The following is a 72,089-nucleotide window of genomic DNA, read 5'->3' as shown; positions in this document are numbered from 1 at the left end:
AATACTATAATTATGCATCAACTTACCAGCATGAGTTAATTCATGAGTCACTCATGACATCACTTCATGCCAAATATACCACACAAATATGCTATGAAACTTTATTTTCTCTCATGAGCTTACCATGACCAGTAATGCACCAATATAAACATCACTCCTATTTCAACCTTTATCGATTATAATCAGGCATATAACCAATTATACACAATTCATTCATATAACTTATTGTCCTTTTCCTCCTCTCCATCCCACATCCTTTATGTATATAACATGCTCAAATAGCAATATACATAATTTCACTATTCACTTATATTTAAATTCAAAGCTATCTATTTGAGTGAGAGTCACTAAATCATTTTTATCCGGAGCTACAGAGCTCCAAATTAAGATCCGTTAATTTTCCCCAAACTAGACTCACATATATTCTTACCATAAAATTTTCAGAATTTTTGATTTGGTCAATTAGTACAGTTTATTCTTTAAAGTCACTCCTGTTTCACCGCTCAACATCTCTGACCTCTCTTCACTAAAAATGAATTATCTCATTGTACAGAATTTGGATGATATTTCCGTTTGTTTCTTTTGAAAATAGACTCATTAAGGATTCTAAGAATATAAATTATAACTCATAATTAAGGATTCCGAAATCAATCCGACCCTACCTCACTAAAATTCATATATCTCAAAATATATAACTCTTTTGCTTGCTCTATTTCTTTTATGTAAAAATAGACTCATTAAGCTTTCATTTCATATCTTAATCACCCTATAATTCAATTTCTACTATTTTTGGTGATTTTTCAAAGTCGCACCACTGTTACTGTCCAAACTATTTTAATTCAAGTTTTCACTCTTTCATGAATTTCTCTTACTTCATTTCATTTTATCGATAGTTCGATCAAATAACGAGTACATTGTTGATAAATTTTCCCACGATTAAATAACGCATAGTAGCCTGCGCTTAGTTCATGCTACATATGCGACCTATCAGTCTGGTACACGTAGTGGCCTACACTTAGTCCGTACCATACATGACCCAATTACGATCATTCATATCTTTTCTATTCCGAGTTTCAAATGGGAAATGTTTACTTTTCAATATTTTACCAATTCTTCACTAACCAATCTTAATTCATAATTTTCATCATATGTTTTTCCACGTATAGTACATATCTTAAATAAAATAATAAAACACTTAAGCATAAATAAAAAATATATTATCTACAAACAAACTTACTTTGGTGCAACAATATAGAAATTTAGCAATTTAGTCTTCAATCTTTTCTTTTCTCTGATCAAGGTCGATTCTACTTCTTTCTTGATCTATAATAACATATTTAGCTTATACAACATCCACATAATTCAATCCAGTCCAAAAATTACATTTTGGTAAAATTACATTTTTACCCCTAAAATTTCACAAATTACGATTTTGCCCCTAGGCTCTGAAATTAAACTTTATTCTTTATTCTTATGTTTTATAACATGCTGAACATTTTTCCCTTCGATAGCAACATCAAATTCTTGCTCTAACATGCACTTATGAACAATAATAATTTTTATCAATTATGATGTTTCACTTGTTTTCACTGAAAATCGCTTAGCAAAAATTTTTTAACACAATTTCAAGCTTCAGATTCTACCATAAAACATCAAAATAAACACATTTCACCTATGGGTATTTTTCCAAATATAAACCCTAGGTTAAATTATTGCTAGAATAAGCTAAATTAAGCTACTATGACTTCAAAAAAGTAAAGAACATTAAAAACGGGGCTTGGAATCACTTACTATGGAGCTTGGAAGCTTGAAAACCCTAACCATGGCTTCTCCCTTGCTATTTTCGTTCATCATGGAGAAGATGGACAAATGTTTGGCTATTTTGGCCTTTTTAATTCTTTTAATTACTAAATGACCAAAATGCCCCCAATTTAAAAATATCCTATTTCACTTATCTCTTGTCCATTTTTGTCCAACAAGTTAACCAATGGTCTAATTACAATTTAAGGAACTCCAATTTAAAATTTCATAACAATTTGACACTTCTAACATGTAGAACTCAACTTTTCCACTTTTTACAATTTAGTCCTTTTGGCTAAATTAAGTGCCCAAATTTTAATGAAATTTTCACGAAAACATTTTGTGAGATTTTAGACCATAAAAATATAATAAAAATAAATTACTCCTCATCGAATTTGTGGTCCCAAAACCACTGTTCTGACTAGGCCTATAATCGGGTTGTTAGAATAGCATAATGAAAATTTAGCCATTGTGCTAGTTTATGTTAAAGGAGTGTTTTATGGCATATCTTAAGTAGTGGAGTGTTATAAATTTTTAGGTTAATTGTCTAGTCAAATAAATGACAAACAAATTGATTGCGTATTCATAATTTTGACATAAGCTTGGTATATGAAACATAATAATATATGCTTGAATAAACTTTAAGTGTTCAAATGACATGGATTTGATGGTGATAAGAATCGAATATTGAATTCATGAAGCACAGGTGATGTATTATTGTTGTGTGATAGCTTGGTTCGAGAAATTGATTAGGTAAATGGTAATTGGAAGCATTTATGGATTTAGAAGAAAATTTGGAATGAACATGAAATTTAGCTCAATTAAATGATTTCATCAATTAAACATTGTGTATACCAGAATGTGTTAGTGAATTACATATTTGTAAATTAAAATTTGAAGTTCGGTAAGTGATATATGAAATTAACATGAAAAGATTTATGATTGTTATTAATATTGATTTTGACATAAAGGGGATTCTTCAATATTGGATTGATTTAACGAATATATTGAGCATGTAAATGGGTATGCATTAGGCCTAGTATACCCTAATTAGCGACTCAAAGATAATAATTTGAAAGTTTTTAATTTGGATGAAATTTTATAACTCAGTTTAATATGTCTATAAGTGTATTTATTTTGGTAATGCCTCGTACCTTATTCCAGCGTTGAATACGAGTAAGAGGTGTTACAATGTGACATCACCAGATCCGGCCTTAATGTTTAGGCCGAGTTTGGGGTGTTACATTTAGTGGTATCAGAGCTACGATTTAGTCGGTTCTCGGACAAAACGTAGCATATGTGAGTCTAGCTATACATGCCATGTTATTACTTGTGATGATGTGATATCCCCAGGCTCTAACGAAATTGTTTTGTTAAGACAGAGATGATTTTCAATCGAGCTATTTTCGATAATGCTGAAAATGATATTGAGATAAATGAAATATGCTCACGTTATATTGGAATTTGGAAAGGTAATAATAAAAAATCGTGATATGTATGTGTTCATGTATGAAAAGAGATGATCATAAGTTAAAAAACAGTTTATGTTGTGATAAGCTCATCCAAGTATGTTGGTGATTAATGATGCTATGTGCTCAACATATTTGATTAAGTGAATATGATAAGCGAATTTACTTAAATAGATGGAATGTGTGTTTATGTACATCTGCTTGAATAAGTGAAATCAGTACGATCATATGATGGAATCTTATGTTTAAATTGTTAAATTAAAGATAATAAGATATTTTGTTTTATGTCTTTACTATTAAACCATGAATATTATAATAGTATGAAAATTGAATTGGAAGATTAAATTGAGTAGGACGAAAGAATGAGTACTTTCGTTCAATGTTATGTGATGAATTGACGAAAAAGACCATGGTTGAACCATGGCAACATGTGATATGTGATTTCCGTATAAGACCATATCTGGGATATCGTATCGGTGTGATATGTGCTACTGTGTAAGACCATAGCTAGGCTATGGCATCAATATATAAATATGTGTAAGACCATAGTTGGACTATGGCATAGAGAAAATGAAGTACTCAATTCTGTAAGATGTTCTCTAATTGAATAAATGTTGGTAAGTAAAGTAGAAGCTAAGTATTGGAATTTAATTAGATATTAATATTGAGCTCGAATAAGTAAATTCATTGTGTGAAATTGTAGGAGATAGAAAATATTCATAATAAATAGATGTGTTAATTTGCTTGGAATGAACTACGTGGTTATGATGGTATTACATTGACGATGAATGCAAAGTCATATATATATATGTATCTATGAGAGCAAGTTAAAAGCTTTATAACCTAACCATCACCCCCTCATCAGTATTGTTTTATGACGAAAATTATCTTGATGAGACAGATATATTTTTCAACTGAATTAATTCTGACAGTATAGAAGTAAACACTTAAATGTTTGAGTGAAATGTATTGATTATGAGTTGAAACTCATAAAGGTATGGATCAAAGAGTATAATATTTTGTTATTGATAAATTTTATAATTATATGGACACATGAGTTATGATATTTGGATTATGATGCTATATAGAAATTTCGATTGTGAATTAGTGGTTTGAGTTGGCATATGAATCATGTGTTGAGAACAAAAGTGATTAAAAGAAAATGTTTATTAAATGCTTTGAGAATGTGAAGTTAGTAATGAATTGGCTATTTGTAATAGTATGTGTTATGTGCATTTATGTGTAGGATAAATTTGAGGCTTTACTACACTCACCCCCCATATCAGTAAAATGTTACAATAAAATTTGTAAGATTTTGATTGAATAAGCTTATGAGTGCGGTGCTACAGAAGTTTGTGTACGGAAGATTAATAATGTGGTCAGAAAAGTGAATGAATTAGTGAATGAAGACAATATAAAAAGAGAGAGAGATATTGGATAGTTCTGAAAACTACTCAGATTGTGCAAAGCTACTGTCACAAAAGAAGTTAAATCCGAATAAATGATTTATTCAGGTATGTTATTTAAAGAAAGAATTAACCGGAAGTTTGTCTGGATTGATTTCTGTTAGTAAAGAGATAATGTGAAAATTCTGATGATAGAATTAGACATTTGAGTAATGTTTGTATTGTATTAATAGCTGAGTACAGTAGCTATAATGGGGTAATTACTATGATTCCTTTTAGACATTCTGTGTGTACAATTATCCTCAGAAGTATATATGACTGTTTAGTTTCAAAAAGAATTCTTATCATATGAGAACATTAGCTAAACATATTAATAGATAAAAGAATTATTGGTTTTTTTGGGTTATGTTTGACATTGCCATGTTTTTTCTGGAATTTATTCTCTTGTGTGAATATGAAAATCGACGGTAAAGTCTGAGTGAGGCTAATATTTTGTTTCTACTGGTTATTGTCCTATTGAATATACGCGAAGATTATATTGCTTTTGTTACTTTGGATTCCATTAATTATGAGTGACATTGATCTTTCTAGACATTTTTTTATATATCATCGGAATGAATATCATTCCATATGGATTGTAATTTTTTGATACTTTTTGTAGCTTTAGATGCTGAAATATCGCTATCCTGATTTTCTTATGAATCTATGTGATTATCTGTAAAAGATATGAAAAACCAAAATCATGTGTGAATTTGAAATGTACTATGTGGAAGCAAATCATTAATCTACTATCTGGTAAGATTTTCGGAGACGAAAATTCCTAAAGGGGGAAAGAGTTGTAACAGTCCAATTTTAGGCCTAATCGGAACAGTGATTTCGGGACAACAAATCTGATGAGGAAAATTTTATTCTTTATTATATTTTTATGGTCTACAATTTCACGGAATAATTTTGTGAAAATTTCGTTCAAAAATTTTGACGTTTGGGCACTCAATTTAGCCAAAAGGACTAAATTGTAAAAGTGCAAAAGTTGAGTTCTACATGTTAGAAGTGTCAAATTGTTATGAAATTTTAAATTGGAGGTCCTTAAATTATAATTAGACCATTGGTTAAATTTTTGGACAAAAATAGACAAGAGATAAGTGAAATAGGATATTTTTAAGTTGGGGGCATTTTGGTCATTTAGTAATTAAAAGAATTAAAAAGGCCAAAATAGCCAAAAATTTGTCCATCTTCTCCATGTTGAACGAAAATAGCAAGGGGGAAGCATGGTTAGGGTTTTCAAGCTTCCAACCTCCATAGTAAGTGATTCCAAGCCCCGTTTTTAATGTTCTTTACGTTTTTGAAGTCTCGGTAGCTTAATTTAGCTTATTCTGGCAATAATTTAACCTAGGGTTTATATTTGGAAAAATAACCATAGGTGAAATGTGTTTATTTTGATTTTTTATGGTAGAATATGAAGCTTGAAATTATGTTAAACAATTTTTGCTAAGGGATTTTCAGTGAAAATAAGTGAAACGGCATAATCGGTAAAAAATATTATTGTTCATAAGTGCATGTTAGAGCAATAATTTGATGTTGCTATAGAAGGTAAAAATGTTCAACATGTTATAAAACATAAGAAAAAGGAAGAAATTTTAATTTCAGAGCCTAAGGGCAAAATCAAAATTTTGTGAAACTTTAGGGGTAAAAATGTAATTTTACCAAAATGTGATTGTTGGACTGGATTGAATTATGTGAATGTTATATAATCTGAATATGTTATTATAGATCAAGAAAGAAGTGGAATCACCCTTGATCAGAGAAAAGAAAAGATTGAAGGCTAAATTGCTAAATTTCTATATTGTTGCACCAAAGTAAGTTTGTATGTAGATAATATATTGTTTTATTTATGCTTAAGTGTTTTATTATTTTATTTAAGATATGTACTATACGTGGAAAAAATATATGATGCAAATTATGAATTAAGATTGGTTAGTGAAGAATTGGTAAAATATTGAAAAATAAATATTTCCCGTTTGAAACTCGGAATAGAAAAGATATGAATGATCGTAATTGGGTCACGTGCGGTACGAACTAAGTGTAGGCCACTACGTGTACTAGACTGATAGGTCGCATATGTGGCATCAAATAAGTGCAGGCTACTATGCGTACCGATGTTCTGTTATGACACAAGAGTGGCACAGACTGTGTGCAGGCCACAGATATTCTGTTATGATACAAGGGTGGCATGGGCTGTGTGTAGGCCACCGATATTCTATTATGATACAAGGGTGGCACAGACTATGTGTAGGCCACCAATAATCTGTTAAGATACAAGGGTGGCACGGAATATGTGCAGGCCACCAAAAATTTGTTCTTACACAAAGGTGGTACAGACTGTGTGTCGGCCATCGAGAAATCTGTTTTTATTCCGATAAGTTCAATAGGAAATTTATTAAATGAAAATACATGATATGACGAAATGACTATGTGATTTATAAGTGCACATGTAGTGGGAAAATTTATGAACAATGTACTTGTTATTTAATCGAACTATCGATAAAATGAAATGAAGTAAGAGAAATTCATGAAAGAGTGAAAACTTGAATTAAAATGGTTTGGACAGTAACAGTGGTGTGACTTTGAAAAATCACAAAAAATAGTAGAAATTGAATTATAGGGTGATTAAGATATGAAATGAAAGCTTAATGGTCCTATTTTTAGATAAAAGAAACAGAACAAGCAAAAAAGTTATATATTTTGAGATATTTGAATTTTAGTGAGGCAGGGTCAGATTGATTTCGGAATCCCCTATTGTGACTTTGGAAAATAATTAAAAATTGTACAAAAATAATTATGAGTTATAATTTATATTATTAGAATCATTAATGAGTCTATTTTCAAAGGAAACAAACATAAATATCATCCAAATTCTCTAAAATGAGATAATTCATTTTTAGTGAAGAGAGGTCAGAGATGTTGAGCAGTGAAATAGGGGTGAATTTAAAGAATAAACTGTACTAATTGGCCAAGTCAAAAATTCTGAAAATTTTATGGTAAGAAGATATGTGAGTCTAATTATGGTAAAATTAACGGATCTTAATTTGGAGCTCTGTAGCTCCGGATAAAAATGATTTAGTGACTCAGACTCAAATAGACATCTTTGAATTTAAATATAAGTGAATAGTGAAATTATGTATAATGCTATTTGACCATGTTATATACATAAAGGATGTGGGATGGAGAGGAGGAGGAGGACAGTAAGGTATATGAATGAATTGTGTATAATTGGTTATATGCCTGATTATAATCGATAAACGTTGAAATGGGAGTGATGTTTATATTGCTGCATTACTGGTCATGGTAAGCTCATGAGAGAAAATAAAGTTTCATAGCATATGTGTGTGGTATATTTGGCATGAAGTGATGTTATGAGTGACTCATGAATTAACTCATGTTGGTAAGTTAATGCATAATTATAGTATTCAAATATATACATATTTGTAATATTTTGCTATGTGATTCGGAAAATGGGTAATAAATAGCATAATGAAAATTCGGCCATGGTACTAGTTTATGTTAAATGAGTGTTTTATGGCATATCTTAAGCAATGGAATGTTATAAATTTTGAGGTTAATTTTCTAGTCAAATAAATGACAAACAAATTGATTGCGTATTCGTAATTTTGACATATGTATGGTATATGAAACGTAATAATATATGCTTGAATAAACTTTAAGTATTCAAATGACATGGATTTGATGGTGATAAGAATTGAATATTGAATTCATGAAGCATAGGTGATGTATTATTGTTGTGTGATAGCTTGGTTCGAGAAATTGATTAGGTAAATGGTAAGTGGAAGCATTTATGGATTTAGAAGAAAATTTGGAATGAACATGAAATTTAGCTCAATTAAATGATTTCATCAATTAAACATTATGTATACCAGAATGTGTTAGTGAATTACATATTTGTAAATTAACATTCGAAGTTCGGTAAGTGATATATGAAATTAACATGAAAAGATTTATGATTGTTATTAATATTGATTCTGACATAAGGGGGATTCTTCAATATTGGATTGATTTAACGAATATATTGAGCGTATGAATGGGTATGTATTGGGCCTCGTATACCCTAATTAGCGACTCGAAGATAATAATTTGAAAATTTTTAATTTGGATGAAATTTTATAAATCAGTTTAATATGTCTATAAGTGTATTTATTTTGGTAATGCCTCGTACCCTATTCCAACGTTGAATACGGGTAAGAGGTGTTACAATGTGACATCACCAGATTCGGCCTTAATGTTTAGGTCGGGTTTGGGGTGTTACATCCCCTGTATCTTTTAAAGAGTATAAGTCAGTCTGCTCACACGGCCTAGCACACGGGAATGTGGCTTGCCCATGTGGCACAAGTGAGTGAGTTACACGGGCTAGGACACGGTCGTGTGACCCTATTTCGAATGCCTGCACGGCCTAAGACGCATGCGTGTCTCTTGGACGTGTGACCCCTGCAGTTTTGAAAATTTTATAAGTTTCTGAAAAATTCTCTGAATTTTTTATTTAGTCCCGATTTGTTTCTAATATGTATTTTGGGCCTCGGGGGCTCGTATTTGGGGCAATATGCATGATTATGATTGGCTTCTAACATGAATGTTATATGTTATGAAATGTTTAAATTTTTTGTTTGTTTAAATTTTTTAACTTTGGTAATACTCCGTAACCCTATTATGGCTATATATTCGGGTTAGAGGTGTTACATTTATTGGTATCAGAGCTACAGTTTAGTCGATTCATGAACTAAATGTAGCGTATACAAGTCTAGCTATGAATGCCATTATATAACCTGTGATAGTGTCATATCTCCTGACTGTTTTAAAACATGTTTTTATATAGCAATGATATCCAACCAAGTTGATTCTGATGAAGTAGAGAGTAACGCTCAAGCCTCCATTCACGGAGTAGCTTTGAGTGGCATGAGGCATGTATCTTAGGGCCAGGGAGGAGAGGCTAAGGATGCCTTCTTTCAGATGATGAATGAGTGGTTCACCGAGCTCGTATGGGTGAACCCGACTACTCGACAACCTCGACCCCCTCCTGTTCCCTAGTCGGTTCCCGTTATTCCTCAAGGTACGAAACCAATCTGAGATAGTAAGCCTCCTGTTGATAAGATTCGTAAGTACGGGGCTGAAGAATTCTGAGCTACTGCTAAAGATGATCCTGAGAAAGCTGAATTCTGGTTAGAGAATACCATCAGGGTTTTTGACGAGTTATCCTGTTCACCGACTAAATGTGTGAAGTGTGCAGTATCTCTACTAAAAGATTCAGCTTACTAGTGGTGGAATACATTGACTTCTGTAGTGCTGAGAGAGAAGATCACTTGGGATTTCTTTCAAGTTAAATTTTGAAAGAAATCCATTAGTCAAAGGTTTCTCGATCAGAAACATAAAGAATTTATGGAGCTCAAGCAGGTTCATATGTTAGTGTCTGACTATGAACGAGAATTTGTTCGTTTAACTAAATATGCTTGAGAGTGCATTCTGACCGGGACTGCAATGTGTAAATGGTTAGAAGACGGATTAGACAAAGATATAAAGCTATTAGTCGGGATCCTTGAGTTGAAAGAATTTGTTGTACTGGTTGATCAGGCACATAAAGCCAAAGAGTTAAGTAAAGAGAAAAGACACGCTGAATTTGAAGCTAGAGATTCGAGAAAGAGATTGATGGGAAAGTCATATCAATCAGCATCGAAGAAAGCTAAAGAACATCACCACCATTCTACTGCTTCTGTGGGACATTCTAATAAAGATAGAGATACGAGACGCTCCAGTCCTAAACCCCAGCCTACATCTGTAGTGAGTGTGGGTAGTGTTAGAAACATCAGACCTGAGTGCAAGCACTATAACATACCACATTATGGTGAGTGTCGGATGAAGAGTGGGTTGTGTTTTAGATGTGGTTCTTTTGACCACTTTCCTAGATATTTCCTAAGGCCACGAGGCCAAGCAATACTACTGTGAGAGGTATACCACCTCGTAATTCTAGAAATTTGACTAGTAACGTGGTGTAATGAAAGACTCTGTTGTGAGGTCTGAGGCACGAGCAGTAGCTAGGGCTTATGCTATTCACGCATGCAAAAATGCTTATGTGCCAGATGTTATTACCGGTAATTTCTCTCTCTATGATACTAATGTAATTACTTTGATTGATCCCGAATTGACCTATTCATATATTTGTATGAATTTAGTGTTTAATAAGAGCTTATCTGTTAAGTCCACTGAATTCATGGTTAAAGTATTGAGCCCCCTAAGTCAGTATGTTCTAGTTGATAAAATTTGCAAGAATTGTCCTTTGAATACTCGAGGTTACATTTTTCCGGTAGATTTGAAGTTATTACCGTTTAATGAATTTGATGAGATTCTGGGTATGGATTGGCTAACTCTACATGATGTTATGGTAAATTGTAGACAAAATCTTATCGTATTAAAATGTTAGAACAGTGAGATGCTTCGTATTGAATCAGATAATTTGAGCGGGTTGCCTATTGTGATATCAGCTATCTCAGCATAGAAATATGTGAAAAAAATGCTACAATGCTTATCTTGCATATGTATTGGATACTAAAGTGTCTGAATCAAATATTGAATCAGTACCAGTGGTTTGTGAGTATTCCGATGTATTTCTAGAGGATTTACCTGGATTACCACCGGTCAAAGAGGTTGAGTTTGCTATAGAACTTGTATCGGGAGCATCACCGAGATCGATAGCACCTTACAGAATAGCTCCTATTGAGGTTTTGCTCGACCTACAGAGTTGAAAGCACAGTTACAAGAGTTGACTAATAAGGGTTTTGCTCGACCTAGTTTTTCACCTTGGAGTGCACCGGTTCTGTTTGTTAAGAAAAAGGATGGATCAATGAGATTATGCATTGGTTACCGTCAGCTTAACAAAGTTACAATCAGGAACAAATATCCACTACCTCGTATTGACAATTTCTTTGACCAGTTGAAAGGAACCACAATGTTCTCGAAGATTGATCTTCATTCTGCCAAAAACTGCATTTAGAACCAGGTACAGACACTATGAATTTATTATGATGCCGTTTGGTTTAACTAACGCACCTGCAGTATTTATGAATTTGATGAACATAATCTTTAGATCGTATTTAGACAGATTTGTTGTGGTATTTATTGATGATATTTTGATATATTCTTGAGACGAGTCTAAACATGCTGGGCATTTGAGAATTGTGTTGCAAACTTTGTGAGAAAAAAAATTGTTTGCTAAATTCAAAAAATATGAGTTTTGGCTCCGAGAAGTTGGTTTTCTAGGACATGTAGTATCGACCGAAGGCATCAAAGTTGATCCGAATAAAATTTTTGCAGTTGTTGACTGGAAACCATCGAGAAACGTATCTAAAGTTAGAAGTTTTCTTGGATTAGCTGGTTATTACTAGAGATTTGTAAAAGGGTTCTAGATGATAGCTACACCAATGACACGGCTATTACAGAAATATGTGAAGTTTGAATGGTTTGATAAATGTCAGCAAAGTTTTAACTAGTTGAAAGCACTGTTGACCGAAGCACAAGTTTTGGTTCAGCCTGAGCCAGGTAAAGAATTTTTTATTTTTAGTGATGTGTCATTGAATGGTTTAGGCTGTGTTTTGATGCAGGAAGGAAAAGTAATAGCTTATGCCACCAGACAATTAAAGCCACACGAGAAAAACTATCCGACACATGACTTAGAGTTGGTAGCTATTGTGTTCACGTTAAAAATTTGGTGACACCATTTTTTCAGTAAAAAATGTCACATATTTACCGAGTAAAAGAGTTTAAAGTATTTGATGTCACTAAAAGATCTAAATTTGAGACAGCGTAGATGGCTTGAACTGTTGAAATATTATGAGTTAGTTATTGATTATAATCTGGGAAAAGCAAACATAGTTGCGGATGCTCTGAGTAGAAATTTTTTGTTTGCTTTTCAAGTGATAAATACACAATTGATAGTGTTTGATGATGGCTTGATCTTAACTGAGTTAAAAGTTAAACCGATGTTTCTACAGCAAATATGCGAAGCTTAGAAATGTGATAATGAATTAAGAGCTAAACGAGTACAGTGTGAGTTGACGTCTAATTCAAATTTTTGGATAGGACCCGATGATTATTTGTTATTCAGAGATAGAGTTTGTGTACCGAAGAATCCAGAGCTTATACAGAAAATTTTCCATGAAGCTCATGGTGGTAGCTTGCCTGTTCATCTGGGGAGCAATAAAATGTACAATGATTTGAGACAGATGTACTGGTGGTCGGGAATGAAATACGAGATTTCTGACTTTGTAACCAGATGTTTGATATGTCAGCAAGTTAAAGCTGAACATCAGGTACCTTCAAGACTGTTATAGCCAGTGATGGTAATGGAGTGGAAGTGGGATAAAGTTACTATGGATTTCGTATCCAGGTTACCTCTATCTCTGAAAAAAAGATGTTATTTGGGTTATTGTTGATCGTTTGACGAAGTCTGTGCATTTTATTTTGGTACGTACAGATTTCTCACTTGACAAATTAGCTGAGTTATACGTTTCTGAGATTGTTAGATTACACAGAGTGCTAGTCTCATTATTTCGGATAGAAATCCGCGGTTTACATCACGATTCTGGAGAAAGATACAGGAAGCTCTAGGTACACGGTTGCATTTTAGCACTACATTTCACCCTGAGACTGATGGTCAGTTCGAGAGAGTGATTCAAATTCTTGAAGATATGCTTCCTTGATGTGTTTTAGAGTTCGAAGGCAACTGGAAGAAATATTTAATGTTGATCGAATTTGCGTATAATAATAGTTTTCAGTCGAGCATAAAGATGGCACCATATGAGTCTCTATATGCTCGTAAATGTCGAATTACGTTATACTGGACTAAGCTCAGTGAGAAAAAGATATAAGGGGTTGATTTGATTCGCGAGACTAAAGAAAAAGTGAAAGTGATCCGAGATAGTTTGAAACAAGCTTCAGATCGTCAGAAATCGTATGCGGATCTTAAATGTAAAACTATAGAGTTCCAAGTTGGTGGTAGAGTATTTTTGAAAGTTTTTCCCTGGAAGAAATTTCTTTGACTTGGTCGCAAAGGGTAAGTTGAGTCCGCGATTTATCGGGCCGTACAAGATTACTGAAAGAATCGAACCTGTTCCATACCAATTATCTTTACCATCATAACTTGAAAGAATTCATAATGTCTTTCACGTGTCTATGTTACGACAGTATCGATCTGACCCTTCACATGTAATCTCTCCAACAGATGTCGAGATTCAGCCTGATATAACATTTAGTGAAGAACCGATCAGAATTCTGGAACGAGAGGTGAAACAGTTGAGAAATTAAAACATAGCTTTAGTAACAGTTCTCTGGCAGCGACACGGAATAGAAGAAGCCACCTGGGAACCCAAGGAATCTATGAGAAAGCAATATCCAAACCTCTTTTCTAGTAAGACTTTCGGGGACGAAAATCCCTTTAGGGGGAGAGTTATAACCACCCGTTTTCAATGAAATTGGAATAGTGGTTTTGGGACCACAAATCTGTAGTCAAAAATTTTATTTTATTATTTTATGGTCTACAGCTTGATAGTATTACCGTATAAAAATTTCGTTAAGAAATTTTACCGTTTAGATGTTCAATTTAATAAAAAGGACTAAATCGCGTAAAGTACAAAAGTTGAGTTCTAATAGTTAAAGGTATTAAATAGCTATGGAACTTTAAAGTCCTTATATGGTAAGTAGCCCATTAATATGTTATTGGATGATAATGGCTTGGCAATTTTGTAATTTGAATTAATTATAAAGGTTAATTAAGTAAATAGGTAATAAAATAATATATTAATAAAACAAAACAATTTTATTATGTTCATCTTCATCAAAATACACCACAAACCGATTATACTTGGAGAAAATAGAGCTAGGGTTCGGCCAAGCTTCAAAATCCAATTAGTAAATGATTTTTGTCCCCTTTTTATTAATGATTTCTATGTTTGTGGAATCGTTGTAGCTTAATCTAGCTAGCCTGGAGACTAATTTGCAAAACTGTTAAAGTATTTGAGTTTCTCCATTGATGAATATGTTAGGGTTTTGAAGTTTATTGGTAGAAAATGAATGGTTGTTGTTAGAAAAACAACTTCTGTAAATGAATTTTTTATAAAATTATCAATTAGGGATTAAATTAAAAAATGTGATAAATTATGTGGTAAAATTTTTAATTTTTGAAATATTTGGTCTACTATAAATATGCTTATAATTCGGATAAGCTTGGATAGGGATAAAATTGAATGAATTTCATTTTTCGAGCCTAATGACTAAATTGCAAAGAATTAAAAGTATAGGGGCAAAATGGTAATGTTTCCAAAAAAGTGTGTTGGACTAAATTTTATGTGAATTATATTGAATTGAGTTAAATTCATTCATATAGATCCGGTTAGACCTCGTACGGAGTTAGATCGAGGGAAAGAGAAAATCGCGAATTAGTCGCCTCCGTATCTACGTACAGTCGTTGAATTGTACATTTATAATTTTAAATTGAATTATATGTTTGTGAAGTGTGTAAGCATTATATATGAATACCGATCACATATCCGACGACGTACGACGATTATCGAGCCTTGTTTGAACCTTAGGAATTTGTAGAATATAAATGACATGCCATTAGGGTTATCGATTTCAGCTCTTATGAGCTTACCGATACTCAGCTCATATGAGCTTACCATTATTCAGCTCGGAGGAGCTTACCGTTTACAGCTCTTATGAGCATACATGTACATGAATTGACGTTCAGTACACCTTGTGTGTACTACCCATGTATCCAACGATATTCTAAATGGTTCAACGGGCATTGTTCTATTACGAGATTACATGAGTTCAATACGAACTACCACAGGTATTTACATGAGATATATGAAAATGATTTGTAATTGATATATATATGCATGATTTGGAAATTATATGTACATGGAAGTTTGATTATTGTTGAGCTCATACATGTTTCTGGATATTTATATATGGTTGATGAGGATATGTGTCTAGGCTTTTGGCCAAATTAAGTTTGGATATGCTTTGTATGCTTGCCTTAAATGTGACTAAATGGTAAGTTAAATTCTATGTTATACGAACTTACTAAGCTTAAATGCTTACTCTGTGTTATTTTTCATGTTTTATAATGATTCAGAAGCTGGTTCAGGTTGGAAACTTTTCGGAGCTATATCACACTATCCATCGGCTCTTTTGGTACTTTCGATTATTTTCGGTTATAATGGCGTGTATAGGTTAATTTTGCCAATGTTGGCATATTATTGTTTTGTTGAGATAAGCCACTTATATGACTTGTGTTTGGTATATTTTGATGTGTATTTATATATGTGGCCTTCTTATATTTGATGTGTGTTTGACATGGTAGAATGGTGGAAAGTAAAATGTGGTTTGAATATGCATATAAGATATGTTATATACCTTAGTGTGATTTGGTGATTTGTTATGGAAAACTTATAGGTATATTGATGATTCGTTTAGAATGGTATATTTTAGGTAACAAATGGGTGAGCTTGATAAGTGACCTACATGATAGGTTTTGGTATAATTATGCATATATGTATTTGGTCACTTAGGTAAATTTGGATACATGGTTGACATGTTAGCATATTGTCATTTGAGGTGCCTAAGGGCATATTGGTTGTATGTGATGATTTTATATGTTTAAGGCTTGATTTTGGCTTGTTTTGGATGCCAAGTTATGACTTGTGTATATGTAAAATGTTGAGTGTAGGTGGATGCTAAATTGGGTGAGAAATGTGGCTTGTAAAATGGCCTATTTTCGTCCACACGCCTGTATCTTTTTAAGAGTGTAAGTCAGTATGCTCACACGGCCTAGCACACGAACGTGTGGCTTGGCCGTGTGGCACAGTTTAGTGAGTTACATGAGCACGGACACGACCGTGTGTCCCTATTTGGAATGCCCATACGGCTGAAGACACAGGCGTGTCTCTTTGGGCATGTGAGTCACACGGCTGTGTGGCCCCTGCAGTTTTGAAAATTTTATAAGTTTCTGAAAAATTCTCAGAATTTTTGGTTTAGTCCTGATTTGTTTCTAATGTGTATTTGGCACCTCGGGGGCTCGTATTAGGGGCAATATGCCTGATTATGATTGGTTTCTGACATTAATGTTTTATGTTATGAAATGTTTGAATTTTCTGTCTGTTTAAATTTTAAAACTTCGGTAATACTCTATAACCATATTCTGGCGACGGATTTGGGTTAGGGGTGTTACAATTACCGAGCACCGTTTGAACCTTAGTTATTCGTAGGATACAAATGACATGTCATTAGGGTTACCGATTTATAGCTCATGAGAGCATACCATTTTATAGCTCATGATAACATACTGATCTTCATCTCAAATAAGCATACCAATTCATAGCTCGTATGAGCATACATGTACATAAATTGATGGATTATAGTTATATGAGCTAGCACACTATGTGTGAGCTATCTCGGGTATCTAACGGTATTCCAAATGGTTCAACGGGCAATGTTCTGTTACGAAACGATATGAGTTCAATATGATTAATTACAGGTATATACATGAAATAAATAGAAATGATGTTACATGATATATAAATATATGAAATGGATGATACATGTACATGGAATTTGATAAATTGTTGTGTTCATCCATGATTATTGACTTGTATATATGTGTTTACATGGCTAACATGGTTGGTTAATATCTGCTTAGGCATTTGTGTAATACCCTAAAAATTTTTACAGTAAGATATTATCTTTGATATAATAAAGTAAGGAAATAAAGCAAGAAAAAGGGAAAATTTTGGAGTTATGTCAACATTGGGAAGTATATTATGACATATTAGTTCAAGAAATGATTAAATCGCAAAAGTGAGAAAAGTTTTATTGCCCAATAGTAAATACTCAAAATTTGAGGGGTTAAAGTGTAAATATGAAAAAGTTGAAAGACCAATGGTGTAAATATTTTAAGGGGGAATGATCTAAAAACTAAGGAAAATGGATGGATTAGGAGCAAATTGAAAACGGTGAAGAATTTTGAGGGACTAAATCATAATTTTACCAAATTAAGTGATGACTCAATAATGGAATTTTAAAAGATTATAAAGGGCAAAATGGTCAATTGAAGAGAGAGAAATCTAGAAGATAATGATGATGTTGGAGATATTTTAGATTAATTAAATAAATATTAGTTTATTAATATTTTAATTTGATTTTTAAATAATATTTTATAATTTTATTATTTTATTTAGTATATATATATATAAGAAAAGGAAGATGAAGAATCATCCAACCCACCATTTTTCTCATGCACCAACGTGAGAAAAAGAGAGAAAGAAAGAAAGTTTTGCTTTCTTTACAATTTAGTCCTTCAACCAAAAATTCACCATTTTCATCTAGAAATCAAAAAAATTTCCATATCCATAAAGAGAGAAAGATAACAAGGAGACTATGAGGAGCTAGAATATCAAGTTACATTCAAGAAATAGAACTGGAGGAGAGAGAAAATCAAGTTAAAGATTGAAATCAATATGACAAGATCAAGATTGGGTGGAAATTCGAGGAAAATGGAAAATTACCAAAATGTCCCTGAATTTTGGTATTTCTACAATTTAGCCCGGTAAGTTCTTGTAACTTGAATTATATTCTTAAATGCTTGAAATATATTTTTCTTGATGTGAATATGATTTGGATGTTTATTGTATGATAATTGATGAAGTATTGATATTCTTGATGAAAAGAGAAAATAAATCTCGGTTAAATGAAAGGAAAATTTGATGGATCTCTAAAAAGGAATTGACGGTAAAAAGGATCTAGCCCGGACGGGTGATCCTATCCTGATATAGCCCTCCCGAAGAATATGTGGAAAATGGATTTAGCTCGAACGGGTAATCCAAATTAGGGTCTGAATTTAGCTTGGACTGGTAATTCAAATTCAAGCTCATTAGAGTAATTTTCATTACAGGGGATTTAGCCTGGACTGGTAATTCCGAAAATACTCTATGAGTTTATATTACAGGGAATTTAGCCTGGACTGGTAATCCCGTTGTAAGGATGAGGTTCGCGGGAGTGTGCTCTTTGAAATGGAAATGTGCGCACATGAATATGAATTGACGGACTCGGATTTGTACACTAAAAGTGTACCTCTAAAAATCCATCAAATTTTTGAGAAATTCAACGGGATAAATATGGAAAATAATAAGGGTAATAGAAAAATGGAATTGAATTATTATTGGAAATGTATCATTGAATTTAATACCCAGTTTGGATTGAACGCGGGATTGAGTACAATCGTTCTGTGCCAAAGGTTGAATTGACGGATAAGACCATAATTGGGTTATGGCATTAGAAATGTAAAGGATGAATTGAAGGCAAATTACCCAAGTAAACCGAGGTTCAGCATTTGTTGCGGACTTTCGTGTTTACTATCTGTTTAGCTCTCATGAGCTTAAGTTCAGCTTCGGGCTTCTGAAAATGATGTACTCATATTCGTAAGTTGTTCTTCGAAAGGTAAAATATCGGGAGTTGTCTTGAATGGTAATATAATTATTTATATGATGCATTGAATTGGTAAATATTTAAGTGAAAATGTGCTACTACTCATGAAAAAGCATTAAGGTTTAAATTAAGCAATTTTCTTATGAAATGACTTATCATGTGATCAGTTCGGGAAAGGCTTTGGGTAAATGCACTAGCTTGTGACCTTGGTTTAATGATATGTTTATGATTTGTGTGACATGCATATGGAACAATTGTGGAAAGTAAAGAAATGCAAATGAAAATAAAGAAATTATCAAGAGTTAAAATTATATAAAAACCTACTAAGCTTGGGATAATATGTTTAAGTGATACTGTGGATTTATTCACCTTGTAAGTTGATAAATATAGCTTCATGGGTATTGTGGTATCAATATTGGGTTATCTGTGATATGTACAGATTTCATATTTTAAAAGAACTAATATGGTTAAAGACTACACGAGCTTATTAAGCATTCATTGCTTACGTATTTGTTTTTTTATTTACCCTACAGATTATCGAAAGCTCGATTGGGTTGGAAACTTGTCGGAGATATATCACACTATCCATTGGTTTTATCGGTAATTTTGGATTATTTGATTCTAGTTATAATGGCATGTATAAGTTAATTTAGCCAACGTTGGCTCATTAATATTTTGATTTTGGTTGGTTTCAAATATGAATGCTAGATGAAATGAAATGTCTGAAAATTAATTTGTAAATTTTGGAAATGCTCCGTAACCCTTTTCTGGCGACGGATTCGGGTTAGGGGTGTTACAATTTGGTCAAATTGTGTTGGGATATGCTTTGTTTACTTACCTAATATGTGACTAAATGTTAAGTTATATTCTAAGTTATACCAACTGACTAGGCTTAAATGCTTACTCTGTGTTATTTTTCGTGTTTTATGGTAAATTCAAAGGCTCGTTCAGGTTGAAAGCTTTTCGGAGCTATATCACACTATCCATCGGCTTTTTTGGTACATTTGGATGTTTAATTTTGGTTATAATGGCATGTATAGGTATATTGGCTAATGTTGGCCTATATGTTTAGTTGTTGGAATGGCCATTTGTTTGGCTTGTGTTTTGGTATTTTAATAATGGTATGAGTTTGGTTTTGGCATGTAAATATTAGATTTAATATGGTTGATGGTTTGGTTAATGTAGTTGAATGATGGAAGATGAAATGATAGATGAATATGCATAATTTATATGGCTTGTGACTTGTTGAGAATTGGTACTTTGTTTGAATAGCTTAAATGACTATTTATGCTAATTATAAAATGGAATTTTGGTACCAAATGGTTGTGTTTTGGTAAGTAAATTATTTGGTATGTATTGGTGCAAATATGCATGGAAGTTAGCATGCAAGTTAGTTGATTATTTGGTCAAATTGAATACATGGTTAGGCATGTTTATATATTGTCATTTGAGATGCCTAAGGGCATATTAGTTGTATGAAACTTTACCATATATATATCTTGTTTATGCTTGATTTGGATGACTTATTATGGTTTGGTTATATGTACAAAAATTCTTGTAGTTACATGCCAAATTGGGTGAGAAAAATGGCTTGTAAAATGACCTATTTTCGTTCACACGAGCAGAGACACGGGCGTGTGTCTCAGCCATGTGTGACATATGGCCAGGGGACACGGCCGTGTGTCCCCTGTAGCTTTCTAAGGGTTGCAAGTCAAGCTATTACACGGCCTAGCACACAGCCTGGCACACAGGCACGTGGGGTTACTTCATAGGGTACACGGCCTGGCACACGGGCATGTGGCTTGGTCGTGTGACCAAGTCAGAGAGATACACGGGTACAGGCACGGGCTGGGACACAGCTGTGTGTCCCTATTTCAAATGCCCACATGGCCTAAGACATGGGCGAATATAATTCATTTTCTAACTTTCCATTAATAAGGGAAAAATCTTATATTCTTTTGGAAAGAATATAATTCCTTTTTCTAACTTTCCATTTTTCTTTTCTATTAATATGGGAAAAATCATATATTCTTTTGGAAAGAATATAATTCATTTTTCTAACTTTTCACTTGTCTTCTCTATTAATAAGGGAATAATTATAGTTTTCCTTTTTAAAATGTGATATCAAAAAGGATAAAAGGATGATAATCCCTTGGTGTGTTAAGGTTACCAACGTAATAATTTAAAAGGTCTAGCAACCAATTTTAATTCTCTTTGAAAAGTTCAAGAGAAAAGGTCCATTCGTTTTTTATGGGTTGGACTACATAGAGGCCGAGTGTTTCCGTTGTGGCTTGGAATCGACATCAAATCAGCAACATCCTTTAAACATTTTCAGTAGATAACACTACAGCAAAACAGGCTTTCAGAGGCCTTTTTTTGGCAAACGACGCTAAAATTTTTGGCGTTTATGCTGGAAAAAGCCGCTATAAAATAGGATCTTTAGTGGCACTTTCCCTACAAATGTCGCTATAGAACATGATCTTTAGCGACACTTTTATTACAAACACCACTAAAGAACATGATTTTTAGCGACGTTTTTTTTACAAACGCCGCAAAAGAGTCGAGCATGTTGTGGTGTTTGTAACTAGAATCGCCGCAAAAGATCATGTTCTTTAGCGGCATTTGCGGGAAAGTGACACTAACATTAATAGATTTTACCAATTTATTTTTATTTCATATAGAACCCGAATTTTGAACATATTATCCTTTAACTTCAAATCCAACCAAAAACTTCAAATCTAAATGATACTATCATGAAATAAATATGTATATGATCTTAATTAATAAATGAGAAAACAAAATATATTCAAAAGTTATATTGTTAAGATATTCTCACAATAAGAAAACAAAAGTCTAAGATGGCGGATTCTGCGATTGGTTCTGTTGAAACATCTTCATTATATTTTGATGCTGTAGCTGGAGTTCGTCATATTTTCTTGTTGCCTCTGTTGACCTTGCTGCTGCCTCTACTTTCCTCACTACTACCTCCGCTTTAAATTGTAGCTAGAGTTCTTCATATTTCTTTGAGCCCCCGCTTCTCTCGATGCTGCATCCGCTTTAAGTTGACCAATTTGCTCGACTGTGCTCGCTTGCATCTGAGCCATCTGGTCTCTTAACCTCTAAACTTCAGCTTGAGCCTGATTCGTCAAAGGCATGTATTGCTGCGAGCTAGATCCAAAATATTAGGTTGGGCTAACAAAATATCCTTGAAATCGACCCCGACCATACCTTTCAGGACCCAAAACTTCAGGAATAATTCAGTTACCAATGTCATCCAGATTAAAAGAACTATCACTTAAAGCCATCCCTTCATACTTCGCCCTTTTATCCTTTAGTTTCTCCTAATAAATCAATCAAGGAGTTAGAAACAAAATATATAATCAAACAAATGCAACATAACTTGGCATTATTTGCATTACAAACGATGAATTAAACCATTATAATTAAACATGATCAATATTTAAAATAATTCAAATTTTATTAAGTAAATATACCATAATTTCTGCAGCTTCAGTAGTCATAGGAGATCCATCTTTCTTTCTATGTGTAATGTCAACAAGCTGAAGGCGTCCAACTTTTTGACCAGACGAGAGTTCCTACAATATAGTGGGAAAAATATTATTTAGTACAAAGTAATTAATGTTTGACACAATTAATAAATTCAAAATACCTCCTCATTAGCTACACAAGCAAAACTTTTCGACCCAACTGTGTACGTGAATTTTTGTTTTTGCCTACTTATAGTTCCAACTCGTTCACGATCCTACATTATAAAATTATTATTACGTATATACTAAATACTATAAATAAAAATAATTATAAGAGTTTGGAAGTACGTAATACCTTTCCTTTCTTGAATTCTAAAATCTAACTTCATCTTCCCATGGGTACCTCAGCATTCCCGGCGGGATATTTTGCAATTTCTCTTCGAGGCTTATATTTTTCTTAAAATATTCTTTCTTTAAAGTACTTTTATGGTCTTTTCATTTCTCTGCTAATACTTTCTTCACATGATTATCCAAGACCTCAAAAGCAAATCTCTCCTATAAATTACACAAGTTTAGAAAGTAAATATAAATGAAAATTAAACTAAAGTATTATAAATTACATGTTATTACCTTAATATTATCAAGAGCTTGATTTTTGTTACTATCAGACATATGATGCCATGACTCGTAGTTGATGGGAAACAAACTGGCATTTCGTGCTAGAATGCCCAAGTATCCTGCTAAAAGTCAAGCTTCTGATCCAATAGGCTGACCATGACTGTTTCTAGATGCTTTGACACGCTCTAAAGAATTTAAATCATATAAATCTTTTAATAACATACGCCCTCGAGTTTTGCGCCTCCTACCATTTTCATCTAAAAAAGGTATATGATAATATAAGAATTTGAAACAAAAATCAATAATAAAAGTCAACATGCATGTAAATTAAATTTAACATTACTTTGAATTTCTACAGGTTCGTCAACTATATTCGGAACATTCAAAGATCCAATAGCAGTATGTTGATCACTATTTGTTTCTTCCGAATTTGGAGGATTTTGAATAATACTTAGATCTTACAATCTTCTTGTAGGCATATTATCTACAATACACATAAAATAGTTGAAATATTAGTAACTAATTACAACAATAATAGTACATATAAAATAGTTGAAATATTTAACAATATCAAGATTTAAATTATAATATTAAATATAATTAAAAAGACGTAAAATCTTACTACATCATGATTCGTAAATAGCTTCATCCACATCCTGACGAACCCATTGAAATTGTGTATAGTACTAGGGATAGTTTCATTTAAGTTTTGTTCTGGAAAAGGAAAAGTTTCTGATCTTTCGTCGATGTCATCTCTACTTCCATTGCCCATGTCAAACAAGTCTCTAGGGGTGTTACGAAGTACAACATACCAACCCTCATCAGTTGGATCTTTCGAGTAAAAAAACTTGTTTAAGTTGAGAAGAAAATACATATGGCTCATCTATCAATTGTTGTCCAGTGTGAATTAATCGAGAGAAGTTCACCATTGTAAAATCAAATTGATCTTTTTAAATTTCGCAAGCAATATTAACGTCAGCCTAATCACATTGAAATAAGACAACCTTTCGTTTGCCATAGCAATCCAACTCAATAATGTCCATAAGAAGTCTGTCATACTCCACATTTCCCTCAACAGGATTACTGTCTCTAGCACTAGCATAACTTGTAATTTAAGAATTAACAACTATTCCACAATTTTGAGTCCTCAATCTTTCGCGAGATTTTGTATGAAACTTGAATCCATTAATGGGGAAGGCATTATATCTTTTTACTACTCTATTTGGACATTATGAAAGCCATTTAACTTCTTCATTGACGTCCTTTCCACTCCAAACCTATTGAATTGAAAGTAATTTGATTAATTATAATGTTATACAAAAATAGTATTATTTGTCATTGAAAGCTTCAGTTGCATACCATCTGCCCTAACCATTCATGAAAATATTCTGTGAATAACTTATGAATCTCTCGATGTTGTAATCTTTGGGAGCATGAACGAGATCTCAAGACTTGTTTAAACTCACTATGTTAAAAAATGGATTACTTGGTTAGAAAATAAACAAATGAAAAAGATGAATATGTATCAAATTCTAAAACTTACTTGCGTAATGGTTCAATTGAATCGTGGTGAAAAAGAACATATCTATGTGCTTGTACCCAGGATCTATTATCTAAGTGTGCAATTTTCACTTTACCAATTGGTTATCCATAACTTTAAAATAGATAAGTTTTAGCTAAGTTATGATTAGTGAGCCCAGCATTTCTGCTTAGTCTATTCAGTCTTGTTTCAACATCTTCTAAATATCTAGAGCAAAAAGTCATACACTCCTCTACTAAGTAACCTTCAACAATTGATCTTTCTGGATAACGCTTATTACGATAATAAGACTTCAATTTGCATAGGAACCTAAACACAATATACAACATTATCAAAAGTTGTAACTAAAGGTATATTCATGAATGAATGAAAACTTTTCAAATAAATTAGCACCTCCCTATAGGATACATCCACCGATAGAAAATTGGTCCACCAAATTGCTTCATGAGGGAGATGGATTATCAAGTGCACCATAATAGTGAAGAAGGAAGGCGGAAAGATTTTCTCCAAGTTGCATAAAGTCAAGGCAGCTCGATCTTGTACTTTCTCAAGTTCTTCAACAAGAAAAACTTTTCCAAGAAAAGCTTTCATTATATTGGATAGTTTAATTATACAAGACGTCACCTTTTTTAACATACAACAGCATAAAGCAACTGGCAGTAAATCTTACATCAAAATGTGATAATCATGTGATTTTAGGGAATACAGTCTTCAATCTTTAAGACTCACACATCGAGATATATTTGATGCATACGCATCTGGGACCTTTATATCTTTCAACACCATGCAGAACACTTCTTTTTCTTTATTCGACATTATAAAAATAGAAGGCAACAACCGAGATTTTCCACTTGAAATTAATTGGGGATTAAGATCAGGTCAAATTCCCATTTCAACTAGATCAAGTCAACTCTTAAGATTTTCTTTCGGTTTTCTATTGACATTGAGAATTGTCCCAATGATGTTCTCACAAACATTCTTTTCAATATGCATGACATCAAGATTGTGTCACAAAATGTGATGCTCCCAATAAGGCAACTAAAAAATATACTTCTTTTTTCCACAAGTCCGCCTCATTAGAATCATCCTCTTCATCAGATTCATCATCACTCTGCCAGTCAACATCACCAACATACGCATCCTTTGGTCTTTTCTTTGTTTGCGTGTTGGATGGTTGATTCATCTTTCCATAACTAAAATTGATATCTTTTAACATGAACAAGATTTCAGATCCAATGGTCTGCTCAGGAGCTTCTCTGAACTTTTAGCACCATCAAATAAAGTCCTCTGAAATCTAAAACTATGATTTCCATCTAACCACCGATGATGCCCTATATAAGAGAACTTCTTCTCATTATATAACCACTTCAGACATGTTTGCGCAGCACAAGGACAAGCATAACGTCCTTTGGTACTCCAACCAGATAAATTGGCATAACCAGGGAAATCATTAATAGTCCATAAAAAAGCTGCACGTAAATAAAAGTTCTTCTTTCTCAAGACATTATATGTTTCAACACCTGCTCATAACTGTTTCAACTCTTCAATAAGTGGCTGCATATAAATGTCAATATCATTCCCAAGACCTATCTCTCTAGGGATAATCATATATAAGATAAAAGAATATTGCTTCATGCAAATCCACGGAGGCAAATTGTAATGAACAAGCACTACAGGCCAATTTTTGTACAAAGTACTCATAATTTTAAATGGATTAAATCCATCAGATGCTAGCCCGAACCTCACATTCCGAGGATCGCTTGCAAAGCTTGAAAATATAATGTCAAATGATTTCCAAGCTAAAGAATCTGTAGGATGCCTTCATAATTCATCATCGATTCGTTGATCATGATGCCACCTCATAGACTTGGCTGTCTTTGTCGACATGAAAAGCCTTCAAAACATTAGTATTAGTGGAAAATATCGCAAAATCTTTGTTGGCTTCTTTCTTGACTATGCCTCACCTTCATCCTCATTCACATCTTTTGCATTCCTATTCATCTAATGGGATTTACCGCAAACATGATAAGACTGTTGGTTTTTCCAATCACCCCAATACAACATGCAGTCATTTGGGAAACTATAAATTTTATCGTACCCAAAGCCAAATCCTTTATCAATTTCTTCATATCTTTGCATGAATAAGAGATTTTTTTCAAACAAAAACATATCTCTCAAAAACTCTAACAGTAGCATAAATGATTTTTTGGTCTACCCTCCCAAACATTTTAAGTAAAAAAGACAAAATTAGAAGGACAGTCTTGAAATTTTCGATCCCTCATAAATTTCTTCATTTATTTCATTAAGTAACTTGTAGAAATTTGCCGCTTCTCCATTTGGCTCTGCACTAGGTTCACTTCTTCTCGTTTCAGTAAAAGAGTTTCCACCAATATCACAATCATCGAATGCAATAATTTCAGGTGGGAACAATTGCAAACCATGACTGTGCATATTAAATGCATCCTGCAACATACCTTCCATTTCATCTTCTCTAACAGACTGATGGTGAGCATTATGAGGACAAGTCAGATTAATCGTTGAAGAGGTTCTACGAGGTGTACACTCTCCATGGAAAATCTATTTTTTATACCCTCGAATAAAGCCATCAACAATTAGATGTTCATAGACAACTTCACGAATATGCCAATTGATGTTGACACACTTCTTACACGGGCAAAGAATCATATTCTCTTGGGTTGCATTTTGAAATGCAAAATTTAGAAAAGTTTGTACTCTATTTCAATAGCCGTTGCTTACCCTTGGCAAATCCATCCAACTCTTATCCATTTCATAGTTCTTGAAGTCTAAAGTTGACAATAAATTACGATTACTTAAGTGTTCTAAATATATTTAAACCATGTCATTGTACTAAAATATATAATATAAATGGTTAAAAACAAGTGATGTCATGCCTATTATTATAACACTGCTTTTTCTTCTTCACCAACAACTCCATTTGATTTCCGGCTAAAAGAAGGAAATATATTTAACAATCCAATACATTGTTGTTGCCCAAAAGACTTAAAGTTTTTTTTATAAATATCTCATTTCCACCAAAGTCTAAATTTTTTATAAAGCAATAATATTATAAATATATTAAATTAATGTAATATCTTATATTTATATTGAATTACACTTTCATTATAATTTAAAGTTTATAAATAAGTAAATTCTTATTATTTAATGACTTATTACCTAAAATACAAAATCATTATTATTATATTATAAATACGAGAAATTAAATAAATATTGAATTATACGTTATATTCATATTATATTACAATTTAAACTATTATTTCTATTAACACTAAATAAAAATTCAAATAGATAAAGATTGATTTATACTTTATATTCATCTTAAAATGTAATCTAAACCATTTAAATTTATAGGTAAGCAATGTCTTATTATTTTTTCACTTAAACTTGAAAAATTAATTTTGTAATTATACTAGTCATTTAAATAGATTGAATTACAATTTTATTATAATTTTAAATATCAGAAAAATAATATCTTATTATCTTAAATTACATCTCAACATAAAATATATTATTATATTAAAAGCAAATAGAAAATTTGAATGCATCAAGTCTTATAAAATATTGAATTACATCATTCATATTGAGTTATATTCAATGTAATATAAAGTCCAATAAATATTGAAGTACACATTATATTAGTCTTCAATTACATTTTCATTATAATTTATAATATTATTTTTATAATTATATTAAAGTTAAAAATTGAATAGGCACTCCAATTAATATTGATTACACTTTATCTTCATCTTGAGATACACCTTCATTATAATTTAAAGTATTAAAATTTACAAATAGGTAATAATTTATTATAAAAATATTTTAATTATTCTTTATTATATAAATACGCCAACATGGAGTAACAAACAGAATATCAAGCTTTCCAACCTGCTTTCATAAACTATTTCACAAACAGAATAACAAACAAAGTATTTTAATTATTCTTTATTCTTTATTAGATGGCTTTCCAGCCTATTTTCATAATTTTTTTCTTGGCTATCACATCATATTTTTGAATGTTATCTCAATCTTCAATCCTCAAGTCTCATTGAAACCAGAATGTAATTTCCTAACAAAATTTCTGCCTTCCATTTGTGCAACAATCAGAAGTACATAATGGATTCCTAGAGGTTAAAGCTGTGGACACGAACGATCAAAAGATGAACTCTAATGCATTCATATCACCAAGCATTATGTTTCTGTTTTTCAATATCAAGCTGTAACTAAACTGTGATGAGGGTGACAGATAGAGGTGGCCATAGCAAGTTGAAACTTGTTACAATATGGGAAATGCGGAAAATTTGGGCCGAGAAATTAAAAAGGATATATTACTAATGGACCTTCTGTGCCATCTTCTATTGCGTAACGTCTCATTAGTTGTAAAATCACTACAAAATAATATATTACAACTTCGAAAACCTAATAAAAGCATATTCATGCTTCTTTTCTTTTTAAGCAAATGCAAAATCAAGCTTTAGTTATTCGATATTTATCTTTTTTTCAATTTATCAAATAAAAATTAACTAAAAGTTATTTTTTATTATAAAATTTGATTAAGAAAGAATGAACCTCCAATTGAAACTCATCCTTACTAAGAGTGTAGGGAAGCCAAGTCTTGCTCATACATGTATGTAATTGAGCTGTTGACTTAATAACAAATCTCTCTGTCACAAAGTGTATGAGCTTGATTTTATCTTTAATGATATGAGGCTAATTGAATAGCTCAATAACTTTTAGAATCAATATCAAATTTGAAGAATAAAACTCTATCAAACTTAGCCCTATTTTAAGTTTTTCCGAGTGAAGTTCAAACATTTAACTTTGTTGATCAACTTGGTTAGAATATACCACTAACAGTAAAATGACAAATGCTTCAACTTTTTGGAAAATTACAACTCAATGACAACATATCAACAAAAGAACTTACCTTCACAACGTGGTCATAGTGTGCTTCTCTTCCTTGTCCATTTGGAATAACCTATATAAACATAGTTAAAAAAATGAGCATATCAGACGGCCTAGTTATTAACTGTCCAGTATCTCTCCCCCTTTTATTTTTCTAATATTTGCATAAATACATACACATATTTATAAATTTTATACATTGATTACATGAAACAAGAAAAGGGTAACTCAAATAGAGACCGGTTCTTTACTTAGACTAAGAGCAAAACAGAGAAGTTAAGAAGCTGAGGATCTGAATAAGGAGAAGATATTAACCAGCCATCAAAGAATAGCAACGTCTTCAAAGTTCGAAATATTAGCAGAGAAGGAAACCAAAGTTCTAACTAAAAAAAAAAGTTGAATTACATTGAAAACTCATTTCGTAATTTAATTAAACATGTGATGGGGGTGACAGATTTCGGCACCAATTATGAAAGAAAACTTGAAAACAAAAATATCACCTTTTCTATATACCAATCTGTTCCTCAATATCTAACAGTCATATTTTATCTAGGTGAGATATTTAGAACAAAAACAGAAAAGAAAAAAAGAGTGCAAAGATAAGAGTGCAAATATAGAATGAAATGAAAAATTACCAGATTAATTGCACAGATCGGGAGAAATTTTTGGAGAAAGCGAAGAGAACGGTAGGTCGATTTACTGCTTTCTCTTCTTCCTTTTTTTTTGGCCTGTCTCTCTCTCTCTCTCTTTTTTCTGCGTTGTTGTTTCTAGTGAAAAGAAAAGGGTTAGGATTTGAAAGATGAGAAAATAAATTAACAAACAAACAAAATGATTTGGGGCAAAAACTGACGGATTTGGGGAAATTGCAGCAGACGAAGACCGATGATGCAGCAAACCTTGGGGAAAAAACTAAGTGATTTGGGGAAAATTATTTCGAGGAAGAAAGGTTGGGGGTCAGCTATCAAAATAGCATCGTTTCAATAAAAATTAAAAAATATTCGCAGCGTTTATGGGCAAAACGCCACTATTTATTTACCTTTAGAGGAATTTATGAGAAAAATGGTGCTATAATTTTAACCTTTTGCGATGTTTATGCAAAAACTCCGCTATTACTTTACCTTTTGCGGCGTTTATGGGAAAAACCCCGCTAACACTGCTCCCATTGTGGCGTTTTTCATCCAAACATTACTAAAAATGCCACTAAAAGCTTAATTTGTTGTAGTGTAAGGTATATTTCCAACCATATCTCAACCCGGTTCGTTTCTCGTACATGGATCATTGGTTGTGGATCACCGAAATATTTTTTTCGCAGTGCCACAAGTCGAACCAGCGGTCCTAACATCCTCGACATCAACCTAAAGGTTTTTTTAAAATTAACTGTTAGTTGGTACTTACCAATGGTGTTTCGACAAACTTCTAGAAACCTTTCTCATATCCTCTAGTGAAGATAACTTAAAAATTTTAGAGTCGTAAGAAAGAACATAAAGAAGAAAACAAATGTGAAACATGCTGGCTATAGGCACCCTTTTTATAACACAAACAACAAAAAATAAGCTTAGTGGGAAAGTCAAACATCCCACTATCACCCTTCAAATCTGAGACTAAACTTACTTAACAAAATTTGAAGTCTAAACTTTTACCAAACGCAGCTACTACCACTAATCAGAGTGGTAAAACATTACTTGGTACACTTAAGGAACCAACTAAACAAGTCATTCGGCTACCTAAACATATCATCTTTTCATCTACAATACTCTATTTCAATTTTAACTAGGTCTCAACTAAGCTCTAATGGTGCTCACTGAGCTATTGTTTCCACATCAAAAAATTATATCGCTCTGCAAACTAACAAGTACGCCCAGAACATCTGAGGTTGGTGGATCATTTCATAGAAGAGTCTGCCAAACTTTAAAGTTCGCCAAATGGCTAATTCAAGCAAGGCATCCGCCAAAACGACGTACTGATAAACTCACGCAATATGTCAACCCCACACTTTAACTGATAATTCGCCCATTTTATACTCTGGCTTACTCAATTATACACCAACAACATATCGACAAGATCTATGCCGGGCGGGCTGTTAAAATTCCTTGAAGTGTTAAGTTACAATTATCATGATAAACATGTTGTGATTGTAGTGTAAACACTTTTAAACATGGATAAGTGAAAGAGCATTTGAACATGATTGAATGTTGAGTGATTAGATACTTGAATTGTTTGCCATGATGTTGGTTGATGATTACAATCTTGTATAAGGTTGAATGAATGACATTGGGAATGGATTAATGTTCATTGAATTAGGTACCAAATGTGGATTTGCCAAAAATAGGGGTAACGTCGGATGAGGGATCCTTGATGTCATAACTTCGTTCGATAGTGAGTGACATCGAGACTTGGGTATACATGTTCTCACGACATAACTCTCTGAGATGAAGTTGCCACAACAAGGAGGCTTTGAGGTTGTGATGTCAGCCTGAGACTTTTAAAACTTTACATTTTGGTCCTAATTCATACTCGGGTTAGTAAAAGAGCTTTCGTAAACTTGTTTGTGACCCAAAAAAGATTGTCTGACATGTTGAATGTGTTTAACGTTTATTTATATATTTAAATGATTAAGAAGTGTATGATTACACGTAATTGCTTTGACAACAATCGTAGCATCCGATGACTTAGACCTGAAAATCTGTCGGGTAAAGAGTGTTACAATAAAAAAATTTAGAGAAAGTGTGAAAGAGTAAGAGAAATATGAGAGAAAAGTGATGGATGCAACAATAAGGATTGAGGAATGTTGGGTTTTAGTGGGTGGAGAAAAAATTATTTTCATAAAAATTGACTTTTTTTTTATAAAATAACCATTTTTCAAAAGTTTTGGGTGATTATTTTTAAATTTTTTGTGAGGTAAATTCACCAATTTTATAAATTAAAATATTTTTATATGTATTTGTGTATTTACTATCTCTTTGTTTGATCCCACAACTATAATTGTGGCCACGGGGTGTATCAAGTATTGTTTTCATTGCAACAAAAAAAAAAACTATTTCAGTGTGGTTTTGCACATATTATCTTTTGATTTACAAGTAATTTACATAATGTATAAAAAAAAACCTTGAAACTAAGTGTAAAGCAATCCTTAATTCCCATCTCCTTACCAACTCCAATTGACGTTATATTCAGTGCCATGATATATGAATTAGCAAATAAATTAATTTTATTTGTCAATTTTTAACTATTTACATTATTTATTTTGAACAAAGTTTGAGGAATTCTTATTTTTCACTAAAATTTTACCCATCTTAATATGTAATAATTAAGGTTTCCTTGTATTAACCCATTAGATATTTAAATAAGACCATGTCAGATTCCTTTTGGAGGTTACTATAAATTATTTGCAAGTCTCATCAAGAAGGAAAAAATAAAAATATTTACAAAATTGCATTAATAAAAAAAAGGTGCAAATATATAATGCTACTTGAACAAATGTCGAACAAAATGTAAATAGCTAACATAGATATATCTAGAACAAGTTTATCATGTCCATACATTTGCCATATCATATAACCCTATTATAGAGTTAAACAAATTTAAACATATAAATACAATTTTTAAAAATATTGGAGAATAATAATTCAAGTTTTTACATTGATACAATAAATAAATACACCATAAAACATTAGTTCGAACACTAAAATATGTTTATCTTAATATTATGAATAATTTTAAATATTATATAAAAAATAATTTTAAATATTATATAAAAGAATACATCAAGTAAAAGCTTATTTTCTATGTCAACAGTTTTTGGCAAAGGATAGTTCCCTGGAAATCTAGTAAGCTATACAGTAAAAGATTTAATATTTCATCCTTTTCCATGGGAGTAAACCCAAAGCACTTAACCCATGTATCCACCGTGGTAGGCAGTGCAGGCAAAATCAGCTTCTCCACCCCTAATTTCACTAGATTCTTTTCAACTTGATCTACCAAAAGTCGACACATTCCGCGGCGGCGGTGTCTGAAACTGGTGGCGACAAGGGGCATTTCAGCCACCCTGTTACCGTATACCCTGAGAGTGGCCACTGAAACCACATCCTCCTTTTCCTCCACAATCACAGTATAGAATCCTTTGAAATTCAATCGTTTCAGCTTTGAGACTCGGCTGAAAACCACATCTTCGACCACATCTCTCCCCGTCTCATCATTTTTGGTTGGTTCGAAACACTCATGCTTCACTTTTAGTGCAACCCTTAACTGACTGTGATTTTCTGCACCATGATGATCAGATTTCAATAATGTCCATGTCAGATTGTTTCCCGCTGGTATTGGCTTCCCTGTAAGTTTTTGCAGGCCATAAAAGACCTTTTCACACTTCTGGCTACATAATAATACCATGTTTTCGGAACTCTTCAAGCTCAAGCAATCAATATGGAACTTAAGCTCACATTGATGACAAGTACGATAACTTTTCTCCCTTAAATACCCAATGCCACAGATTCCACAGCAGCAGGATGGGCAAAACCAGTTGCCATCGGGAACTTCGTTTAAGCCAAGGCAATTCATGTGGAAAGCTGAAGGGCAATACTCACAGCAAATTAACTCTCCCCCATAGCAACAAACGGAGCACGCTTCATCATTCTCATGTTCAATTGAATTGAACTTCGCAGTTTTAGAATTAGGGTTGTCTACAATAGAAGGACTCGTTGAATGACGAACTTGTCTTTGACAATCGGAAAGTGACCTGCCAGCACCGTCGTCCAAGATTATGTTAGCGGCTGGCCTCCGATTGGTACTCCCAGCATGAACTTCAAAGGCGGTGAGAGCGAAGACCTTGAAACAACAAAGACATTGAATCCCATCACGAGTTATCCGACCTTTTATCAATGGAGTCCCGGTCTTACTGCGGTAATACACCTTTTCCAGTATCGAAACAGCCTTGTTATCTATCAGCCAAGAGAGATCAGTTCGAGGCTTACGATCAGAAATTCGATTTTCTTGTTTCTTCACCTTTTTGCTTCTTTTCGGTGATAGCGGTTGAGTCTTCGGACCCAAACACTTTCGTTTTTGAGGTTGCTTGGGTTCCAAGTTTCCCATTGTTCCATCGTCGATGAAGCTTTTGCAAGCCGTTTTCAGTGAATGATAAAGTTTTACGTTGGGGGATTGATACCGCACTTCTTGTTTTCTATTTTCGTGGGCATACCTGAAAACCCGATCCTTAGCCCAAAGATGGCTTTTGGCTTTGGAGTTCTTCGGTCGACCAGAACATCCTTTTTTGCGAACAGCTCCTTCACATACTTCACCTTCACCTACAGACATGGCCGCTTTATCGTTCAACCGACTTGAAGAAGAAGAAAACCCCAAGAGAACTGAAAAAACCAAAAAAAAAAAAAAACTAAATGGAAAATGAAGAAAGATATGTTAACGATTGTATTGTAGTAGTATTACACTCCTTTCCGAACTGGGAAAGGATTAGGATACAATGAAATTGAAATTAGAGTTATTCCGTTTTAAGGTTTCTAATTTGTTTTAAACCATCATTACTATAAAATTGATATTTATCAACTAAAATTTTTTAAATAATATAAAAATATTTTTTATTTATATATTACAACCTTGTTATATTCTCTATAATATATATTTCTTTAAAAAAATTGATCATACGTATTTTATTTTTATAAATGAAAAATAAAGCAAAACATTGTGTGTAGTATTTTTTTAGTAGGCAACTAAATTTATAGAGTAACTTTAAAAAAATGAAGGTACATCTAAAACTAGATTATTTAAAAATAAAAATAAAAAAATTAATAATATATTTTTAGTACAATTCTATAAGCATATACTTAAATTTTATTCTCAAGAATTTAAAAGGAACCCTACCTTCCTTTTCTTTTGTTTTTTTTATGAGAGAGGGAGAGTAAGAATCTGAAAAAAAAATTGTCTGACAATACTCTTGAGTTTAAACATTAAAAGATAGTTATCTCCTCTCTCTCCCTCTCTCCCTCTCTCCCTCTTTTAGTTTCATACAAGGAAGTAGGTCGTGCGACCAACATACATGGTTCTTGAGAGCTAATTGCTATATAATTGTTAGGTATATATAACAACTCGTAAAAATGAGTAAAATTAGTATGCTCTACCTTCAAATGCATTTTGTCGCATTTCAAGTTTTCTATGATCTCTTTTGTTATCAATGATATAATGAACTTTTGTATTAACAATTATGTTCTCAACTTTAAACATAATTGACTAACTTGTAAATACAATTGAATGAGAAAACATAATAATCTTCCATTTTCTTTGAATCCCTCTATTCAATTTAGCTACTCTTTAGATATCTCCCAACATATCAAATCATACATGATCATTGGTAGCAAACTAAAGTAGCTAACATTAAACTAAAACATCAAAAAACAGTCAAAAGTTATAAGGGTACTTAATAAAGATCTCTAATTGATGTCATGGGTCTCACACAACTTAGAAATAGAGATTCAAACTTCTATTACCCATGTTGGTCATATAATGCACATGGGGTTCCTTAAAAAATGATTATGGGGTATGAAACACATGCTACAGTATTACTCTTCCTTTTCTCTCAAAATGCATGTTTTTTATAAAAAATTTCGACAAGTATTGGTGATAGTTTAGATACACTTGGTTTAGATACACTCGGTATCTAACTTGAGTCCTCAACGCTATTTTATTGATGAACTTATCTATAGGACTTCGACCTAGCATTACAAAAAAAAAAGTGAATTCTTGGAGTTATAATTCACTTTTGATCATAACTTCATCATTTCCTGACCTTATCTTGCAACTCCGTTTTAAGTTTGAGCTCTTATTAAAACTTCCAACTTTGAAGCTTAAAACTAATCTCGTCTCCACTTGGCACCAAGCCATAGAGGTGATTGTGTGTGTAAGAAGGTCGAACATCTGCCCAACATACTTTTAATCTTATATATGTATTTAACATGCATAAGCACATGTGTATGCACTCATGAAATAAAGTATTAAACTTAGTAGGCATTATGCTTGGAAAACTGCTGATGATACTCAGTGCAACTAGTACATCAAATTGTACTCAATCTTAGAGATCTAGCATGCTCACTAAATACATCTCTAGTAATTGTTTTCGTAAATGGGTCTACAACAATCTTTTGTATAGATATATATTATATGTTGACTTCTTTATGTACAACCATGTCTTGTACGAAATTGTACTTCATATCTATGTGTTTAGTTCTTGAATAGTATTTGAGATCTTTAGTGAATCAATTACAGCTTGACTATTACAATTCACTACCACACTTGATGAATTTTTATTGAATCCCAAATGAGTCAAGAGTTATTTAAGCCAAAATACCTCTTGTACTGCAGATAAAATTTCCACAAACTCAGCTTCCATTACGGATAATGCAATACAAGTTTGTTTCTTTCTACCATAAGAGATTGCACCATTGTTTAATAAGAAAACATATCTAGATGTTGACTTTCTTTCATCCAAATCTCCTTAACAATTAGTGTTTTTTTATATTTTATTTGGTTGAAGTGACATTCTTGATAACACAAAGAATAATTTGTAGTGCCTTTCATATATCGAACAATAATTTGTAATGCCTTTCATATACCTTAGTACCCTTTTTGCTACCTTCCAATAGGGTTAATCTGGATTATATTGATATATGCTTACTAATCCAACAATATAACAAATATTAGGCCTTGTATACATTGTTGCATATTTAAAGCTTCTAACTACATTAGAGTAAGGGAATTTCTCCATTTAAGCCATTTTCTCAAGCTTTCGCCTCTTACATTAAGAGCAATAATTGGCTTGTAGTCTTACATTCTAAATCATTCAAGGATATTCTTAATGTATGACTCCTTTGGAAGAGCTACTAGCGTTTTAAAAAATATCTCAAGTAATCTTTACTCCAAAAATGTAAGTCGCTTCTCACATGTCATTTATTTTAAAAATGAATGACAACCAACTTTTTACCATTACTTTATACTCCTTGTCGTTTCTAGCCAATAGTATGTCATTCATATAAAGTGACAAGATTTGAAACTTGCCATTTTCTCTTTTGACACACACATAGTGGTCTTCATCAATCAAAGTAAAATGATACTAAATAATAGTTTGATGGTAACTTATATACCACTATTTAGAGGATTGCTTAAGAACATACATGGATCTTAGTAACTTGCACATTTTGCGCTCTTCACTTCTATCATTAAAACCTACAGGTTTTTCCATCTAAATTTATCTTCTTCTAGTTCTTCATTTAGAAAAATAGTTTTGTCGTCCATTTTGTAACAACCCAATTTTCGTTGATGTTAGAATAGTCAGTTTTGTAGTTGAATTTTCTAAGTCAAGCTAACATGATAATTTTATTCGGGAAGTTACATGACGTATATGAAATTATAATGCTAAATTGCTAAGTGATTAAATTAGATAAGTTAATTATAGTATAGGTACTAAAATGTAAAGTGATTAAACTAGTGAAATTTAATGAAGGATTTTTTCTAAGCCCTTATGTGGTAATTAAGCAAAAGACTTAAGTGTTATTTTACCATAATTGGGATGAGATTAGTGGCATGGAATGATCCTAACCATCTATCTGCAACAACCTTCCCAAGTTGAGCAATAAACCGTTGTAATAGCGAAGAGGATGATCCTGTCAACACCAAATCATAAACATAGACCAAGCAATATGCATACTCGTCATTACCGGAATATATAACAGTGAACTGTCAGCCTTGGAACCGTGAAAACCAAGCTGTTGTAGTGCATTCGAAAGACAAAAATATCAAGCTCGTGGCGTCTGCTTTAAACCATATAGAGATTTCTTTAGAGCTCATACAAAATCGGGTTTAGAATGATCAGCAAATCCCTGTGGTTGTTCCATAAAAACAGTTTCATCAAGAGTCCCGTGAAGAAAGGCATTCGAAACATCAAGTTGCCGAATGGGCCAATGACGATTGACGGCAATGGAAAGAATTAACCTTATGGTGGTCGGCTTTATAACAGGGCTGAAAGTTTCAACATAATCAAGGCCTGGTCGTTAATGAAACCCTTTTGCAACCAACCGCGCACGACATCTATCGAAGGAACCATCCACTTTTGTTTTTACACGGTATACCCACTTGCAACCAATGATATCCGAAGCTCGAGAATGAGGAACAAGATCCCATGTGCCGTTTGATAGAAGAACATCAATTTCTTCTCCCATTGCAGCACGCCATACTTGCTGTTTTGCTACTTCAGTGTATGACGAAGGGGCTGATAGTGTAGTGGACGCAGCAACATGAAAAACCTTTGGTTTCAGTGAGCCAGTATGGGAGCGTAAAGTCATTGAATGAGGCACGGTAGGTGCCTGAGCAGTGGTAGGAGAAGCATTGGGACTGCTAGAACCTATCTGGAATGTGATAGGGTCATCGGGAACAATGGGAGCAGGTTGGGAGGACACGGTGGTGATGGCAAGAGATTGATTGGCAGTCGGTGGGGGGTACTTGGGACAGTAGGGAGCTGCTAGTTGGGGCATGGGGCTGTAGGCAGTGGGACGGCAGGTAATGGATTAGAATCGGAGCGATGGCCACGAGAAAAAATGGTTATCGGGGAAGGTGGAGGACCGAGAACCGATACGTGCCCATCACTGGACTTGAATGGAAAAAACTGTTCATCAAAAATAACATGGCGTGAGTAAAACACTTTATTGGTGGACAAAGATAAACATTTATAACCTTTATGAAGAACACTGTAACCAAGAAAAACACATTTGGCAGACCTTGGCTCAAGCTTATTTTTGGTGTATGGACACAACCAGGGATAGCAGCAACAACCGAAAATTCTCAATGACTTGTAATCAGGGTCACGATGAAAAAGGGCTTGGTAGGGTGATTTATGGTGTAATTTTGGAGTTGGGAGACAGTTGATAGTGTATACAGCAGCAACAAAGGCATGATCCCAAAATTTGGGAGGGACAGAGGCATGATGTAACAAGGCGTGACCAGTTTCAGTTATATGACGGTGTTTTCTTTTAGCGCAGCCATTTTGTTCAGGGGTATGGGGACAAGAGCTGCGTTGGATTATAGCTTTAGAGGCCAAATATTTTTCAAGGGCTTGAAATTCCCCACCCCAATCGGATTGGAACTGCTTAATAGGTAAACCAAAGTATTTCTCAACAATAGCACGAAATTGAATGAAGCAATTATAAACATCCGATTTACGACGAAGAAAATAGATCCAAGTATATTTTCTATAATGATCAAAAAATGCCACATAATATAGAAAACCATCACTAGAAGCAATTGGAGAAGGACCCCACAAATCCGAACAAACTAACTCTAATGGTTGTTTTGATTCATAAGTAGAATCCGAAAAAGACAATTTGTGTGATTTACTAACACAGCAAGTTTCACAAAGAGATGAATCATGCTTATTAGAAGCAGACAATTTATTGAAACTAAGAACTTTATTGACAGTGTTTGAGCAAGCATGGCCTAGGCTAGCATGCCATGTAGACAACGAAACTGAATGACAAGCAGGAGATACTGGATCAGTGGCTAGACGATATAAACCATTCTCAATGTACCCTCTATGCAGAGTTTGCTTCGTCCGTCGATCCTTAACCACAAAATAATCATGGAAAAATTCAACAGAGACATCATTAGTGAGTGTAAACTGAGAAACAGACAATAAATTTAGGTTAGCCTCAGGAACATAAAGAATATTAGACAATTTGAAAGGATGAGAATTAAGAGTTAAGACAGACGAGCCAACACGAGAGATAGGTAAGGTTTTACCATTGGTGAGAGTGACTTCATCGGAACCAGTGTACGTAGAATGAATGCCCAGGTTTCCAATTCAGATGTCAAATGATGAGTGGTACCGGTATCAACGATCCATGGCTTGGGATTTGTTTGAGGAGACGAGCTATAGTTTGCTGAGGGTTTGGGGTAGGACTCGGCATATCTTGGGCTGGGACACTGACGACTTGTGTGGCCACGTCCTTTGTAGTTGTAACATGTTGGATCCTTGGGCGGGGAGGCAGCTCGGCCACGACTGGAATAATTGCCATTGCGCTTACTGTTACGACCCCGTCCACGATTAGCGGAAGCAGAAGGCTATCGACCGGCAAAGTGGGCAACGGCAGTAGGATGAAGAGGCTCTTGAACAGCTTTCAATTGTAATTCCTCAGAAAGTAATAAGCCAAACAAATCATCAAAGGATGTTGACTATAGTTTTTCCTCTAGATTGCGAACGAATGGTCGATAATCGGTACCAAGTCCTCGTAAAATATGATCGACAAGATCGTTTTCAGAAATAGCCGCATTTAGAGCCCCGAGTTGATCAAAAATTCGTTTCGCACGATCCATGATATGACGATTGAATCATCGCTACGAGACAAGGCATGAAGAGAGCCTTTAAGGGTCCAGATTTGAGCTCGAGATCCGGAAGCAAAAGTTTGATGCAGCTTTGTCCAAGCTGCGAATGCACTAGTGGCTCCGACTGCTTGAGATAGCACGGACTCAGACAACGAGCAAAGGATCCAGCTAAGAACCATTTGGTCATTAAGAAACCACGGCTCATAGGCCGGGTTAGGAGCATTGTCAACAGTCTTGGGAGGAGCTGTTGTGCCGTCGACATGATGCATGAGTTTTTGGCTATATAAGAGAGGGGTCATTTGAGTTTTCCACAGGAGGTAATTAGAGGGAGTAAGCTTGATGGTGATTTGATTTGGCATGGAAGGTGGAGAGGAAACAGTCGAATTGGCCATGAGGGGAAAAAAAGGAGAGGAGGCAGTGATTGAAACCTTTTTACTGGCAGTCTGATACCATGAAAGATAGTAATTTTGGTTTGTAAATTTAGCTCTATTGTATTCGACTATTGATAGCAAATATATACAAGATTACATCAGAGTGTTATCTACAGCTATTCACAATTTGAATTTGAATTTTAAGTAGAATAAGATCCTAAAGAATAGGAGTGATAACAAGTCTAGTTTGACTTGGTTAACTCTCAACACTATCTACATTAGTGGTATTAATCTAAAATGGTGGCCATTAGATTAATGATTAATTAGCTTAATTAAAATGGTTGATCACACATATATATGTATAAGTTGTAAGTGGAAAAGAAGAAATTTTCATCTTTTTCTCTCCCAAATAGTAGCTAAGGAATAAAGAAGGAAGGGATAGGCTTTCTCCTCCGTTGATGGCCATTAATTCAAAGTTAAGCAAGCTTTTTCTTTAACACTTTTTATAGATTTTTAAAGTGGGAAGCTTGGTATAACCAACCCAAGAGTTAGGTTTTGTTATTGTTGATTTTAACTTAGTTTACCATTGTTGAGAACATTGAGAATGGATACTTGAAATCATGAAATGTTTAGTTGTTAAGCTTAGTGTACGTGAGAAATATGTTAGAAACAAAATAGGCAATGTTGAGACTGTTCGAAAAATTTGGTTTAAAGAACGATTTTCTATCATAGTGGGACTGTTCAAAATGGACAATTCACTACCATTCTTGATGCATTTTTACTGAATCCCAAATGAGTCAAGTGAAACAGTCTGTTTATCAGTGGTGTCGAAAACAGTAATTTTGGGGCCACAAATCCAATGAGTAAGTTCATAAATGTTATTATTTAATATTTATGAGTCAAATATGGTATTAAAATAAATTTTTAATTGGAAAATTATTCTATTTGAGTGAATAATTAGGTTCAAGTGGTATGTCCCTAAAGTCGAGTGGTTTTAGAAAATGAGGTATCGGGACCTCGTTTCTATAAACCAAGCCATAAATATTTTATTAAATATTTATGGAGTGTTATTAAGATTGTAGTAAATTTTCATTAAGAAATTTTAATATTTAGATAGTTAATTAAATAAAAAGGATTAAATCGTAAAAAATGTAAAACCTAGTCGCTATTGAATTTTCAATGATTAAATGGATTAAGTATTAAATGAGGGACGTTTTATATTGCAATTATACCAATTGTATTATTATTGGACAGCTGTAGGTAATTAAGTTCTTAAAATTTGATTAATTTTACAAGGGTAAAATTATAAATTTATAATTAAATGAAAATTTAAAAGAAACAAAATGCCCAAAAATGCTATCATCTTCTTATTTTCTTAAAGAAAAATCGATTCTTCCATTTTTGGGGAGAAACACATTCGGCCAAATTGATTTTGATGCATGGTAAGTGTTTTGATCCCGTTTTTAATGATTTTTATGTTTTTAAGCTCATATTAGCTTAATCTAGCTAACCTAGGGGTCAATTTGTTAAATTGTTAAAATGTTTAGAATTTTACCATGGATGACTTTGAGATGTTTTTGAAAGTTTATGGTAGAATCTTAAGCTTGGTTGGTAGATAGGACTATTTTGAAATTATTTTTTGGTAATTTTAATGTTTAAGGACTAAAATGTGAAATTAGTATAATAGGAGGACTTGTTGTCAAATAACATCAAATATGGCTTGTAATAGGGTTCTAAAAAACTCCACTAAATTTGAAATTAAATGAAAATGGTTAATTTGAATATTTTGGGCTTAGGGACTAAATTGTATAAAAGTAAAATGTTGGGGGCAATTTTGTAAATATGTAAAAAATGAATTAATTTCATAAAAATGAATTGTTTTTCTATTAGAATTAGTGAATTGAATGGAATTATTATTGTAGATCAAGAACGAGTAGAAAATTGAGGAAAAGAGAAATTTTCCAAATAGCCCTTGTACTTAGTCATTGCTGCAATTTAGTCTGGTGAGTTCAAATGAATTGTAATCGTTATAATTTTATTTAAATCAAATGTTTACTATGTTGTTTTTAATGTAAATGAATCAATATGTATGAGAATGTATCCACATTATGACGAATTGACGGATATCAAGTCCTAGTTGAACCTTAAGAATTCTTAGGATACAAATGACATGTCATTAGGGATTTTATGTTTTGGGTGCTGGCTTGAATGTCCTACTGATGGCTAAGGTTTTGTATTTGGTGCAGATTCTCTACAGCTCGTGTGAGCAACATCGTGTAGCTTACATTCCGACCCACAACTCATGTGAGTAGGCCCACTTGATAGCTTGTGTGAGCATTCATGTAAAGGAAAGGTTACAGTTATATGTAAAGTCACACTTTATGTGAGATTTCCTAAGAAAAAGAATGGAATGGTAAGTGACTTAATAGAAAGGTTCATGACTATATGAAAGAGTTTATGCTTACGTAATGTATCATATGAAATTCCACTTGTGATGTAAGTGAGTTTACATGTGTTGTTGATGAACCTATTAACATTTGAGTTCGATGATGTTGAATAGGCTTATACTAAACTCAAGGCATTGGTAATGGTTTATGCTTAACCTTTGAATTGTAAGAATGGAATATAGTAAGTTTGCAAATAAAATGAATCATGATTGTATGGTAACAATGATGAAATAAAATGTTATCTTTATACATGATTGATTTTATATGAATCATAAACAAATGTACTAACCTGTGAGTTTGGTGGTGTTATATAGGCTTTTACTAAGCTTATGGCATTGGTAACGATTTGTCCTTATTCCAATAGGGTTGATCTGGATTATATTGATATATGCTTACTAATCCAACAACATAACAAATATTAGGCCTTGTACACATTGTTGCATATATAAAGCTTCTAACTACATTAGAGTAAGTGAATTTCTCCATTTAAGCCATTTTCTCAAGCTTTCGCCTCTTACAACAAGAGTATCAATTGGTTTGTAGTCTTGCATCCTAAATCATTCGAGGATATTCTTAATGTATGACTCCTTTGGAAGAGCTACTATCCTCTTAAAAAAATATCTCAAGTAATCTTTACTCCAAGAATTTAAGTCGCTTCTCACATGTCATTTATTTCAAAAATGAAGGAAAACTAATTTTTACCATTACTATGTACTCCTTGTCATTTCCAGCCAATAGTATGTCATCCATATAAAGTGAGAAGATTTAAAACTTACCATTTTCTCTTTTGACACATACATAGTGGTTTTCATCAATCATAGTAAAATGATACGAAATGATAGTTTGTAGTATCTTATATACAACTATTTAGAGGATTGCTTAATAACATAAATGGATCTTAGTAACTTGCACACTTTGTGCTCTTCACTTTTATCATTAAAACCTACAGGTTTTTCCATCTAAATTTTATCTTTTTCTAGTTTTTCATTTAGAAAAATAGTTTTTACATCCATTTTGTAACAACCCAATTTTAGTTGATGTTAGAATAGTCGATTTTGAGGCTGAATTTTTGAGGTCAAGCTAACTTGATAATTTTATTCGAGGAGTTACATGGCGTATATGAAATTATAATGCTAAATTTCTAAGTCATTAAATTAGATAAGTTAATTATAGTATAGGTACTAAAATGTAAAGTGATTAAACTAGTGAAATTTTATGAAGGATTTTTCCAAGACCTTATGTGGTAATTAAGCAAATGACTTAAGTGTTATTTTACCATAATTGGGATGAGATTAGTGGCATGGAATGATCCTAGCCATCCATCTCCATTAGTGGTATTAATTTAAAATGATGGCTATTAGATTAATGATTAATTAGTTTAATTAAAATGGTTGATCACATATATATATATATATATGTATAAGTTGTAAGTGGAAAAGAAGAAATTTTCATTTTTTTTCTCTCCCAAATCATAGCTAAGGAATAAAGAAGGAAGGGCTAGGCTTTCTCCTCCATGGATGGCTATTAATTCAAAGTTAAGCAAGCTTTTTCTTCAACACTTTTTATAGACTTTTAAAGTGGGAAACTTGAATTTAACTTAGTTTACCATTGTTGAGAACATTGAGAATGGAAACTTGAAATCATGAAATGTTTAGTTGTTAAGTTTAGTTTACATGAGAAATATGTTAGAAACAAAATGGGGAATGTTGAGTTTGTTTGAAAAATCTGGTCTAAAGAACAGTTTTCTGTCATAGCAAAAAATTAAAATTTTGAAAATCGAGTCAATTTGTGATATTTATAGCAATATTTTTTCCTAAAAAGTACCTACGCTTTGAGCAAGACTGTAACACCCCACAAGCGGGCCTACAAGTTTTGGCCTCGAAGTGAAGGTTCACCCGTGATCCAATGAACTGGGTGTTCGCCAAGGAGTAGGCGAGCTGGGGGTTCGCCAATAGCAGTCTATGCTTAAATATGTGGTAAGGGGTTCGCCAGATCCATTACCAAGTTGGGTTCACCAGTTTCTCAACAAGGAAGGATCGCTGATGTATTGGCAAGTTGGGGTACTTTTCCAGTTAAGTTGTGAACTGGGGTCGCCAGTCAAAGATACAGTCAAACTTAAATTAAGAAAAAGAGATTTAGCATATCTAGGAATACTTTGCGTACAATTAGGGTGTCCTAAGATTATCAAGACTTCTATGTCTATAAATACGACCCTTAATTCTGTTAAATTATTTATTAAATATTGTACCGTCAAAGTCTCTATTCTAAGTTTAATACGTAGCTAGCGAGGTAAGCCTCTATCTTGTTTGGTGTGATTTTCTAGGTTCGCATTGCATGAATTTTGTATGTCTTGTTCTGCTTAAGTAATATGTTTGTATGTTTGTTGCAAACAATCTGGACCGTCTACCAACAAGGATAAAGGCAAAGCTAAACTTGTTTAAGTTTCTCTATTTTCTAGTGAGTGGAATCAGTTGGAGTATGTTAACTTCCATGATGTTCAGTTTATACCGATATGTTTTCTTTAATAATTATGTTTTCAAAAAAAAGTTTCAAAGGTAAGTTTTTGAAAAGATATATTTTCAAGCTACGAACCTCTATTTTCAAATACGATTTGAAAATATGATTTTTAAAACACAGTTTTGTGGAGCTCTTATGCGAGTTAAGGTTTTAAAGAATGTTTTCAGCAATGATTTTACAAGCTATGGATCAGAGAAGCTCCCTACATGAGCTTAAGTGATAAGTTGTGTATTAGCGAAGCTCCCCACATGAGCTTAAGTGATAAGTTGTGTATCAGAAAAACTCCCTACGTGAGCTTAAGCGATAAGTTGTGTATCAGCAAAGCTCCTCACTCGAGCTTAAGTGACAATAAAGCTCCTCACTCGAGCTTAAGTGACAAGCTATGTATCACCGAAGCTCCCTATGCAAGCTTAAGTGATTGTGCTCCTTAGTGAGCCTAGCTCTATGCGAGCTAGTGTGATATAAAGAAACACACCGTTTCATTAAACATTACCTTTAAATGTTGCGTTTCTTTTTTTACAAACATATAAAGAAAATAAAACAGGAATATCAAAGAACAAAATAGCATAAATAAGAAATAGCATAAATATCCCTTAATAGGTGATTATGAGGTGGGTTTCGGTTTAGGGGTGAGTTTAAAAGAATTGATTGAGAGTTGAGGGAGATGAGGGCCTTGAGTGGCTTTGTGGTGATGGTTAGTTTTGGTTGAGAGAGAAAGACGGAAGGGATGGAGAAAGATGGTGATGGCCCCCCTTTCTTTCTTTTCTTTTCTATTTTAAAGATGGTGGTGTTTGAAAAAGATGAGGGTCAGAAGTGTAAGGTGGTTGATAGGAGTTGTTGGTAGGGTGTCTTGGTGGCAGTATAGGCAACTAGGAGCAGGGTTGATGGGATTTGTTGATAGGAGTGATGGGTAATATTATAGGGATCAAATTGTAAAGTTTAAAAACTTTAAGGTTCTGATTGTAAAATTTGAAAACTTGAAAGACCTAATTGTAAAATTTCCTTTTCACTTTTCATTTGTTTTTAGTATCCAGCTTCTTCTTCTTTTCTTGAAAATTTTCCATTTTTTTATTTTTTTAATATAATATGTATATTCAAAAACTAAAAAGTTAAAGCCCAAAATTGATGATCCAACTCAAAGTAAAAGCTCATATTAAATATACCTAAAGGTCCAAATCAAATTTTACAAAATTATAAAAAATCCCAAAATTAAATTTATAAAATAATTCCAATCAAACCCAAATTTATTCAAAATTTAAAATATCCACTATTTGCAAATATATCAAGCAGCATATTAATCGAAAATGTAAATATGTCCAACAAATGAGTAATTTTGTGGGCTTTTAAATTTGACAACTAAAATTGGGTTAAATTGTATTGGTTGTGAAACATTATGTTGGGCTCGTAATTTGATTTCAACACGTGCAACTAGCTTCATTTGCTATGAGTCTTGATTGAATGATAATCAAACTCATTTTGAATGCCATTATAAAGGCCTTATTATGCTAGCCTTGTCAGTGGTTAAGTTGTTGGCGATTGGTTTAGATTGAGGAAGCTTTACGAGGATTTTTACCTTTATATGATCTTACATGGTTAATTTGTTTGGGGTGTTTCAGAATGACTTTTAGGTGTTTAGAATTAAAAAAATTAGTCTTCTGCACCTAGGGATTGGTAGCTAGGGTGTAGGTACTGGATATCAACTTAAAGAGGGCTAAAAATTCATCCCAAACGTTCAGGGTACCTTTGTCAAAGGCATTGCATCCTAGCTTGGCAAAATACTCCACTAAATAGTATATAGACCTAGGTACGGTACCTAACGTCTTAAGTATTAATACCTAGCCCCTGATAATGTTACTGCACTGTGTCGTTGAAATTGAGCTCACCAAAGCTCATATTTGCTTTTATACACTTCGACCACCTACAAATTCAAAATAGTTTTAACAAGATTTTAAAATTCTAAAATTAAATTTATCTATTTTTTATGGTTTTTTAAAATGTTTTAATATCTAATTTTTAAATAAATTTAAGATTTTTATAATAAAAGTGTTCTAATAACATCTTTTATCTGTATTGATGATCAAGATCGATGAGAGGTGTTACGAAAAAATATGTTTAAAAATGTTCTGGTAAAAGATTAACCAATAAGAGTTGTCTAAAGTAGTTAACAGAAGGACAACTTTAGAAATTCTCAATCTAAAAAATGGTTACTGTTGTGTCACATAAGAGGACATGTATAGTGTTTTGATAAGTTAAAATTTCTTTTACATTGTAGGTCTTTTTTGTGCTCCTGTACTGTTTGCGTTGACATTTGTTCCGATAAAATAGGTTTTGATTTTGTTACAAGGTGATGTATAATACAAAAAATGATATTAAGTTATTTTGTGGACTACTTTGTATTGATTTAAGGTTCTTCATTATGTAACATGCAGAAGTATAGGGTCATTATGCACTCGTGGGGATAGTTTAGTGAAAACACCTTTGTTTGAATATATTGGGGGTGATGTTGTAGAATGGGATTTAGATCTGAATTATGTATCTTATGGGGTTCTTAGAGAAATGGTTAAAAAAGCAAGTATGCTTCTGTCACCAATTTTGCATAATTAGAACTAGGTTTCAGTCTAGAAGAGGGGTTAAGACTTTGTTATGACAATGTATCTTTTATAACTTTTGCTAACCATTTAACCAGTGTTAGTGTCATTCATATTTACGAAGCTGCAAGTATACCTAACTTTTCTATCGGTCCATCATTAATTAATGAATGGTCCCCAATGGTTAAATACTGCTGATGGTCATAGTGATCCTTAAGGGTTAAATGAGACCAATGGTATTAATGGTCAAATAGGGTTAGAGAGGAGAGTGGGGCAAAAGAAGAAATAGTCATGATGTTAATGGGGCACATAGGGTAGATAATGAAGTAGAGATAGACTTAGAAGAGATATCTGAATATTACTTTGTCTTGGTTTGGATGTTGGATGATGAGGATGAAGAGATAAGGAGCATATTTAAGAAGTTTGAAACATTTAGGGAGAAAGTGAAGAACAAGCTGTTGGGGTAGATGATCTATTGCTTGGGGTCACTCAAGGGGAAAATACTCGCTGCTGTTGGGAAAGATGGAAAAAAACCAGATATTTTCATTAGTTTGGACAGTTATGGAGGGTGAGAACAGAGACTTGGGCTTGGTTCCTTAATAACTGCAAGATTAATCTTGGACTAAGAGAAGGGCAAGACTTCAGAGTCATCAGTGATATGCAGAAAGTATGAAGTTGCTATTTGAATTTGTATAATCAATTATTACAATTCCTTGATGTTCACTAACTTGCAAAATTTTTGTTTAATGCAGGGCAAGTTGGAAGAGATGTTTATTAATGAATGGAAATGCTTATTTAATCATGTTTAACTATTTATACGCAAAACATTTAATTTGTATATTGTTGGCTTTTTTGAAGTTCACTGTCACTTGTTTTGCCCTTGTTTGATGTTTTATTGGTTGCAACACTCAATATGTTTACTGCTATGTTTAATGGTTTGTATGATTTCCAACTTCTTTTCTGTTATGTTTAATAGTTGGTGTGGTTTCTGACTTTTTTTTATTATGTTCGATGAATAATTTTCCTATACTGAGCCGTGCTTAAATACATGACTCTGTTTAATGGTTTGTTTTTTAATTGTTTAGTGATTGGTATGGTTTCTGATCTTTTTTTGTTATGTTTAATGAATAAATTTGTATACTGAATTGTGCTTAAATACGTCTCTATGATGGCTTATTTTTGAATTGGTTGGTATGGTTTCTGACTTCTTTTACATTTGTGCAATGACTGAATTTTATATTCCAACTTCTGTCAGATAATCTTTTAAACATCAGATAAGAAAAGGGGTCAAGTTCGAAAGCAAAATTGTAAGACTATGAAATATGACAAATAGGAATATTTCAAAATTTCAAAATTTATATAAAAACAAAACATCAATATGTTCAAATTTATATAAATATTAAAATATTTTAAATGACAAAAATATACTAACACTACATAAGTACACAAATCATCATGCGGGGCAACTATACTCTGAAATCTGAATCAACCTCCATGAAAAGATGGAATTCGATAAGTAAACAAAAAATTTATCCAAAGTGAAGGGGTGAACTTACAAGATTTTGAATTCTCAACTGCCTGCGTAAAATGCAACTCAAAAGAAAAGTACTTAAAATTCTTGAAATAGATTTGAAGGAAAGTTGTGTATGAAATAAGGGTCCCTTTGAATAGGAATGGGTATATCTCTGTCTCATGTGTGTCTAAAAACCAGTCAATCCAGAGAAATGCTTATTCATGGCCCTATCCTTCCTGTAATTATTATGTCTTCCACCACCCCTTCTTCCCCTGCCCCTATGATTTCCTACATTCCCTCTCTCTTCAGCTTCAGTGTTGTCGGGCAGGTTATCTTGTTCCGCTTGCGACTCTCTTTGTCTTCCTCCTCCTCTTCTTCCTCTGCCCCTAGGGTTCCTGGTCTGTTCCCTCCCTCCTGTTTCAGAAACATCAGGCTGGTTGGTTTGCTCCTCATGCTCCACCAGCTTCTTAACTGCACCAAGGGGAAGGTTGCCACCGCGTCCGAGGCCATGTATTAATTCCTCCTGAGCTTGGGTTACTAATGAGGCTTCATTGGCATTTGCAACTGCAACTGAACCTGCAACCTTATAACTATAATTCTTACCATCCTTGACATAGTATTGGGGTTTCTTTCTTGAGCCCCACTTTGAACTAGGCATGGTTTGACCAGAACTTTCAGGTTGACTCTTTCCAAAGTTCGAGCTGAGTTTGTCACTTAATATTTCAGTTTCCTCCGCCCCTGACTCTGCAACACTTAGACCTAGGTCGTCAAAAGAGTCATCATACTCATCTTCATACTCGTACTGAGAAATCAAAGCAACTTTTCTTAATGAATTGTTTTCATCTCTGCTATCAAGAGTAGCAGAATCGGGCGAGTCATCTTTAGACTTCCTCATAAACCTCCCAACTGTAGATGAGGATGAAACAGATGGACCTTCAACTGGTTGTCTGTTAACTACCGGTACAGTTGTTGAGGATACCGGTATGATGTCAACCAGTTTCCCTTTCCCTTTATCAGCATCAACCATTTTCCCTTTCCCTTTATCAGCATCAACCATTTTCCCTTTCCCTTTATCATTCCTGCTCAGGGTTGAAGCAGACTTGGGCACTGGCATTGTCTCCAGGGAAGTGTCCAAGGCCAGCACATCTTCATGAAGTGTTCCCTCAAGAATCCTCTGAATAACCTCTTCTGGATTCTGGTTATAAACTTCAAGGCATGCAGCTATAAACCCTTTGCCATAATCAGGAAAGAGATCTTTAACTTGGCTGATTTTTGATTGCATAATTGCTGCATCTTCATCCATCTGTACCTTGCTGCTCGTCGCAGAGGTTGACATGGGGGGTTCAGGGGTTTGCTCTTTTGCAATGCCCTTTGTTGAAAACATCATAATCCCAGATAAATACTGAAATTGTTCATCATCCATGAATATCCACCCTGCACAAAAGTTGTCAAATACAAATTACTGTATAGAAGTGCAAGCACATTTATGAAAGAACAAGAATAATGAAGGACTGGTGAACTATTGACATCCTCCAATGCAAAAGTTTAATGATTAGATGACTTCAGAAAAGAAAAAGCCCCAGTTCACAACTATTACAGCAATACATAAATCGCTCTCCACCCTGTATTCAGATAATGATTGTCCTTCTAATCAAATAACAATAGATATACGCCATTCCATCTAGAGTGCACAATTTATAACTGCAATGAGAAACAATATAAATAACACTCTAATATGGTTACCATATTCATAGACTTAAAAAAGGAAATATATGAGGTTGATTCCCAAATGGGCATTAAGGCTGACATCTAAGCAGTTTTCAGCAAGGTTGTTACCAGCCTTATGGGGAGAGGCACCTAAGCCTATTTTAAGTTCCTTCTTCTCTCTTCCCCAATATTCCTCCCATTGTAGTATATAGAAATAGAAATTGATTATAACGGAAGTATCTCAATCTTTAAGTAAAGGAATGATTTTAATTAATGCACTGACCAGTATTCTGCAAATTCTCAAGTTTGCTCATTATTTTGCAATTTTTTTCAACACTCTTAAGGAAAGTATCTTGTTTCTTGTTCTCCAGACTTTGCAATGAAACTCCATTTATCTCCCTGAGAGTTTGAACTAAAATATCTGCTCTTATAAATGGATCTTCCACTGTGGCTGGAAACATCTTTGATGCAGTTGGAATTGGATGTCCATCCAAAAACACTTCATCACTAAGATAGCAAATATCTAATAGTTTCCAACCAAGTTTGACTATTCTCAAAGATAACATCTTCAAACTTATAGCAATATCTGTTAGCATTGTGAATTCTCCTGATTTAGTACTGCTTTGAAAACCTCGCTGCAAAGATGGAAGTAAATTGTCATGCAGACGTGAAAGAGCTGTGAGCAATTCTTCATTTCCATAACTGCATAGATAGAGAAGTTTTATATTAAAATTGCATCAGAGCATAACTTCCTGTATAATTTGCAAGGAAAAAGGGAAAGATGGGACACATCCACAAAGAAATTCCCCACATAATAACAAAAGAAAAGGATTAAGACAATAACAACATAAAGTAGTTATGATCCACAATCAGTTAGGTTAAGCCCAGTGCAAATATCTACTCAACCATAAAATTTCATACAACATTCACGGTTCTTACTGCATGAATAACAAGTGTGTACTTCATATAGATTAGAAATTCCAGTAATAAAAGAGGTACCTCATTTCAACAGGGCAAGAGAAAAAAACAGCTGCAGTTCTGTACGCAGTAATAAAAGCATCCATAGATACAATGGTATCATTAATAAAGTCCATCACCTGTCGCAAGAAGTAATCAAATAATTTTAAAGCTCCACTAGATGCAGAGAAAATCAACTTGAGATAGGAATAAGCCACTGATTCAGGAGGTCATCCTATAATACTACAACTTCCTGTTTTGGCAAGTTCTCCACCCCTTCTTGACACACGTCTGTGATACTCTGTATTTATAAATGTTTGTTTATTCATATTGAGATAAAATGAAAATTATTTGTTCAAAATACACATACTGGGCATCTTTTTTCTTTTTCCAGGTGAAAATCATCCCTAAAAATAAAATACAATGCCATAATATCTTCCAACTGTGAGTTCAGTGCATGATAAAAGCAATAACAACAAACCTCCAAAAAGTCAGTATGAAGCCGATCAAATCCATGATCCCCATGATTTCCAGAAGAGAGAAGGACCTATCCAGTATTAGCAACACATAAGAAAGCAATTGTGAGTGTCATGACTAAGCAAAGCTACAGATAAAGGGAGAAACTAACAGAAATGCACAAACTGTCAAACATATCACTCAGATAAAGAAAAAACTGTTCCAGACTCAAAGCAGATTACAAAGTACCTCCAAAGATGTGCTGCAGCGTTCATGCATTGTGTGAACAATACTCAAGAAATGAGACAATACCCCAGTCAGATTATCATGGATTGTAGGCTGAGCTTTCAGCGCATTTGCAATCTGAAAATAAATCAAGTGTGAGAAAGACCGGGAGAGAGAGAGGAAAGACCTGAAAAAGAGGAGGAAGGGGACTCGCTTGAGGCATTCGAGGAAATCTCCTACCTTGCACAACTATGAGATACAGAAGACTACTTTGAAATAAAAGGGTATAGACATGCAGCACTTGATACATCCTAGAAGAATGAATTTAAGGTGGAAAAGTCCATGGCCAATTTGCAATTTAGCTATTTAACATGATTACATAAATTAGAAACCATAGGAAGTAATTTTTATCTAAACCGTCTTGATATGCCTTGTTTGACTCTGAAAGGTTTTACTGCAATTTGAAATTTCTAGGTGACCATTAAAGGCATCTCCAGGATCAATAAATTAAAACATCTCCTTTTGACAATAATGGATTTGAAGCTTATCAAGCATAAATCTAACCGTAATCAAAAGGAAGCAGTAAATTCTTAGTTAAGAAGAGTTACTTGCAGCGGGAATTAAAACAGATTGCCTTCAAAACACTAGCTCAAATATAAGCCTTAAAATGGTTAAAAACATGTAGAGAAAAGAAATCAAGTCTTCAATCACTTTGTACAAAAGAAGGTTTACCAGCAATTTAGTCAGATCATCATTTTCATGACCATATATAGCGCATATGTCCAACAACTTAGGCAAGTCAAGCAATTTCTTCTCCTGCAAGATGACTACAGGAAGAATTAGTGAAAAAAATGTGCATATAAAATACTCTATACATAGAAATTTAACAACAATTTTGGGGATAAAGATTGAGCTGCACATGTGACCAGACTAAAATACATTCATCCTCCAATAAGAAGACACGGAAAAGAGACAACCTACCTGCATGGTCGTTGACACTAAGACTATCGACGGCTCTAGCACCAGGGTCCCGATTTGAAGATCTAAAATAGCAAGAAATTCCATTGCAATTTACTAGATAAAAGGGTGAATATGTAAGAAAGAGTTATAAGACTTCAAACTTACATTCGATACAACATCATGAAGACACGGCGGCTTAGTTCAAACTCTCCAACAATAACCCCTGCAACGATCCCTTTCACACCGCGATGAGGAAAATCGTACCACCTGCTTCTAAATTGCAAGAAGCTGTCCAAAAATTCATGCAAAGAAGTGTCGCCAGCCACTGGCAAACAAGCACAATAAATAAGACTTTGAGAGGAAAAAAAACCGTAAATGCATTTAAAAAGGATAAAAACACGATCAAATATCAGTTAAAATACCTTGCTTCCAGAATTCCCTGGGACTGAGTTTGAGCAAGCAAGACAACTCTCTATTTAAGAGGTCAACAACTCTCTGTGATTCCACTGGATCCAATCCTCCTTCCTCCGCGCTGAGGCCCGCCGCGACGGCTTCATCTTGCGGCAAGTAATTTACGAAATTCCCATTAGAGAGACTGGATGGAGTTGCTCTGTTTGGCACCCAATCCCCATTCTCTCCCATGCGAAGACGGCTGCTGGAAGGCGGAGCATCGTGCTGTTTGGGAAGGGGTTGCCTGATAGAATTAGAGAGGGAGGTGGGATTAGGGTTTGGGTTTGGATTTGGATTTGGATTTGGATTTGGATTTTGATTTTGATTTTTGGGGATGAATTTCTTCTGGGATTTTTGGAAATTATTTCTGTTGTCGCCGTCTTGTCTATTGCCGTGAGTATACCTATTAGACATGGCTTTGGGTTTTCTTTTAAAAAAAATTTAATTACTTTTCTTCTGTTTTTGCTGAGATATATTCTCAGTGTTAAAAGGGAAGAAGATTCAAATACCTCAGAGAGTTTTTCAATTTATAGTTGTCGCTGTCATGGGTTATAATTTTTCAGTTTCGAGACCTTAATTTAGAAATTTCTGAAATGATTTCCTTTTGCTAAATAGAAATTTTAATAATTTTAAAATCTTGTAAAAGATTTAAGATTATTTTATTATAAGTAATTTTATAAAAATTCAATTATTTACAAGATTCAATTATTTATTAAAAACATTATAATTGTTATGAATATCTTAAATTAGAGACTCTAATGAAGCATTGTAATCATCCTATTGATTAATAAAATACATTCTCTATTACTTCCTATATTTTCTTTGTTCTTTAGTCTCTGAACAAAGTGATAGTTCCTTTTATCAATGATCAAATTTATCCTCCATGATTTCTAATATCTTTGACGGCAAGATGCAAAATTTTTACAGGAAATTTCTTTTATTTAATGTTCCATATCTTATTATTAATTTTCATTCTTCTTTCATTATATGTTATCATTGTTTTGATGAACTTATTTTACATTTTTTTCTTAAGGATGGTGAAAGAATTTGATATCGTTATCTATATGAAATCAGAAATAAGATCCACTCTCAAAATTTGTTTTTTAGTATTTGCTTGGGGATGATCTATTTCTCTTCATTACAAAGGATGTTTATAATCACTACTTTTCATCCATGGTAACGTAAGTCAATCTAATCAACTTCTTTTGAAAATTGATTTGATTTCTATTAAACAGTTCAATTTATATAATTCACTATTTGTATATTTATAAATTTATAAAACCCATGTGAAAATAAATATTTTTTAATAGAATTGATTGGTTTATTTTTTATTTTGATTAAGATATATGATTATTACGGAATGCAAGTAAAAATACTTACTTGTCATAAACTTTGGGATATTCACGTTGTCTATGATAATTTCATATCATTGTAAATTTTAAAATGAAATTATGCCAGGTTAGAAAATGTTTATGTTTAAACCTTTATAGTTGTAAAGTTATTTTAATTTGACATTATAATATTTTGTATTTTATTGCATTATGATATATAAAATATATATATTATCTAACCACAATGATTTATTAGTAACATGAATTTATTATTTGTTATGTTTAATATATATTTTATTTATACCTATTCATTTTATATGAATAAATAAAATTCTAGAAGATCATAAATTTTTTTTATCATTCATGTTTAAAAGAATTGCAAAATTGTATATTATTTAAAATAAATTAAGCATTCATTAAGGTTATATAATAAAATGATTATATGCTCCTGAAGAGCTAATATTACATCAAATTGTAAAAAAAAACCTTTCTAAGAGCTAATATTTTACCTCCTTGTGATGCAAAATTTTGTAAAATATAATATTATTTTTCAGATCCATAATATATATGTTGAATAAAACCTTCACGTGTTTTACATTAAAACCATATATAGAAATAACATGAGATACTCATATATTTGTATTATATATATTCCCCGAAGGAATACATTACACTATATGATTGAAATATTTAATGTGCTCTTGCAGTAGCAATATTGTGAAAATGACTTTAAAAGTATTTTCGAACGATCTCATACCTTCTAATGGCTAATCAAAATATTAAGTTATTAATGAAAAACTATGAAATTCTTCCCACTAGTTTCGCTTCATTCCCCGATATGAATGTAGCAATACATAACAATTATAAAAAGTAAAAATATAGAGATCATTATTGTTGTTCTAATTGAGGATGAGGTTAGAGACGTACTAATAACCATTATCAAGGTGGTTATAATAATGATACTTCTAACCATTAGAAAAAGAATAATAATGAAAAACAAGAAAATTGTGGTCAAAATATTTGAAGATTTTGGCATATTCTTTGAAGGGAATATTGCAAATAATTGTTTGCAAATTATATTTCATTTATTGAGTTAATAACATTATAGGCTTCACATTGATGTAGACATTTCCAGAAGTAAATGTCACAATATTACTTATATGTGAATACAAAATAAAAAATGATGATAAAATTATTAATTGTCAAAATTTATATTTACATTATTAGTACAAGTGAAAAACATGATTAAGTAAACCAGAAGTTTATTGATACAAATACATTTACTATTTGGTGTGACCAGTTAATAATCATCTTGGATTATATATGATGTGAAAATTAATTGAGAATTCATATAAACATTTATTAAAGAATCAGAAGATTCTTTAATTTAAAGAATTCTCATGTGTTGTTTGTTCTCAATGATAATTGATTATTAAAAACTCATTGATTAAAGTTGAGATTTAATGTTTTACATTTCTGAAATGAATGTGGGTTCATTCATCCACCATGTAGATGGTTTTGACATTATATGTTTGGTAGATGCATCTACAAAATAATCACATGTGTTATCAACTTGTAACCTATCATTTGAGAGATTGCTTGTTTAAATGATTATTTTAGATTATGTATTTAAAACAATCCATCTTGCTTATGTTGGTGAGTTTATGTCCCAAGTTTTCAATAATTATTGTATGTCAATCGGGATAAAAGTTGAACATCCTGAGCTCATGTTCACACATAAAACGATATAGTTGAATCATTTATCAAATGTCTCTAACTAATAGCTAAACCATTACTTATGAGAACAAAACTTCCTATTTCAGCATGAGATTGTATTGTTTTACATGTTGTGCGCATCAAACCAATAAATTATAAATACTCCCTATTACAATTGATTTTTGGTCAATAGTAAAATATTACCCATCTTACAATTTTTGGATGCGCTGTATATGTTCCAATTGCTCCACCACAACGCACGAAGATGGGTCATCATAAGAGATTGAGAATGCATATTTATATGAGTCTCCTTATAATATTTTTGATCTATTAAATTGAGATTTAGTTATGACATGAGTTGTCAGTTTTCCCAACATTAGGGGAGAGAATAAAAAGTTGGATTAATAAAGTACTTGAAATGAATTATCAATCTCTAAGATCCCCATACAAAGCAATGTGAACCAGAAGTTCAACAGATAATTAATTTTACAAATCAACTGCTAGATTCATTAAATCTCACATACCATCTGAAAATGCTCCAATACAAATTGATGCCCTAATGGGGCAAATTATTAGTGTAAAAGATAGTAATCCATGCCTGAAGCGTGGAAGACCGGTCGGTTCCAAAGATAAAACTCCTTGTAAAAGAAAAGGAACAAACATTCAAGATGGTCATATAGTGGAGGCAGGAGTTCTTAAAGAGACCCATCACATAACTAATTATGAAACTCAAGAAGAGATTTAGGTACCCAAAAGTGAAAATGAAAATGATGAAAATAAAGAGATCTTGATAAGTTATGTCAATACTTGAAAAAGATAGAATTGAAAAAAAAATGTATTGTTGATAACAATTTTGCTTATAATAATACTATTGAAATAATAAAAGAAAATGAGGATCTAGAGCCTAAATCTATTGAGGAATGTAAAAATAGAAAAGATTGACCAAAATGGAAAGATGCAATTCAAGCATAATTGAATTCACTTTCTAAATGTGAAGTTTTTGGACCTGTAGTCCAAACACCTAAAGGTGTAAAGTTGGTAGGATATAAATGGGTATTTTTGCAAAAATGAAATGAAAAAAAAATGAAGTCATAAGATATAAAGCATGACTTGTAGCACAAGGATTTTTCCAAGGGCTCGACATTGATTATGAAGAGACATATTATCCTATGGTGGATGCAATCACATTTAGATATTTTATTAGTTTGACAGTACATGAAAAACTTGATATGCATCTAATGGGTGTTGTTACAACCTATTTATATGGTACACTTGATAGTGAAATTTATATGAAAATCCCTAAAGGATTTAAAGTCCCAGAAAGATATAAAGTTTCTCTGGAAATTTGCTTGATCAGATTAAATAAAAGTTTATATGGATAAAAACAATCTGGACGTATGTGGTACAATCGTTTTACTGAATACTTGTTAAAAAAGGATACAAAAACGATCCAATTTGTCTATGTATCTTTATAAAAAGGTTTGGATCAGATTTTGTGATAATTACTATTTATGTTGATGATCTAAATATTATTGAAACTCCTAAAGAGCTTCAAAATACAATAAATTGTTTAAAAAAGAATTTGAGATGAAATATCTTGGAAAAAACAAAGTTTTGTCTTGGCTTACAAATCAAGCATTTAAAAGATGGAATTGATGTTCATCAATCAGCTTATACGGAAATTATATTAAAGAAATTTTACGTGGCTAAAGCACATCTATTGGGTACTTCAATGGTTGTATGATCATTAGATGTGAATAAAGATCAATTTCATCCTTGCAAGAATGATGAAGAGTTTTTTGGTCCTGAAATACCATATCTAAGTGCCATAGGGCCATTGATGTATCTTGTAAACAACACAAGACCTAATATAGCTTTCGTTGTAAACTTGTTAGCAAGATTTAGTTCTTCTCCAACACATAGAAATTGGAATGAAATTAAACATGTATTTAGATATCTTAGAGGGACCATTGATATAGGGTTATTTTATTCAAATGATTCAAAATCCCTATTAGTCGGCTATGTTGATGCTGGATATTTATCAGATCCACATAAAGGTTGATCTCAAACAGGATATTTATTTACATGTGGGGATACTGTCATATCATGGTGTTCAACAAAGCAAATATTACCTACTGCTTCTTTAAATAATGCAGAAATAATTGCAATGTATGAGGCAAGTCGAGAGTGTATTTGGCTAAGGTTATTAACCTAAATGAAGATAATACAACATGTATAGCTCAATTGAAGGGTGGTTACGTCAAAGGTGACAAAATGAAACATATTTCACCAAAATTATTCTTCACCCATGATATTGAGAGAAGATGTGATATAAATGTTCAACAAGTTCGTTCTAGTGATAATTTAGCTGATCTTTTTACTAAATCATTGCCAACTTCAACATTTGAAAGACTACTACACAAGATTGGAATGTTTCGACTCAAAGATGTAGTGTAATGTTGCCATTAGGGGGAGTCTAAAAATAAGTTGTTCTCTTTTCCTTTAACCAAGGTTTTGTCCTACTAGGTTTTCATGGTAAATGTTTTTAACGAGGCAACTTGTAATAGAAGATTGTGTACTATTTTTCCTTCATTAGGTTTTTTTATCCCACAGGGTTTTTCCTAATAAGATTTTAACGAGGCACATTATCTACCAATAGACATCCAAGGGGGAGTGTTATGAATATCTTATTAAGTGGATGTCCATCATGATCAATATAAAGTTTTGATGTACTTTAAATTCTAATAGTTATTAGAATTAGATCTCTACTTCTTTTATACTTCTTATTCCTATAAATAGAGATTTTGATGAAGCATTGTAATCATTCCGTTGATCAATAAAATACATTCTCTATTACTTCCTATATTTTCTTTGTTCTTTAGTCACTCTATCTCTCTTTATTTTATAACAATAATATTATAATAAATCCAATCATTTTAATTAGCTCACCATAAAACTCTCTTTAATTTTTTAAGTACTCATATTTGTAATAAAAAAGTTAGATGAAATCATTAATTATTTACTAGAAATTATATTACATGAACACAAACTCTCTACTAAAAGCATTACGTTTTTCGTCATTGCTTTTCAACGACATTAGTAATCAATTTTATTTTTTTGGTATTATCCTCGAACATCCTTACTTTTATTGAACTATTAATTTTCCTTGTTTCCATTGGTTGGTTCGTTTTTTAGTGATCGTAGCACAGGCTTGCTTCTCTTTTCTTTTTGCAACCAACAATTTTATTCTTATCTTTTCTCTTTTGAATTCTTCTTCCTTTTTTGTTTAAGTTACAATCAGTTTCTTTGTTCTTTCATTAGGTTTGGTTCATTCTTTTCTCTCTTTTGTCTTTTCTCCTTCCCTTTCTAACCAATTAATTTCCTCTATTTATATTCATTGTTTTTTTCCCTTTCTTGTTCTTTGTTCTTTTTCCTTCTCCCAACTCTGGCCTTTATTCTACCTTATCATGACGAGATCTCATCCATTTGAAATCCTTAATGATTTCAACCTTATTTATAAGAAGATTAAACTTTTTTTCCTTGATAAATCCCTTATCAAGCCTATGTTATGAGAGGAATCAGTTTCTTAAGTTAGTTGCTATTATGTTGCGTTTTAGTGAATGTTAGTAAATAAAATGATGCGTTTTAGTTAGTTTTTATATTTAATTAAAATGGTGAGCAGCTTCCATAGCCAACTTTGTAACAATTGCTTATTTCCATTATAAGTAGAGGAGGAAAAATGGAAATGGTTATGCAATTTTGTAAATGAAGGGAAGGGCATTTTAGGTAGCCTTCCACTCGATTTTTCTCCCAAAGAAACATTTATTATCCCTCCTATGATGGATCTGGGAAGTATAGGCACTCCCTCACATTCTAACAACCTAGAGGGAGCTTTACGCTTTTATAAGCTAGAGTGTCTAAAATTTGATGGCCTCGATTTTTGGGGTGGTGGTGGTGGTCTAAGCTAGAGTAATACTTTAAAGTTAAGGGTATTATTATAATCCAAAATAAGGACCGTGATGCTTCATTTGAAGGGGAGTACTTGATTGACACTATTTCTATACTAAAAAATAAGGAGGGTTTCATTTGTTAACATAGGACTGTTATGCTCGTAGCTTGAAGGAGAGATTTGAATCTAGTTCATTTCGAGATCCCATGGCTAAATTGGTCTCCCTAAAGTAACATGTCTTAGTTGACCAATTTCATGATGACTTTGTATGTCTCCTTAACCAACTTTAGTTACCTGAAACTTATAGTTTAAGCATTTTTACTAGTAATCTGAAATTAGAGATTGGGTAATACTTAAAATTGTTCAAACCTAAGGCATTGGTAAAGGGTTCTTAGTTGCTAGACAAGTTGAGACCATTCTACTTAACTCTCAAAAGAAATACTCTTTAGTTGGTGCTGGTGTACACTTTTGTCCTTCTACCTTGTTTTCTACTACAAAAATTGGTCCTACCTCAAATCCCACCCTAATTTCCAGTGGGTCTCACCCTAGTGTAAATAGTTATAAGGTTGCAAATAGGGCATTGTCCCAAGCGGATATGGAAGATGCAAAAAAATGATTTTGTGTTTTTGGTGTGCAGCCAAATATAGCTCTGGCCACAAGTGCATGAAGTCCCAATTGCACTAGCTATTGATGGAACCTCATTTTGAGAATGAAGAAGAAGAACTCCAAGAATGCCAAGAACATAGGAGGAAGATGCCATCAAACCACCCATTCTATCATTGTATGCAATCTAAGAATCTCAGAGCCATAACACTATGAGGATTGCAAATCAGATTGGTAATCATTGGGTAATTATTCTGGTAGACTCAAGAAACACTTAAAATTTTGTTGATGTCAAACTGGTTATGAATTTATTTTTGCTAGTAGAGCATCAATGCAAATTAAAGGTCACCATTGTTGATGGGGTCAACCTTTCCACCCATAGGATTTGTAAAGGGGTATCTTAGAAAGCTCAAGGCAACCAATTTGCCACTAATTTTATGGTGTTACCACTAAAGGGATCTGACCTTGTATTAGGAATCCGGTAGTTTTTTCCTTGGTTTTTATAGTTTGGAACTTCGCTTCTTTGAAAATGTAATTTTCCTACCAAGGGCAACCATGCATGCTTCAAGGAATCATACCTGGTGCTATTCAAATCATGTTTGCTGCACAATCTTCAAAGTGCTTTTTTATGGTAGGGCATGAATTGGGACCCTATGCTATGGTCATGACTTCAAGGGATCAAGTTACATTAGGAGTAGCTGTCAATGCTCCTAAGTCAGAATTACAACAGCTTCTTGGAGGGTATGCTTATAACACCCACACCCGACCTGATTTACCGGATTCGAATGTACCTCTTATTTATTTAAAATCCTTTCTAAGATAAAAGGTTTGAATGAAACATTTATCATTTGTCACAAACTCTTAAAGGTAGTATAAAGCCTTACAACATATTTTTTTGATAAAACAGACATATTTGTAACGTGTATTACTATTTGTTATTTGAAAACATGTTTCTAAAAGTGTCTCTTTGTATGCTTAACATTTACCTTCAATCTGCCACAATGGTGCATCCCTGGCTTGGTCCCTTCCAATGCACTGGTTTGATTCTCAAAACCTGCATACCAAAAGGCATATATAAGTTCAAAGGAACTTAGTGAGCTTCACTCATTATTACCTTTAAGAAGTGTTGTAGAATTCCTCGACTCAAGGGTTTTGGATTTCCTTTCAGACCTTGACAAATACTTCTCTGATTCCTAGTTGACGGATAATAATATGCCAATTCTCTATGCTTAACCATCTTATACATATTTCACTCGACTGGTAGATCTCAAGCTTCATAACATATTTCAAATCCCATTACACAATTTTTTTTGCAGATAGTAGTTGGATGTGCTTCCCAGAACAAAACTCAACAAATACTACTCTTGACAGATTCATTTACAGTGCCCAACGATTATCAGAGCACCAGTTACATCATTTCTTCAAATTAGTCCAAACAAACATGCTTGCTTAAAAAAATACAACATTTTAATTCAAGTAATAGAATCCCAGATGACTTCAATACATGACCTAAGAAATTCCAAGTTTGGCAGACACTTGCACCACCAATATTCCAAATACACAAGGTTCCCTGACATGGAAAATCACTATGGCGGAATCATTAAATGGGTATACTGCCGAGAACTTTTTCAGACAATACCTTATAGATATACCCAAGTCTCGCCACAAGGATGGAATATCAACTCATCTTTTAGGCGTTGCAAAATTCACAATACAGACTTTCTAGAAAACTTACAACAAGTATTCCCCAAATTACCCCGCAATTAAAGCTTTATGAATAATATGCCAAGAAGATTTTACAAGGAGTTTGCCACAAAGAATTTACAGAGAGTTCTCCACAAAGGCTTCACAAAGAGTTCGCTACAAAAGCTTTATAGAATATGCCATGGCCATGGTCTTTTCACAATGATTGTCATACTGGCCTTTTCTCGTGTTTACTGTCCCGATAGACGTTGTCAAGCACTACCACGGGGCCCGTTATTGTATAACGTATTTTCTCAACACTCCGCCTAAACCCCCTTAACGCCAACATACAATGTCAAGCACTACTCAAATAAAATAATGGACGCATCTACATAAATTTCACTCATAATCTTAATAGAGACATACTTCCTAACATAAAACTTCCCATGCATGATTACCACACATTGTCATACTCATATAATACATCATACACTTCGGAGCATACATACAAATGCTTCATAGAGAACATATAAACATACATAGACACAACAACTTCTTAAGAAGATATGTGTATTGACCATACACGAAATTCATTATAATAAGTGTGCAGAAGTCAGATTTAAAGGCTCATTAGAGACCTAGCTTAACCTCAGCCTAGAGCTTTCATTTCGAATGTTTGTCCCAAACCAGCAGTAGCAACAACTATTTAAAAGATCATAAGATTTCCAGTACAATCCTCATTACAGACATTTTACTAACATTTCAACTACATCCAACCCCCAATCAGGGCCTTCCTATAACATCTTTCCCTTCTATAATCGTAACGTGCAAAGCTATAAAACTTACCAGCATGTTGGAACATCTAATCATTAAACGAGATCTTAGTTTGATATTAACAAATAAGAAGAAGAGAATGTTGAGGTTAGAAAGAATAACCTTAACATTAAGTTGATATAAAAATTATCTAAAATGTCCCCTTCCCATAAATATACTCTCGGTCCCCTTGATTTCCCAACCAAACCCAAGGTAGGTAAAAGAAAATCCAGTGAAGGTCTAACTTATCATTGACCATTCATGGGGAGGGTCAAATCAATCCAATTGAATCATGTTGAAAAGAGGCCAACCATGCTATTGTGATGATTTTTTTAGTTAGCTTGTTTTAATGTACAAGAAAATTTTCATATATCTTGCTATTCTGCTCTTTACTCTGATCTCTATTTCTGTTGCTATAAAATCCCAACAACTCCCAACTAAACATGATACAAGATCCACTTGAATAGTATTCATGCAAATCAGGTGTTCTATGTCTTGACAATGTTTCACATTAGGCGTGGTCTTAAAGGCAATTAAGTCTCTTACAACTTCCTCATACACTTGACAGGCTCTTAGTGCTCAAGCAAAAATTTGGGGCTTACTCATCTTAGGCAAGCACTTTCTTCACTTAAAAATATCCTACAATTAATTCCTTAAATACCACTGGCAGGCGAATACTTTAATGCTACTATGTGCCAATACTCTAACTTGCCATTCGGCCAACAAGGTAGCAGATTATGTTGATGTGGAATGTGGATGTATTCCAAACACCAAATGGGTTACCTTCCTCTCGTTTACAAGATCATAGGATCATTTTCAAGTATGAGAACTTGGTAGTGAAGATTCGACCATACCGTTACCCCATAGTTCAGAAGAATGAGATGGAAAGATTGATTCAAGAGATGTTGTAGGATAAAGTCATTTGAGACAGTAACAACTCGTTTGCTTCCCTTATTGTCATGGTAAAAAAGAAAGATATGAGCTGGAGGTATTGTGTTGACTATAAACAACTTAACCAGCTCACCATCAAGGAAAAATTTCTCATCTCGATGATAAAGGAGTTGTTGGATGAGCTTGGACATTCATAAAATGACCTTTCGAACACATGAAGGGCATTACGAATTCCTGGTTATGCCTTTTAGCCTCAAGATGTAATGAATGATGTATTTAAGCCATTCCTAAGGAAATTAGTCTTGGTGTTCTTTAATGATATACTAGGCTACTCAGTTACCTGGTTTGACCACTTAGTACATTTTAAGAAGGTCCTTCATTTGTTAAGGACTCATCAATTTTATGCAAAAAGGAGAAAATACATTTTGGGAACTTCAAAAATCAAATACTTGGGCCATGTTATTTCAAATGGGTTAGTAGCTATTGACATCTCCAAAGTATAGTGCATGGTTAAATGGCTAGTGCCAACTTTAATGAAGGAGTTAAGGGGTTTTTCAAGGCTCTCGGGCACTATCATCGATTCATCGAAAACTATGGTGCTTTAGCCAAACCATTGACTGAGTTACTTAAGAAAGATGTGGTGTGGGAATAGATTGGTTTTTCCAATGAAGCCTTCCAACAACTAAAGCAAGCCATATGCAAGGACCCTGTCCTTGCTCTCTCTGATTTTCAGTTTGAGTTTTGCGTAAACACGGATGCTTGTGGTCATGGAATCGAGGTTGTTCTACAATAAAAGGGACAACCTATTGATTTTTTTAGAAAGGGTATTGGGGTCAAACATCAAGCATTCCTTATACATGATAACGAGATGCTAGTTGTTCTTCTCACATTTAAGAAATGGCATCCATATTTGGTTGGCAGGTGCTTTGAAATTCATAATAACCACCAAAGTCTTCGATTTTAGATGATAAACAAGCTATCACACCTTTTTAACTAAAGTGGATGGCAAAAATGTTGGGACATGACTATGTGGTCACTTATCAAAACGGTGTTCAGAATGTAGTAGCTGATGCACTTTCAAGAAATCGCAGGTTCAAGTAGTGTAGTTTCTTCAGTACACTGGTAGCACCTTTGTGTCTTACTTGTTGAAAAGAGCCCAAGATTCTTGGTAGGTTGATTCTATGTAGCACCCTATACCCGACCCCATCGTCGGGACTGGGTATCGAATGTCACGAACAACCTAATAACCTACCAAAATTTCTCAAATAATTAAATTAAAACTGTACTACCTTAACACTAACAAATATAACTTTTAAAAATGTACTACCTTAACAATCTTAGCGGTATTTACAATTAAATTAAATCTTTAAAATTGTTACATTCAACTAAATCTGTAAGGTGTAGCATCTAAGGGAGCCCCTCTATACAAATGAATGACTTCCATGCCTAATCTTCAAATTTGATGGTGCCTGACTTGGTCCATCCACTTGATTTCCAAGTCAAAACAGGCAGTAAATTCGTATGTTCAAATGAACTTAGTGATATTTTGCAAAACCGTGCAACAACAATATTTCGTAATCTTCAAGAAATAAAATTTAAAACAGAGATTTCAAACTCCCTGTCTATCCTTGGCCTTCCATAGATTTCAACGGCATGGTCAATGCCTTGCTCTTTTCTGTAGCTCTTCGCTGACGGACTTATTGTCTTAGACGTAAGCGCATTCTTTACGATAATGGTTCTCTATGATCCTGGCCTAATTCCACCTCATCCTAGATTCTTTTATATCTTAATAAGCTTAACCCTCACAATTAATCATACACTTGGATATCAGGTTTGTTGCCTACAAAAGACTATCTTCCACTTATATTCTCCTTAAATTCAGATCTTTACTCTGATCTATTCATCCAATACTAGATTAAACTTAGATTTCCCCACCTTAACACATTCTCCAACCTAAATTCCCAGTTCTAAACATGATGATAAGATAAACGAATAGATGTCCCATCATCCTGGTGGATTCGTACTTTACAATCTAGCCCTAAGCTATTAGTTCACCTTGTTCCAATCTTCTGAAAAATTGAAATTAACAAATAGTTCCTAACGAACCATACCCTTTGCTACTTTCCGACGGACTACCGACCCAAGGTAGCCTTTGGCAAACTTCTTCTTCTGTTAGCCCCTGTGGTCTATCCTACATTACATAGTCCTAGTCAAAAATTCTTCCTCTTTGTAGATTTTTTGTAGACTCTACCAATTAGACCATTCCAGCAATCATTACCTCCAAGTGAACCTCGATGGACTTACCCGTGTAACACCCTAACTGGTGGACGGAAGCATTACACAGAAAGCAGACTTAAACTTGATTTAGTATTTTTGTGCTTTTTAGCAAAACATAGGAAAACATTTGGCAATTCGCCATAATAAGACAGTTGAAACTATTAAACCATAATTATCAAATAGGGTACTTCATTACTATTCTCCAAAGAATTTGTAAAATATATATTCATAGTAAGAAACATATACATCATTTCAAAATATAAGACTAATATTTCACATTACCCCAAAATATACATATGCATGTTACAAAACAACCATATGTAAGGCTTACAATATAGGTCGCTCTTTCTACTTCAATCCCTTCTATAAGCCTTTTATGCCGAGGTACCACTTGGAAAAGGGAAAGAAAAGGAGTAAGTTCGAAAGAACTAAGTGAGCTCCAGAATTAAAAATGCTCGACCCTTTCTAAACAAGTTCCATGAAAATGATTACTGAACTTATATATATACACATATATAAATAGCAATAAGTCAACAAACTTCACACAAAGACAATTAGGCTTATACCTTCTTATATACAACAATGGCGAATACCTATCCCTGACGGACTCTATCATCTGTTGAATAAAATTCCCAACTACTTTCCCAAAGAAAAATTGCCTTAACATCATCAAAATGACTACTTCCATTAAGGAACACAAATGATACAAACTCTTACCCTTGCCATCTCAAACATATTGATTAGCTGGTACTTATACGCCTACCGAATTCAATTTCACTACGGCGGATACTGTATGCAAAGCACAATAACTTAGCGGATACACTATGTACTCAACACAGTAATAGGATTAATATTTACCACTTATCATGTAATATTATCTTACACTGTAATTACATTATTCAACATTCCTTCTCAGCGTCTCCTTCCTCTCCTTAGATATATATAATATGCATTACAAATAACAAATTAGAATTTACATTTTGTTACTCTGTTTCTCGCCCTTCCTTGCGCTAACCTCAGATTCCATATTTACACATTAGAATAAATATCATAATCCATGTTAGTTTGAACACATACGTGTTCCCATAAGTTCAGGGTTCGTTGCCTTGGTTAACAACTAACATGCCCTACCGATGGCAACACCCATATTGCCAGGCTGGTTAGCAACTAACATGCCCTACCAATAGCTCATCTTGTCATGATTTCGAGTTTGCACACCAAGGAATTCGTGTCTATTTCCTATCAATTGCATGCATATGTAGATGATTACATGCAATAGCTCACCATATTTCATGAGGACGATTTCACTTGAATTCATAGACTGTAACTACGACGATCAGAACTTAACAATATACAAAGACTCGGAGGAAACTCTCAGACGAATAACACAAACTAGATACTCATAGAAGATCTCCAAGTAGCTGGTTACACCACAAGTCTTTTGCTACACTCTACAACCTTTACTTGTTATTCGGACAGTCATTGGTTCTTTCTCTAACGAGGTTATTCCCCCTTTTCTCGAGGTACAAGAAATAACTAAAAAAAGAAGAAGAAAGGGAAGAAAAGAACCCTCATAACAAGAATCACATTGTTACTTATAGCCCACACAACTCTCACAATAACCCTACATGTGGCCAACCATACAAAGCTGACTCAGCACCCTTTTGTGGCCGACATAATAATATCTAGACAAACCATACCTTAAACATCATTGCACTCTAATTAATTTCAAACTAGATCTTAACAATAAACCAACTAAAACTGAATAGCTACCCACATGCTCATAAAGAAAACTATCGGGGCCATGACCTAACAATTCTCCACTGGCAGATACTAATAGAAAGGTCTGCCAACATAAGGCTTGCCAAGAGAATCCGTCTATTGGTGGGTTCTCAACAACGACCCCACCAAGATGTATAGATCAGTAACCTATACTTCGCAAAAACACAAACCTCTAACCAAGTCTTTACAAACTTACTCGATTGGCCAAACAATCAGCCAATCATGGGGTAACAACCACCACTAACTTAACCTAAAAAATAGGGCTTAAATCAGCCTTCCTTGGCTTATATCTTAGCCAGCAATCCACCCATACAAACGACAAACTAGGACTACGCTAGACGGGGTGTTACAACCCATCTCTGACTGCCCTTTTACTAGAGGACCCTTATGCTTAGGTTCCGCTTGATCATCTTATTATCACCCTCAATTCTAGTTTACTTGCCAAAAATTGTTGGACTCATACCTGTAGATAAATCATACCTCAACGTAGTTACCCCTCCTATTTCCTCTACATTGTTAAGAGTTGCATATTCCAGTTTTTTTTCGTAATAATTTGGCTAAATCCCTTGTCAACAGGCTTACTTGCATTCTCAGACATTTCTACCTGTTTTCCTTATCTTCTTAATTTCGTGGATCCTTAAACTATCTCTTTTACTTGTGTTCTCAGATGCACCATTTCGTCCGGTCATGCTACTTTCCATGCCAGTCATACAATGATCTCCCTTTTCTTGTCCTGTCAGCTTCCTAGTTCAACATTTTGGCAGACTTTATCTGATGTCATAGCCTAGCTATGGTCTTACACATTATAAATCCATGTTTAATGTCCTGGCGAACTCTTTTTTGATTCCATAGCCTAGCCATGATCTTACATATTGTGAATCCCATGTTTAATGTCTTGGTAGACTCTAAATTCCAAGGAATCACTAAACCTCTTTAGAGATATAACCCCGAAGGACCTAATAACCGTTTCCACGGTACCGTCCTGAAGGACCTATCTAATATTATCGTCGTGGTTTCGCTCCATAGAGTTGAGGGACCGTCGTCACGGTGTCACTCTAACGAGCTAATCGATAACCACTGCAGCAGTGTCACTCCATAGAGTCGGTCGACCATTATCATGATATCGCTCTAGTGAGCCAGTCGATAACCTCTGTCGCAGTGTCGCTCCATAGAGTCAATAGACCATCGTCACAGTATCCTCTAGTAAGTCAATCGATAACATTCCATAAGGTTGCCATGCTCCTTTGTTGTCCCTTAACAATTCACCCATTTCTCCATTCCGCCAATTATTCCTAACTTCATCTACCCTATCAAGGTAAATTACCTCCAAATCTTCACATACTATAATAATGTATTTCAGACAGTTCATTGTGCTAGTTACTATCACATACAGTACATTATCCATCTATTCATCAATTCGAAACCATATAATAGCCAACAACTACACTTGCAACATTGTGCATACGCATTTTACTTAACATCCATGTTCATACACAACCATTATTTTAGACACAATCCAAAGCAGACACAGATGTGGTTCAAGCAAGCAACACAACACCAATGATCACCAAAAATTCAAGTACAAAAACTCACCTTGCTTCATTTATCCTCGATAGCTTACTTGTTCAAACGCTAGAGCCTCCTTTCTCTTGGCAGCTAAGCATAACAACCATTTACCGG

At 33.4% G+C, this 72,089-nt stretch overlaps 2 protein-coding genes and 3 long non-coding RNA genes across 6 annotated transcripts; 1 reads left to right on the top strand and 4 right to left on the bottom strand.

Moving 5' to 3' along the window:
• Nucleotides 1–21,970: 21,970 nt before the first annotated feature.
• Nucleotides 21,971–22,787, bottom strand: LOC121213651 (uncharacterized). Its single transcript, XR_005909033.1, has 2 exons — nt 22,711–22,787; nt 21,971–22,557 (listed from the first exon to the last, which is right to left on the bottom strand). It is a non-coding gene; the product is annotated as an uncharacterized lncRNA (long non-coding RNA).
• A 131-nt stretch (nt 22,788–22,918) lies between these two features.
• LOC107933419 (uncharacterized) lies at nt 22,919–30,830 on the bottom strand. Its single transcript, XR_001693622.2, has 7 exons — nt 30,654–30,830; nt 30,439–30,570; nt 29,826–29,876; nt 23,666–23,806; nt 23,335–23,579; nt 23,060–23,259; nt 22,919–22,979 (listed from the first exon to the last, which is right to left on the bottom strand). It is a non-coding gene; the product is annotated as an uncharacterized lncRNA (long non-coding RNA).
• A 2,756-nt stretch (nt 30,831–33,586) lies between these two features.
• Nucleotides 33,587–35,180, bottom strand: LOC121213567 (increased DNA methylation 1-like). Its single transcript, XM_041086358.1, has one exon. The coding sequence runs from the start codon at nt 35,108–35,110 to the stop codon at nt 33,587–33,589; it is 1,524 nt and encodes a 507-aa protein (XP_040942292.1). The 5' UTR covers nt 35,111–35,180.
• A 14,146-nt stretch (nt 35,181–49,326) lies between these two features.
• LOC107933437 (uncharacterized) lies at nt 49,327–50,088 on the top strand. Its single transcript, XR_001693627.2, has 2 exons — nt 49,327–49,763; nt 49,849–50,088. It is a non-coding gene; the product is annotated as an uncharacterized lncRNA (long non-coding RNA).
• Nucleotides 50,089–50,577: 489 nt separating this feature from the next.
• On the bottom strand, nt 50,578–55,868 carry LOC107933436 (activating signal cointegrator 1 complex subunit 2). Of its 2 annotated transcripts, XM_041086250.1 has the most exons (9): nt 55,337–55,868; nt 55,080–55,239; nt 54,936–54,997; nt 54,687–54,781; nt 53,979–54,092; nt 53,755–53,820; nt 53,316–53,413; nt 52,600–53,018; nt 50,578–52,043 (listed from the first exon to the last, which is right to left on the bottom strand). In XM_041086250.1, the coding sequence occupies exons 1-9, from the start codon at nt 55,776–55,778 to the stop codon at nt 50,797–50,799; spliced, it is 2,703 nt and encodes a 900-aa protein (XP_040942184.1). In that variant the 5' UTR covers nt 55,779–55,868; the 3' UTR covers nt 50,578–50,796. The 2 variants fall into 2 exon arrangements, with proteins under 2 accessions (XP_040942184.1, XP_040942185.1); XM_041086251.1 differs by lacking the exon at nt 55,337–55,868 and having other exon boundaries at nt 54,687–54,770; nt 55,080–55,189.
• Between the last annotated feature and the right edge of the window lie 16,221 nt (nt 55,869–72,089).

This window comes from Gossypium hirsutum, chromosome D01, assembly GCF_007990345.1.
Source record: "Gossypium hirsutum isolate 1008001.06 chromosome D01, Gossypium_hirsutum_v2.1, whole genome shotgun sequence".
Classification (NCBI taxonomy): domain Eukaryota; kingdom Viridiplantae; phylum Streptophyta; class Magnoliopsida; order Malvales; family Malvaceae; genus Gossypium; species Gossypium hirsutum.
This window is presented reverse-complemented; position numbering and strand designations above follow the sequence as displayed.

Bases quoted from the DNA above. Each gene is read 5' to 3' on its own strand.
- LOC107933436 (XM_041086250.1), bottom strand. From the start codon at position 55,778: ATGTCTAATAGGTATACTCACGGCAATAGACAAGACGGCGACAACAGA. The intron at 55,240-55,336 runs GTATTTTAACTG...CTTGTTTGCCAG, and splicing joins CAGGGAATTCTGGAAGCAAG to TGGCTGGCGACACTTCTTTG. The intron at 54,093-54,686 runs GTAAACCTTCTT...ATTTATTTTCAG, and splicing joins ATGATCTGACTAAATTGCTG to ATTGCAAATGCGCTGAAAGC.
- LOC121213567 (XM_041086358.1), bottom strand. From the start codon at position 35,110: ATGTCTGTAGGTGAAGGTGAAGTATGTGAAGGAGCTGTTCGCAAAAAA.